General features: G+C 41.5%; 1 protein-coding gene and 2 long non-coding RNA genes across 3 annotated transcripts; all 3 read left to right on the forward strand.

Annotated features, from left to right (window-relative positions):
* Nucleotides 1-10,708: 10,708 nt before the first annotated feature.
* Nucleotides 10,709-37,280, forward strand: LOC111883641 (kiwellin-1). Its single transcript, XM_052770296.1, is given in 4 exon segments — nt 10,709-11,025; nt 11,027-11,060; nt 13,790-13,791; nt 37,064-37,280. Coding segments are annotated over 4 exon segments (552 nt in total). The 5' UTR covers nt 10,709-10,726.
* On the forward strand, nt 14,394-16,184 carry LOC128133198 (uncharacterized). Its single transcript, XR_008231528.1, has 3 exons — nt 14,394-14,793; nt 15,426-15,492; nt 15,864-16,184. It is a non-coding gene; the product is annotated as an uncharacterized LOC128133198 (long non-coding RNA).
* LOC128133199 (uncharacterized) lies at nt 33,925-35,285 on the forward strand. Its single transcript, XR_008231529.1, has 3 exons — nt 33,925-34,059; nt 34,692-34,758; nt 35,130-35,285. It is a non-coding gene; the product is annotated as an uncharacterized LOC128133199 (long non-coding RNA).
* Nucleotides 37,281-63,430: the final 26,150 nt, after the last annotated feature.

Consider the following 63,430-nt stretch of genomic DNA (forward strand, 5'->3'; position numbering starts at 1 on the left):
ACAACCCGCTCTTTCTTCTGCACCTCTGGTCGTACAGCCTCGGCCTGTGCCCCACGAATAGCATCCAATACTGGAGTCATCACAGTCAATCTCAAACATACTTCTCGCAATGGAGTGCTCTCCGCCCTGCGGCTCAATGCATCGGCTACCACATTAGCCTTGCCTGGGTGGTACAGGATCTCACAATCATAATCCTTGACCACATCCAACCACCTCCTCTGACGCATATTTAGGTTGGGCTGATCCATCAAATACTTCAAGCTCTTATGGTCCGTGTATATCGTACATCGAACCCCATACAGATAGTGACGCCAGATCTTGAGAGCGAACACTACTGCCCCCAACTCTAAATCATGCGTGGGATATCTCGCCTCATGAGGCTTCAACTGCCTCGACGCATACGCTATCACATGACCCCTCTGCATCAACACTGCACCCAGTCCCGAAATCGATGCGTCGCAATATACCACAAAATCTTCCATCCCTTCCGGGAGAGCTAATACCAGGGCTTCGCACAACCTCTGGCGAAGTGTCTCAAAGGAAGTCTGCTGCTCGGGTCCCCATGAGAATGCAACACCCTTGCGGGTCAATCTGGTGAGCGGCACTGCGATCTTGGAGAAATCCTTAATAAATCTCCGATAGTACCCTGCCAACCCAAGGAAACTCCTGATCTCAGAGGGTGACTTCGGCACCTCCCAACTCATCACCGCCTCAACCTTGGCCGGATCGACCAATATCCCTTCCTGATTAACAACATGTCCTAGAAATTGGACCTCCCGCAACCAGAAGTCACATTTGGAGAACTTTGCATAAAGCTTCTCCGACCTCAATACCTCAAGGACCTCCCTCAAATGCTCCTCATGCTGCTCTCTAGATCTCGAATACACTAGAATGTCGTCGATAAATACAATCACTGACCGATCCAACATCGGCCTGCATACCCTGTTCATGAGATCCATGAACACAGCCGGGGCATTGGTGAGTCCAAAAGGCATCACCACAAACTCATAATGCCCATATCGCGTCCTAAACGCTGTCTTCTGGACGTCCTCATCCCGCACTCTCACCTGATGGTACCCTGACCTCATATCGATTTTGGAAAACCAAGATGCTCCCTGCAACTGATAGAATAAGTCATCGATCCTCGGTAACGGGTAACGGTTCTTGACCGTCAACTTGTTCAACTCCCGGTAATCAATGCACATCCGGTGTGAACCATCCTTCTTCTTGACGAACAGAATAGGTGCTCCCCACGGCGAGCTGCTCGGCCGAATGAATCCCTTCCCCAGCAACTCCTGGAGCTGCGAGGACAACTCTTGCATCTCTGGAGGTGCAAGACGATAAGGCACCTTAGCAATAGGCGCGGCCCCCGGAACCAGATCGATACCAAACTCTACTTGCCTCACAGGAGGTACTCCCGGCAGCTCCTCGGGGAAAACATCTGGAAACTCACGCACCACAGGGACCTCCTCAACTGACTTTGGTCTCTCGGAAACCTCCCGCGCATCCATCACATACGCCACAAAACCCTTACAGCCCTGTTGTAGACACTGTCTCGCCCTAGCGGCCGAACAAAAAGCTGATCCCGAACGGGTACCCTCGCCGTACACTGAAAGAACTCCCCCACTATGGTCTCGTATAGTCACCAGCTGACGCTCACAGTCGATGACAGCGCCGAATCGGCTCAACCAGTCCATGCCCACGATGACACAGACATCACCCATCGCAATAGGAATCAGGTCAATCGGGAATTCGACCCCGAAAATCTCTAACACGCATCCCCGGAGAACCTCCGTAGCACAAATCACTCTCTCGTCAGCTATAGAAACTCTCAGAGGCCGACTCAACGACTCACGACTAACGCTGATATGCTGACTAAAGGCTAAAGATACAAAGGACCTACTCGCACCCGAGTCAAATAACACTAAGGCAGGCACAGAGTTCACAAGGAAAGTACCTACGCATATAATAACATAAGCATAACATCTCAATTTTAAAATAAATACATGAATTATAGCATACCTGCCACAACATCGGGCGCAGCGCGGACCTCCTCCGCAGTCAGCTGAAAGGCTCTCCCCCGAGCCCTCGGGGCCTCGGCCTTCACCGGCCGAGTCGCAGTAGCTCTCGCAGCAGGTGCAGATCCCTGAAGAAGCTGAGAGCACTCGGCCTTCCTATGGCCTTTCTGGTTGCAATGAAAGCAAACCGTAAACCCCTTGGGGCACTCCCTAGCAATGTGCCCCTCCTTGCCACACTTGTAGCAAGCACCAGATCGACATACCCCATCATGACTCTTGCCGCACTTCCCGCAAGTGCGGCCCTTCGAACCTCCTGTCCTCGAATCGGCGGACTTTATCCGCTTGGCTGCCGGCTGGGACTGAGCCGGTCGCCGGTCCACCCGCTGAGACTCGGCCTCCTCCCTGGCCTGGGTCTCCAACTCGATCTCGCGCTTCCTGGCATTCGCCTGGAGCTCAGCAAAAGTATGGTAGGTGTAGTTTGACACAAACTCCCGGATATCCCTCCTCAACACTCCCAAGTACCGGCTCATCCGAGCCTGATCAGTGGACACCAGCTCGGGGCAGAACATCGCCCTCTCATGAAACTTCCGCGTGATCACCGCAACAGAATCAGTACCCTGCTTGAGGGTTAAGAACTCCTGAACCAATCGTTCCCTCTCCACCGGGGGAACGTACTCATCCCTGAACATGGCAGTAAACCCCTCCCATGTCACTGCTGTAATCTCTGCCAAAGTGAAGTTCGCCGTCACGAACTTCCACCAGTCCTTCGCTCCCAGACGGAGCTGGTTCAAAGCGAACCGTACCCTCAGGTGCTCCGGGCATGAACAAGTGTAGAAGCACCCCTCTATATCCGCGATCCACCTCATCGCAGCAATCGGATCCTGCGTCCCATCGAACTCAGGTGGCTTCGTGTTGCTGAACTCCCGGAACAGCAACGAGTCACCCCCCTGTGGCCTGGCAGCGGCCACAGCTGCGGTAGCTGCAGCGGCTGCAGCTTCAGTCAATGCGGCATACCGCTCCTCAAACGTCTCCATCAGGGTGGTCTTAATAGACCCAAACATCTCCGGGATCTCAGCCCGGATCGCCGCAGCTACCTCCTCATGAATCATCTGACGAATCTCCTCGTCACTCACACCGCTCGAACTCGCTCCGTGGCGTGGTCTAACCATGGTGTCTCTGAAATACAACATAAAACTATCAGAGACTCCATCGAGTATAATCATACTCGATAACGCAACCCTACTCAGTCTCCGATATCCAGGGATTCTTACTTGGGTCTCCCACTGACCCGGTGTCTTCGGTAGTACGGGCCCAATACTATCAACCACACCGCATCAGCATTCATCCCAAATCTTCCTCCCCAAACCCCGGATAGTGAGTACTCTACTTCTGTTATGCACTATCTACTCGCACACTAGCAAAGCATCTTATATCGGCAAACTTTCCTAGACTAAGGCATCACAAATCAGGCCACTCTAGTCCTATCATGAATACCTAGTCTTCTAGCATGCATAACAATTCATATCATATAATATTGTAAGGTATTTTGGGGATCTTTACCGTTCGGGCGCTGACTGATCGTACACACTGCTTCTTTCTTGCTTACCACAAAACCATTTACAAAAGTTTATGCCTTTATTTAAAAAGTTTCCTCAAATCCTCGGTTTGAGTTCAGTTACCCCCGAAGGTGCACCCGAATCCCTCAAACCAAGGCTCTGATACCAATTGTAACAGCTCAAATTTTCAAATAAATTTTTCATTTTAAAAATAAAGTATTTCCATTCAAAACAAGGCATAAATAATTTAGGTGTCATGTCAAATACAAATTGTCTAAATCCCAAGATCATAAAAACATCCTTCAGTGTGTATCGATCACGCCGGCGCCTTCCCACGGTCCTTGCTAGTACCTGAAACACATACATAACAACTGTAAGCATAAATTCTTAGTGAGTTCCCCAATATACAACTTACGCACATACGCCTTTCCAGGCCCTGACCTTTCGGTCCATGTGTCTCAGGGGACTTCCGTCCCTGCTGGGTAAACCTTCTGGTCCTACCCACGCCGACCTTTCGGTCCATCACATAACATATTGCCTTCCGGCCCATAACATATCGCCTTCCGGCCCATAACATATTGCCTTCCGGCCCATGACATACATAGCACATATAACAAATAACTTACCACATATAGCATACATCTCACATATCATATCTGACCTTCCGGTCACACAGTCAAACCCTTCCGGGTACAGTATAGTGAGAAGACTCACCTCGTGAATGCTGAAAGCTAGCAACTCCTGAAATCACTAGTGCACAATCCGACAAGCTACAACCTCCCTATAACGTCACATATCTCTCATTAACACTTATATCTTCTAAGTGTGACTATCCTTAAGAAGTCAGACTTAGGTCAACTCTAGTCAACGGTCAACTCGACCGGACTCGGCGAGTGCCATGGCGACTCGGCGAGTCTAGACATCCTCCAACTCTCTGAGATTCCCTTTCTACTCGTCGAGTATCCTCCTTGACCCGACAAGTTACTCCTGGAAGAATCGCGGGGCCACCCCGACTCAACTCGCCAAGTCTGAAGAACAACTCGACGAGTCCCAGTTAATCTTCAAGCTACTCGCCGAGCCTGTTCATCGAACTCGGCAAGTCCATGCCATGCAACCGTTCAAACTGCATCCTAAGGTCAGAACTGCTTCGACCATTCCTAGGTCTGGCCTTCCTAGGCTGATCCATCACGTAAAGTCCTCATTTCAGCGCTCATGATACACCTCATGATTCATAATTTGCATTTTGGCCTAAGGCATAAGGATTCCAATCCAAAACCTTCATCAATTCCCGAAATGCACAGACATGGGACATTCTGGACCTCCATAGGTCCCAATACAGGGTTACAATCGTTTAGGGGACTAGGGTAACATTCAATCTATTCACAAAAGGGTTCCATAAACCCTAATTCCATAATCACATCAAAATAGCAGAGTATACTCGAATTCTTACCTGGATGATGTATTCTCTGTGTCCCCAATCCTCAGAATGTGACTCCCTTGCTGTTCCCTTAGCCAATCCCTTCTCTTCCTTGCACAACAGTTCTTCTATAATCAACAATGGCCTATAATCCTTGCTCCAGATGCACACAATCGATCTAGGGTTCTTCTCAGAAGGCTAAAATGAACAATGACGGCCAATGAGTCCTTTTTATACGTCCCAAAACTGAACGGTTAGGGTTTTCGCTAAACAGCATAGACTCGCCGAGTCCATATCTGGACTCGTCGAGTCTAGTCGCGAACCCGCGACCAAGTCTGCGATCCTACTCGGCGAGTCTAGACTCCAACTCGCCGAGTCCCCTCTTAAATCACCCCAAAAACATAATTTAATAATACCTGAGATTCCGGGTTGTTACAGTAATGGCCATCAAAAATGGCGTAGAAGAAAAATGGAACTTGGAGTGGTCATTTTGACAAACGATGCGTTCATCTTAGTTTGCTTTGCGTGAGAATTCCGATGTCTATGTGAAACTTCTCTGTCTCATGTTTGGGTTGAATTTTGTCGTGCGCGCGGGGTGGGGGTTGGGGGTGGTAAGGTTTTGAGACTATCTAGACAAATTACAATGTACTAAAAGCATTACTTTATATATCACGAGATAGATTCAAATTAAGCAAGATTTACTTTATATATCACGTCTAGTAAGATAAACAAGATGGTAGGTCTGCAACTGAAACAACCAAACTAGCATGAGAAAACTCATTTCAAAGATATTAATCTGTAAAGGTATTGATGTAACTATATATACTAATGACTAGAGGTTCACACCAAACTTATCAGCACCAATCCATTAAAACCCATATATACATATGCTATGTTATACAGATATTAACATACCAATAGATGTATATGTATTCAAACAACAACGGATATGACAAACAGAGAGACAAAAAAAACATTTCAGTGCTATAATCTTGCATGGTAGAATCAATTCCACTACAAAATTATACGCTACCTTTTCCAACTCAGATGAAGCAGCCTTACAAATAGACTTTACCACGAACACAATAATAATAAAAAATATATATGTAATTTCACATTCTAATTCCCTTTATGCAATCAGACAACACCCTTTATGCAATCAGACAGCTCCCCGCACCATAATCACGGGCGACACGAACCCGTAAAAGACTCGGCGTGATTATTATCAAAACAAAACCAGAATAGCAGTAAAATTATCACCCATAGGTATTCGCAACACCGACAACTTCTTGATTTGATGCCACATGCCAAATCCCAGCACATCCGATAATTATCATAAACTCATCCGATAATCATAAACTCATCATCTTCGCTGAACACCATCTGTCTCTCTTCTTTTTTTCTAAGAAGGGATGATTTTCTAACTGATTGGTAACTTCATATGCCAGCCTCCTACGGCCCGCATGACCGCTAGCTCATAGTTGAGATGCCCATCTTCAGTATACACACCTAATTCTTCCACTCTCTTCTTCTCATCTAAATAACATGGCATATCTTCTTCTGACAATGGAATTGCGATTCCATTCCGACACAACACAGCACTAGATTGATGGAGACAAAACGAAATCCAGCCGACCATGCTTAAGAAGACTCTCAGTCATGGTTTTCCGGTAAGCGTATGATTCTCCTCGTAGAATATCACGATTAATTCATGCTTGTTTTACAAAAACAGTATTTCATGTTTTCTTTATTGTTCTCACAAGAGATTCTCAAGAGAACATCACTAATGATCTATGCTTTTCTAATTAAAGGAATATGTGTTTCCACTTTCTTATTGAGCAAAGAGTGAATGTTACTCCTATCTCTTGGAAAGAGGTGCTAAAAGGCCCTTTCTATTTACTCTAAAGCTTTTGAAAGTTGTCTTCTAAGGGTTTAAAATCTTGAAATCCAGCATTAACGATTTACAATGGATGTACGAAAATTAAAACAATTAATGTGGTTGTCCCATAGTAATTGATGATGCTACTTTAGTTAGTGAGGGTTTGGTAAGCTAGCAGAAAGGCTTTGCAATGGGAAGGGTTTACATCCTTTAAAAATGATTAAATTATGTATAATGGTTGTGGGAGCTCAAAATATTGAAAGAATAATTTCAATGCGTGATTTTTTAAGTATGATCTTGTTACCGAGCCGCAATAACCGTCAAAAATGGCATAGAAGGAAAATGGAACTTACAGTGGTCATTTGAACATATGAAGGGATGATTTTCTAACCGATTGGTAACTCCATATGCCAGCCTCCTAGGGCCGGTATGACTGCATGCGCTCACAGTTGAGACAACAATCTTCAGTATACACACCTAATTGTTCCACTCTCTTCTTTTCATCTAAATAACATGGCATATCTTCGTGCGACAATGGAATTGCGATTCAATCCCGACACAAGACTGCACTAGATTTATGGAGACAAAAACGAAAGCTAGTCGACCATGCTTAAGAAGTCTCTCAGTCATGATTTTCCGGTAAGCGTGTGATTCACGTCGTGGAATATCACGATTGATTATTGCTTGTTTTACAAAAATAGTATTTCATGATTTCTTTGTTGTTCTCACATGAGATTCTCGGGAGAGCATCACTAATGATCGATGCTTTTTCTAGTTAACGCAATATGTGTTTAAACTTCCTTATTGACCAAAGAATGAGTGATACTCCTATCTCTTGGAAAGAGGTGCTAAAGGGGCCTTTCTCTTTACTCTAAAGCTTGAGAAAGTTATATTCAAAGGGTTTAAAATCTCAAAACTGACATTAACGATTTACAGTTGATGTACAAGGATGAAAACAGTTAATATGATTGTCCTATAGTAATTGATAATGTTGCTTTAGTTAGTGAGGGTTTGGTCGGCTAGTAGAAAGGCTTTGCAATGGGAAGGTTTTACATCCTTTAAAAATGGTTAAATTATGCATAATGATTATAATCTTGAAAGAATAATTTCATGGCATGATTTTTCAAGTATGATGTTGGAACGGAGCCGCAATGGCCGTCAAAAAGGACATAGAAGGAAAATGGAACTTTGAGTGGTCATTTTGACATATGATGCGTTCATCTTAGTTCGCTTTTCATGAGGGTTCCCATGTCTTTGTGAGACTTCTTGATCTCTTGTTTGGGTTGAATCATTCTCCGTGGGGGGAGTATGGTTTTGAAACGGTGTATACAGCCTACAATGTATAGAAGAGTGAATATGTATGCATTCGTCTACGAGATACATGCAAATCACGCAAGACTGACTCTATATATCATGTCTAGTAGGCTAAACAAGATAGTAGGTATGCAACTGAAACAACCAAACTAACATGTGTAAACTCATTTCAAAGATATCAATTGTGTTCGTAAAAATAACTAACCAAGGGAGATCCCATTATTTCTAATGGTTTCACAGTGTTGAGGCTCAATTAAACAAAATTATCTAACATTCAACTGGAATGTATCAAATGCTCTCCACAACAAGCCTTCCATCATGAAACCATAAAGATTAAAATACATCTTTTAACAATTATACATATGATCTCTATAACCTAACTTAATTGTTCTATCGTCTAATTATATAAACTTTCAATCCAATTTAAAATAGAAAACGTGTTTGCCTATTTTTAATGAATTACCCTTAACTTCATTTTTTTTTATAGAAAATAACACGAAAGTGTTCTTCACCCTCAAACAGCAGCCTACAACTTAAATCCAGTAAAAACTACTACTAAAATACTCATACAAAGAGAGAAGAGCCACGACCATATTCAGTCAAATATAGTTTATTCTTATGAATTAATCAAAAATAAAAACGGAACTTGACGTATTGTAGGGTATTAAAAAAATTCACACATGGATAGTTGGGAATTGATAATGAAATTTAAACATAATCAGTTTAACGAAATTTGAATAAATCGAGAATCACATCGGAACATAAACTCCTGAAATGTATTCCTAAATTTCAGACAAGATAGTTGGGATACTAATTTTGAAATTTGAAAAAAAAAAAACATGGCTTTCAAGTCAGAATTTTATGATTCAATTTAGGGGTCTGTATCATATTAAACAAAATTTAAATAAGTTAGAATTTATTGTAGGAGTGTAGATCAGCGAAAGTATGTATATATAAGTTAACGCTTTCGACTGTACCATGCGTATATAGTTAACGGTCTCATGTGTGTATTAAATAACCATGCCAAATAAACATGTATTCAAATTTTAGTAGATTACATTAATTGGTTTGGTCAAAATTTCTATTTTTGTAATCTGTTCATATCTATTATGTTTTTTATCCTTTGCACCTGGACTATCTTTTTGATATTCTATTATACCACTATACGTTCCTACCCGACATTAAAATAGTATATTGTCCTTAAGAGATTATTTTGTATTTTTCTAATTCTTATTATCTTTAATTTTATTATGAGATTCACTACCAACCCTACTCCCACTATGGCACCCACAACAATTCGTTGGTGACAATTTTGTTCTTCACCCCGACACAATTCTTCCATATATCCAATGTCGTTATAAAACAAATTAATATAATTTATTTGTGTCTCCCTCATCACCAGCTTATCTTTATGTTTCGAATATAATTATTTTATTTAGCAATTGTCATTTTAAAAGATTAACATAATTTGAATTAATATTGTGGTTGGTTATATTTTTGTTATAAAATATTTTATTAAGTTTATATAACCAAAAATTGTAAATAGATATATTGAAAGCTAATAACTCATAGGATATTTTTGACAATCCATATAAATCTAAAAAATGGAACTTACTATGGGATACATTTATAGTTCAAAAAATGGTGTACCGTAAGGTGAAATACTATTAGGATAATTATTTACACTATTTTTATGTAATAAATTAGTGTCGGCCCGTGATATTTAAAGACACTCAAATCTATAAATTTGCTAGAACAGACGTAGATAATAGAGATAGAAATATAATTACAAGATAACTAACAAGTTGGAATCAAATTTTCAAATATTGAAAACTGAATAGTAAACCGCACCATCTCAACGGCACGTGTCAACCCGCATCAAAGCCTACGTGCGTGGAACGTTAACTGCGGAATACTAGCCAAAGGACTCTTAATGTCAGTATTTCTATATTTGTACCAAATGTATATGTACAGCTTGATATATAGTACATTTACTTTGACGCAAGAACCAAAGGCCAGGTTAAAACGTAATATGATAAGGTCGTGGTTAATTATGTGGAATGATGAGTAATGTTACGTACTAATTAAGCAATATGGAGTATCATATATATTAACATGATTTTACCTGCATGTTTAATATAAAAGACAAATATGCGGCTAGATTGGTAAAATTTTGAAACTATTATTTTTACAGAATCAATGGAAAATATTTTCCCCAAATAAAATAATAGTCGCTGTAATTTTAGATATACTTTATAAATCAACAATGAGACAAAATTACACACAACATGCAGCTAGCATAATGGACAATATTGTAGTATGTCCGTGCACTAAAAATTACTTGGTTTTCTTAAATGGGAAAGTGAATATCCAAAGGATGTTTTATTGGCGTAGAACAACATTCAGTTGAAAAAAAAAAATACAACAGAGTTGACTATTATCTTGGCTCTTTGTTAAGCAAAAGGCTATATTAGCACAACCCATTTTCCTTGCTACTCATCCAACAGCATTGTAAACAGTAACTAGCAACATCTAAAAGGCAATGAAGAATTTGGGTTTTTTTCTGTTCTTGGTTCTCCTGGCAACAACTTCATTGGAGATCAATGCTCAGACATGCAAACCAAGTGGTGGTATCCGGGGAAGAAAACCGCCTCCAGGAGAATGCAACCGTGAGAACAACTCGGATTGTTGTGTCCAAGGTAAGTTTTACACCACGTATACATGCTCGCCTCCAGTGACAGGCGATACTAAAGCAACACTGACAATAAACAGTTTCCAAAAGGGAGGTGATGGTGGTGGTCCGTCGGAGTGTGACAACCAATACCACTCTGATGACACACCAGGCGCTGTCAACTGGATGGTACAAGGGAGGGGATGTTGGCCTTTTCACAGGGGTATTAGTGTCTTTACAGAAAAGGAAAGCAACAGGGGACAGAATTGGAGTATCCCAGTGGGTAAAGTTTAAAAGAAATGGGACAGAAAAACAATATACACAGGGGCGAAAAGCTGAATTCTTCTTATTCATCAACAGGGAAAGGAAAAGAGGGTACTAGACCTCGTACATTGCCAAGCTATTTAAAACAAAAATTAGCATAAAAATAGCAACTACTTCTACCACTAGCTAAAGACTAGGACTATCAAGCCCACGTGACTTTGATTTATTCAGAGACTCTAAACAACTAAACATTGCAGTAAATAAACGTGCATACACCAACAAATGTCTGAATTACTTTTTTTTATCAACACTTTCCCCCTTAATTCAGACCTTTTACTTGTTTCACTCCAAGCAAGTTTCGCATCTCCTCATGTTTTGCCTTTGCCATTGCTTTGGTGAGTATATCAGCCTTTTGGTTCTTGCTGCACACATGGCTTACAATTACTTCACCATTTTCTACACATTCTCTGATGAAGTGGAATCTTATGTCGATGTGCTTACTTCGACCATGAAATACCGGGTTCTTCATAAGGTCAAGGGCTGATTGGTTATCAACATACAGTACTGCAGGTGGTATGTCTTGACCTGTTAGGGTAGTGAGAAGGCGGCGCAGCCAAATACCTTGACAGACTGCCATAGTGGCTGCCATGAATTCTGCCTCACAAGAAGATAGGGCCACAACTCGTTGTTTCTGCGATGCCTAAGTGACCAGATTGCCATTCCAATAAAAAACCATCCCTCCAGTGCTTCTTCTGTCAATCTCATCATTTCCCATATCACTCTCAGAATATCCTGTGATAGTGATCTTACTTTCTCCTTTAGTGTAGACTATGCCATAATCTAAAGTGCCCTTCACATACCTTAGTATCCCCTTCACTGCTTGGAGGTGTTTCATGGTTGGTTTCTCCATGAATCGACTGACTACACCAACTGCAAAACTTATATATGGGCGAGTGTGTGTTCGGTACCTGAGGCCTCCCACTATGCTCCTATATTCAGTGGGGTTTATGAGTTCCCCATCTTCATTCTTCTTCAACTTCAACTTGTGTTCCATTGGACTTTTAGTGGGGTTGCATTCCAACATACGGGTCTTGGCTAGGATAGTCTTGGCATATCCTTCTTGTTTTAACGTGATACCAGCTTCAGTTTGACTTACTTCAATTCCCAGATAGTAAGTTAGTAACCCAAGGTCACTCATCTCAAACTTGGCATTCATCTCCAATTTGAAGTCTTTCACATTCTCTTGACAGCTTCCTGTAACCAATAGGTCATCAACATAGACCCCAACGATCAAAGTATTTCCTTCCTTCTTTCTAGTGTACACTGAGTACTCTTGAAGACATCTTGAGAATCCCAAACTTTTCAAGTACTTGTCCAAACATGCGTTCCACGCCCTAGGTGCTTGTTTCAGCCCGTAAAGGGCTTTTGACAACTTGTACACCTTGTTACTTTCCCCAGCTTTTTCAAAACCTTCAGGCTGTGTTACATACACTTCTTGCTCCAATTTTCCATTCAGAAAGGCTGATTTCACGTCAAGACGGTGTACACACCAGCCATTAGAGCCTGGAAGGGCTAGAATAACACGTATCGTTTCAATTCTTGCCACTGGTGCAAAGACTTCGTCATAGTCAATCCCTTGTTTCTGGACATACCCTTTTGCCACGATTCTAGCTTTATACTTCAGAATCTTCCCGCTTGCATCTCGTTTCACCTTGAATATCCACTTTAGACCAATTGGCTTTCGTCCCTTTGGAAGTTCAACCAGACTCCAAGTTTTGTTCCTTTCAATTGAGGTCACTTCTGCATTCATCGCTTCTACCCACTCTCTCCTTTTGCTCGCTTCATCGTATGAGACTGGCTCTTCATCATCGTGAATGAGCATCAACCGATCCGTGTTTTCGTACAAATCTGTGAGTAGTCGATATCTCTTTGGGGCTCCACTACCTGTGGAGCTTGAGGCGGTGCTTGGAGTGTCGACTTGCGAGGCTGATTGCGGGACTTGTTGAATCGGCGTATAAGGTGAGTTGTGTGTAGTCAAAGGACTTGACGGACTGGTTTGTGGGCTTATGTGCGAGTCCAATTGTGAGTTAGTGGGCTGAGACTCACTTTCAGTCCAGTCCACATCAACTTGGGGTACTCTTTGACCAACTGGAGTATGAGGGATAGGTCCGACCTCAACATCATCGGCTTTGCCAAAATCGAATCCCTCAATAGTGAAGCTGATCCCTGGAATCCGTTTGATTCTTATCGTCTCTTCCCACGCCCAAATCTTGTTTTCTTCGAAAACAACGTTTCTGCTCACATACATCGCACCTGTGTCGGGATCCAACAACCGATATGCCTTCGTCCCTTTCTCAACTCCAAGATGTACAACCTTTTTACTTCTATCATCTAATTTCTTCAAATGACTCTTTTCAATTAGCATATGTGCGACACACCTAAATACCCTGAGATGTTCTACATGTGGTTTCCTTCCAGTCCACATCTCATATGGTGTTGTATCTTTCAAGGCCTTGGTGTTGACCCTATTCAGCAAGTACACGTAATGATTCACAGCTTCACCCCATAAAACATCTGGGACATTCATCGACTTCAAACAACTCCTTACCATCTCCACAACCGTACGGTTCCGCCTCTCCACAACTCCATTCTGTTGTGGGGAGTATGGAGAGGTATAATGGCGTGTCAAACCTGTTTCACTGCAATATGAGGTGAACTATCTCGAAAGAAATTCACCTCCTCGATCCGTTCTCAGGACTTTCACCTTCTCACCTGTTTCTGTTTCTACTTTTGACCTAAAGTTCTTGAAGACTTGGAAAGCCTCTTCTTTCGTTTTCATGAGATACACCCACATTACTCTACTATAATCATCGACAAGCAGCATGAAGTACTTGTTTCCAGCGGGTGTAGGAGGTGAAACCGGTCCACACAAGTCACCATGTACAAGCTCCAATCTTTTCTTTGCTCTGTAGTTTGTGTGTGAAGGGTATGGGTTTCTTGATTGCTTACGACCAAACAACCTTCACATGGCTGTGTTGGGATGACTATCTTTGGCATTCCTTCAACCAAGTTCCTGTCTAACATGAGTTTTAGTGAAGAGAAATTGACATAGCCCATCCTTGCATGCCAAAGCCAAGTTGGTTCACCAGTTTCAGCAATCAAACACTTTGGCCTTACTTCTTCCAACTCAATCTTGTATAGACGATTTTGAGACCTCTGGACCTTCATCAACAGTCTTTGTAATAGCCGAAATTCAGGTACAACCGATTAGCCCTTCATCTTTATTTAGTTTTCATTTTGGGCCTTTGTGTTGGGCGAGTACGCTAGGCGTACAAGGAGTACGTTGCGCGTACTTGCGCGCCTCATTTAAACACGTCATCGTCGGGTACGCTGGGCGTACCCAAGGTTACGCCGGGCGTAATCGGTCCAGACCCAAAACCCTAATTTGAGTTGTTGGCTATAAAAGGAATGAGATGGCTTGGTTCCTCAGCCACCATCCTTCAAAAAGAAACCCTAAGAGAGTTGTTCCTTCGTTCATAGCTTGTTTGTGAGTGTTCTAAGCTTTGAGGTGTCATTTCAAGGTAGCAAAAGGAAAGAGGAGTCCATTGTGGAGGCTAGAAGTTGGTGTGCAAGTGTAGATCCGTGAAAAGCAAAGGTTGGAGCTTCTTCCTAAGGTAAAAAGTTCAGATCTTGCCTTGTAGTTCTTATGGTATGCTTCATGGACCAATTTCTAGGGTTTTGGTCCCAAAGATGGAGACTTTATGAGCAAGTAGTCTCCATTGGCTTAGATCTACCATATTCCAGGTCCATTTGAGTTATGTGTTCATAAAAATGTGATCTTGGACGTATATATTTAGCTATGCATGAGATCTAGATCTTTGGAGTTGAAAAGGAAGGTATTAGAGAGTGTAGGAGCCTTTACAGCCATGCCAAGGCTTAAAGGTTCAGACTTTATGGATTAGGAGGCTTAATGAGAACCAGATCTAGAAGTTGATGGAGTGTCTTAACCATTTAAGACAAGAAATATGGTATGGCTGAATCTGGGATTTACGCTGGGAGTAACTCCCAGTACGCGCAGCGTAAGGGGTTGCGACCCCCGATTGTGACTCATCGATGTACGCCCCGCGTACAGAAGCTGGTACGCCCCGCGTACTGTGGTCAGTTGACTTTCGTTGACTTTTAGGGTTTGGTCAACATGAGTCAAGGAAGGGTAAAATGGTCTTTTACCCCTCTGTGGGATAATGATAAGGGTGTAGCCTAGTCTTGAAAGTTTATATTAATTAGAATGATATTTCGTTATGATTAGGAGGGGTTGGGTCTTCGTTTCGAGATTCGGAGATAGCGAGCACGTGAGATTCTAGACTTCCTGCGAGGTGAGTCTTCTCACTATACTGTACCCGGAAGGGTATTTATGTGTGACCGAGAGGTCGGATATGTTATGAGTTGTATGCATCGAATATGATAAGTTAACCGTTTGTATGTGCTATGTATGCTATGCTTGATATGGGCCGGAAGGCATTATGTTATGGGCCGGAAAGCATTTTATGTTATGGGCCGGAAGGCATTGTGATGTGGACCGGAAGGTCGACGCGGGTAGGACCGGAAGGTTTACCGGGTCAAGACGAAAGTCCCCTGAGACACATGGACCGGAAGGTCATGGCCTGGAAAGGCGTATGTGCGTAAGTAGTATTTTGGGGAACTCACTAAGCATTTATGCTTACAGTTGTTGTGTTATGTGTTTCAGGTACTAACGAGGACCGTGGGAAGGCGCCGGCGTGATCTGTACACACTGATGGAGGATTTATGATCTTGGGATTTATATTATTTGTATTATGATATGATACATTGGATCTTTATGACTTGTTTTGGATGAAAACATGTTTTTAAGAAATGAAAATTTTGTTTTGAAAATTTACGTTGTTACAAGTTGTCAGAGCCTTGGTTTGAGGGATTCGGGTGCACCTTCGGGCGTAACTGAACTCAAACCGAGGATTTGAGAAAATTATTCAAAAATAAAAGCATAAAATTTTATAAGGGATTTTGTGATAACTAAGGATGAAGCAATGTGTACGGTCAGCCAACGCCCGAACGGTAAAATCCCCAAAATACCCTTATAATATGTGTTATGAGATACGTTGTGATATGTTATGCATGCTAGAGTAGACTAGGTATTCATATTAGGACAAGAGTGGCCTGATTTGTGATGCCTTAGTCTAGGGGAAATCTGCTGCTATGAGATGCTTTGAGAGCGAGTAGGTAACCAGTGCATAGCAAGAATAGAGTACTCGTGATCCGGGGTCTAAGGAGGAGGACTTGGGGTGAACGCTGATGCGGTGTAGTCAGTAGTATAGGGCCCGTACTACTGAAGACACCAGATCAGTGGGCAGTCTAAGTAAGAATCCTTTGGGTATCGGAGGTCGAGTAGGGTTGCGTTATCGAGTGCGAGTATGCTCGATTGGGTCTCTGATATTTTTATTTTGTATTTTAGAGGCATCATGGTTGGGACACGCCACAGACCTGAGACGAGCGGTGTGAGTGACGAGGAGCTTCGTCAGATGATCCACGATAAGGTGGCTGCGGCAATCCGGGCCGAGATTCCGGAGATGTTTGGGTCTATCAAGACCACGTTGTTGGAGACTTTTGATGAGTGGTATGCCGCGGTGACTGAGGTTGTGGCCGCTGCAGCTACAGCAGCTGTGGCTGCTGCCAGACCTCAGGGAGGTGACTCGTTGTTGTTCCGGGAGTTCAGCAACACGAAGCCACCCGAGTTTGATGGGACGCAGGACCCGATCGCTGCGATGCGATGGATTGCTGACATTGAGGGATGCTTCTACACGTGCTCATGTCCAAAGCATCTGAGGGTGCGGTTCGCTTTGAACCAGCTCCGCCTAGGAGCAAAGGATTGGTGGAAGTTCATGACGGCGAACTTCACTCTTGAGGAGATTTCAGCGGTGACTTGGGAGAAATTCACCACCATGTTCAGAGATGAGTATGTTCCCCCGGTGGAGAGGGAACGATTGGTTCAGGAGTTCTTGACCCTCAAGCAGGGTAATGATTCAGTTGTTGTGGTCACCCGGAAGTTTCATGAGAGGGCAATGTTCTGCCCTGAGCAGGTGTCTACTGAGCAGGCACGGATGAGCCGATATTTGGGTATATTGAGGAGGGACATTCGGGAGTTCGTATCGAACTCGACATACCGGACATTTGTTGAGCTCTAGGCAAATGCCCGGAAGAGGGAGATCGAGTTGGAGACCCAGGCCAGGGAGGAGGCCGAGTCTCAGCGGGTGGATCGGCGGCCGGCTCAGTCCCAGCCGGCAGCCAAGCGGACCAAGTCCACTGATTCGAGGACAGGAGGTCAGAAGGGCCGCACTTGCAGAAAGTGCGGCAAGGGTCATGAGGGGGCCTGTCGATCAGGTACTTGCTACAAATGTGGCAAGGAGGGGCACATCGCTAGGGATTGCCCCAAGGGATTTATGGTTTGCTTCCATTGCAACCAGACTGGCCATCGGAAGGCCGAATGTCCTCAGCTTCTCCAGGGATCTGCGCCTACTGCTAGGGCTACTGAGACTTGACCAGTGAAGGCCAAGGCCCCGAGGGCTCGTGGGAGAGCTTTTCAGTTGATTGCGGAGGAGGTCCGCGCGGCGCCCGATGTCGTGGCTAGTATGTATTCTTTCGTGTATTTATTTTTTATGTTGAGATGTTGTGCTTATTTTATGATATGCATAGGTACTTTTCTTGTGAATTATGTACCTGCCTTGGTATTATTTGACTCGGGTGCGAGTCAGTCTTTTGTATCTCTGGCTTTTAGTCAACACCTCGGTATTGATCGAGAGGTGATGAGTCGACCTCTGAGGGTTTCCATAGCTGATGAGAAAGCGGTATATGCCACCGACGTGATTCGAGGATGTGTGCTCGAGATTTTTGGTGTCAATTTCCCTAGAGACCTAGTTCCTATCGCTATGGGAGATGTTTGTGTCATCGTGGGCATGGACTGGTTGAGTAAGTTTGGAGCGGTCATTGACTGCGAGAGACAGCTGGTGACTATGCGAGACCCTAGTGAGGGAGTGCTTACTGTGTATGGCGAGGGGACCCGGTGTGGGTCACCGTTTTGTTCGGCTGCCAGGGCGAGGCAGAGTTTGCAGCAGGGCTGCATTGGATTCATAGCCTATGTGATGGACGCACGAGTGGCCACTGGGAGGCCAAGTTCGGTTGACGAGGTTCCAGTAGTTTGCGAGTTCCTGGATGTTTTTCCCGAGGAACTGTCGGGCGTGCCTCCGGAAAGACAAGTGGAGTTCCGTATTGATTTGATTCTGGGAGCAGCACCTATCGCCAAGGCGCCTTATCGCCTCGCGCCGCCGGAGATGCAGGAGTTATCCTCGCAGCTTTAGGAGCTGTTGGGGAAGGGGTTTATTCGACCGAGTAGCTCGCCTTGGGGAGCACCGATCCTTTTTGTCAAGAAGAAAGATGGTTCACACCGGATGTGTATCGATTACCGGGAGTTAAACAAGTTGACGGTCAAGAACCGGTATCCGTTACCTAGGATCGATGATTTGTTCGATCAGTTTCAGGGGGCATCTTGGTTCTCCAAGATAGACTTGAGGTCGGGTTATCATCAGATGAGGGTTCGGGATGAAGATATCCAGAAGACTGCATTCAGAACTTGTTATGGACATTACGAGTTTGTGGTGATGCCTTTTGGGCTCACCAATGCCCCAGCTGCGTTCATGGATCTCATGAACAAGGTGTGCAGGCCGATGCTGGATCGGTCGGTGATCGTATTCATTGATGATATTTTGGTATATTCGAGGTCTAGAGAGCAGCATGAGGAGCGTTTGAGGGAGATCCTTGGAGTTCTGAGATCGGAGAGGCTGTATGCCAAATTCTCCAAGTGTGAGTTCTGGTTACGAGAGGTCCAGTTCCTAGGACACCTTGTTAACCAGAAAGGGATATTGGTCGATCCGGCCAAGATTGAGGCAGTGATGAGATGGGAGGTGCCGAGATCACCCACTGAGATCGGGAGCTTTCTGGGATTGGCCAGCTATTATCGGAGGTTTATTAGGGATTTCTCCAAGATCGTCGTGCCACTTACCAAGATGACCCGGAAGGGTGTTGCATTTTCTTGGGGTCCGGAGCAGCAGTCCTCATTTGAGACCCTTCGTCAGAAGTTGTGCGAGGCCCCGGTGCTCGCACTCCCGGAAGAGATGGAGGATTTTGTGGTATATTCTGATGCATCCATATCTGGGTTCGGGGCAGTGCTTATGCAGAGGGGGCACGTTATAGCGTATGCATCGAGGCAGCTGAAGCCTCATGAGTCGAGATATCCCACCCACGATCTGGAGTTGGGGTTGTGGTGTTTGCCCTCAAAATCTGGCGGCACTATCTATATGGGGTTCGGTGTACCATATACACGGACCACAAGAGTCTGAAGTACTTGATGGATCAGCCAAACCTGAATATGCGCCAGAGGAGATGGTTGGATGTGGTGAAGGATTTTGATTGCGAGATCCTGTACCACTCGGGCAAGGCTAATGTCGTAGCCGATGCGTTGAGCCGTAGGTCGGAGAGCGCCCCGATCCGAGACATTTGTATGAGGTTGACGGTGATAACTCCGGTATTGGAAACCATCCGAGGGGCCCAGGCTGAGGCTACTAAGATGTATTTGGACCTAAAGAAGGAGTATTGGTGGCCCTGTATGAAGAGGGATGTTGCATGGTTCGTCGAGAGGTGCCTAACTTGTCGCCAAGTTAAGGCCGAGCACCAGCGTCCGCATGATAAGCTGCAACCACTGGAGATTCCCGAGTGGAAGTGGGAACAGATTACCATGGATTTTATCACCAAATTGCCAAGGACTGCGAGAGGAGTCGATGCAATTTGGGTGATTGTGGACAGGTTGTGGACAGGTTGACGAAGAGCACTCATTTTCTTGCTATCAGTGAGAGCTCTTCTGCTGAGAGGTTGGCAGAGTTGTATGTGAAGGAGGTGGTATCGCGGCATGGGGTTCCGATGTCGATTGTTTCAGATCGAGACGTGCGATTTACTTCCAGATTTTGGAAGAAGTTTCACGAGGAGTTGGGTACAAGGCTGCATTTCAGTACTGCATATGTCACACCCCAACACCGATAACGGCGGAATACGTTTCGGGGTGGAGGACGTCATGTACAGTATCATCACAATTGCATAATAGTAAAAACAAGAAACATACAACCATTGCATTTACATAGTGAATTTAATTACAAGAGTGTTTTATATTGTTCAACAAACACCAAAAGTAATTCAAAAATAAGAGATGGGTCTTGTATGCTCCACCTTCTCAAAAAATGCTGCGTCTGTACCTGTCTATCTTTGACCTGAAGATACAAGTTATTTTGAAAACAAATATCAGCAATAAGCTGGTGAGTTCATAAGAGTTTAGTGTGAGTTTTTGTATAAAAAGCAATAGTGCGAAAACTGTGCCATTTATATTCATAGGCAGTAGAAAACCTAGAAAATCCCATATTTTCCAGAAAATACATTATGAGTGAAATCTGTGAAAAGTATGCATTCTTCATTTTTGAAAACAGTTTAATGTAAAAGAATATTAGTAATCCCCAAATAGTAATGTGATAGAATAGGTTAAGCCTGTAATTAGTGATAGAGGTGCAAGCTTCCTTTAGTGCTAGATACTTACTTTCTTCGGGATGTAGTTTGGCGTTTAGTGTAGTATTTTAGAGTAATTATAGTGTATTCCTTGTATATTACTAATAGTGAGGATGATAGAGGATCCTATGACCTTCCCAGTCATGCACAGTATAGTGAAGTAGTGGCATCCCTGGGCCTGCACGGCGCGGACTGAAATTAACAGTCGGGATATAATAGCGTCTGCCCCATATAGATCTATACATGTAGTGTCGTCTTCCAGTCGGAAAACTCCAGGCGTAGTGGGTAATGAATAGAGTAACCCGTAGTGAGTTAGTGTATTATTGTTTGTCTAGTGTTTTCTCTTTTGTTATAGTGTAGTAATCTTTTAGTATTGAGCATAGTGTATTCTCTTACTAGTGTATTGTCTAGTAATAGTGAGTATTATAGCGTAAGGAGTAGTGACTTTAGCGAGTAATAGCAGTAGCAACATTAACTATACCTATTATAGTTAACTTAGTGTGGATGGTTCTTGACATGTTAGTGACTTTAGTATTTAGTGAAAAGAGAAATATTCGTGTCCCATTCTAATATACAAGTTATATAACTAAGAAATCAACGACAGTCGGACGGATAACTACTACCCTAAGCCCACAATCAAATAAGAACAGGAAATAAGGCGAGATATCGGTCCTAAGTCCTCCAAGTCTAACTTATATAAATATATTAGAATGGTTACATTTTATAAGTAAATTGATTTAATAAAAGTATTTTCCAAGTAACATTTAAAACCTAGCTTGCTTGTCCAAAAATAGTTTTGAAAGTGTATAAATCTGTTTGTAAGGCATAGTGATGAATCACATGTGATTTGAACTAAGGATAGTGAATCACATGTGATTAATCCGCATAACATGGAAAATCGTTCTGTAAAACTTTCCATAAACATATATAAGCAACTTGTATCTCCCCCCTAAAACATTTAAAACATTTGAAAGGTTCATTAAAGGGGTATGAACTCACCTGAAATCGTGTAAATCGGGTAAAAGTGTCGGTTGAGCGTTTGGTACCAAATAACGACTTGAGCACCTTTTAGGACCCTAATGTCATATGAAATATGTATTTTACAAGAAGTTAATCATCTTATTCTTTTCATTATAGTATTTGGACATTCTAGCATCGTTTTGGGGTTTTAGGGCCTAGAAGGGGGTTCCCGGGAGTGGTACAAGGCCAAGAATGATTTACGGGAGGGTCCATGAGCTCACTCCCTTGGAGTTTATGGCCCAAAGGCCACTCCTTGGGAGTTTACGGCCGTAAGCCCCCTAGGCTTGGCCGTAAACTCATGTGGTCCTCCAAATTGCAAGTTTAATGCCTTATTACACTTCCCTGATTTACTAGCAAGTGTCTTGAACTAATATGGAGGGTTTAAACTCTCATTTGGTGACATTTTGGGGAGTTTACGGCCAAGGCTTGTTCTTAGGCCGTAAACTCCATTTAATCCATCAAAATGGTTGTTTAAATGGTACAACACCCCTTCCTTCATCTTAGATAAATGCTAGAAGGCCTTATAAGGAGTTTTGGGACATTTTGGCATAAATATTGGGGAGTTTACGGCCCAAGCATAGCCTTGGCCGTAAACTCTTCATTTGGCATCAAAATGAGATGTTTAATGGTACAACACACTTCCTAGGGCCTTAGCTAATTTCCTTACATGCCCTAGATAAGTTTTGGGACTTGTTTGACACAAATTTTTGGGTGTTTACGGCCCAAGCTTAGGCTAGGCCGTAAACTCCTCATTTTGTCCTCAAATGGTGTTGTTTGATGTACTTAAACATTTCCTAGTGTCAAGGCTAAATTACTAAACACCCTAGATGAGTTTTTGGGACTTAAATCCAAGATTTTTGGGTGTTTACGGCCTAAGCATAAGCTTGGGCCGTAAACTCCTTTTTAGGCCACAATTCTTTATGTTTTAATGTCCAAACTCTCCTAGGTAAATCCCTTAATTAGTATACTAGCTTAAAGGAAGGAAAAACGGGGCTTTTGGCAAGTTTTTAGGTGTTTACGGCCTAAGGGGCTTCTTAGGCCGTAAACTCCCTTTTGATCCTTGTTTTCTATGATTTTTGGTCTCTAATTACAATGAAGTATGGTTAGAATAAGATAGGGAATAAATCCTTACGTTTGGAAGTCGGAAATCGCGGTTTTGGATTCGGGTTCGGGTCTAGAGAGAGAAAGTAGTGAGAGAGAGTGAATATGTGGTAAAAGAGTGTTCAAATGTTGTTTACACTCATTTCATATGCCTCGGGTATCGTACCCGATACACGGCTACCCGATGCTTAAAGTTTAACGGGGTTAAAACTTTTTACCCGGGTGAAGTGGTTGAAAAGTAGTATAACTCTATTAGGTTAAACGGGGTTAACACATACAAGTTATATTTTCTTATGATAATATCAAGACGTGCAAATAACTAGGTATTCGGTTATTGACGATTCCAAATATTACAGAAAATAACGTATAGTGACGCATTCCGTTAGTGAAGATGAGATTTGTAACGGGAATAGATTTGGGGTTGTCACATCATCCCCCCGTTAGGGGAATTTCGTCCCGAAATTTAGAATTCAAACAGATAGGTTATTACAATACTACTAAGCAAAGAGATGAGGATATTTGAGTTTCATTTGATCCTCGCGCTCCCAAGTGAATTCCGGTCCTCGCTTGGCGTTCCACCGAACCTTCACAATTGGGATGCGGTTTTGTTTCGTCCGTTTTACTTCACGATCCATAATCTCCGCAAGCTCTTCCACGAAGTTGAGGCTCTCATTGACCTCGATCTCGTCGAGGGGAATCACGAGAGTCTCGTCAGACAGACATTTCTTCAAGTTTGAGACGTGGAAGGTAGAATGTATGTTACTTAGCTCGCGGGGTAAGTTTAGTTTGTAAGCTACAGGGCCGATTCTGGCGAGGATCTCAAAAGGCCCTATGTACCTTGGGTTTAACTTTCCACGCTTTCTGAAGCGTATCGTGCCTTTCCAGGGCAAGACCTTCAAAAGGACTCGGTCTCCCACCTGGAATTCCAAGGGTTTTCTTCGTTTGTCGGCGTAACTTTTCTGTCGATCCCTAGCGGCTTTTAGTCGTTCACGTATCTGCACAATCTTCTCGGTCGTCTCTCGAATGATCTCCAGACCGGTGAGGGCGCTGTCAGGAACTCGTCCTTTAGCTAACTGAGTGTCACCCACCTCAACCCAGCACAAAGGGGATCTTCACTTCCGGCCGTAGAGAGCTTCGAATGGAGCTGCCTTGATGCTCGTATGATAACTATTGTTGTAGGAAAACTCCACAAGAGGCAAGTGTGTATCCCATGATTTCCCGAAGTCGATCACACAAGCTTGCAGCATATCTTCTAAGGTTTGTATCGTCCTCTCACTTTGTCCGTCAGTCTGCGGATGGTAGGCTGTACTCATGTCCAGCCTCGTCCCTAGTGCCTTTTGCAATGATTGCCAAAATCTAGAGGTGAATCTACTATCTCTGTCTGATATAATAGATATAGGGACGCCATGCAGTCGCACTATTTCTTTTATATATGTTCTAGTGAGCTTCTCCATCTTGTCCGTCTCCTTGATGGGTAGAAAGTGTGCAGACTTGGTCAACCTGTCAACGATGACCCAAATGGTATCGAATCCACCTGCTGTCTTGGGCAGCTTGGTGATAAAGTCCATTGTGATTCGCTTCCACTTCCATTCCGGTACCTTAGGTTGTTGGAGGAGTCCTGATGGCTTTTGATATTCGACTTTGACCTTCCCGCAAGTAAGGCACTTACTTACAAAGGTAGCGATCTCCGCTTTCATGTTCGGCCACCAGTATAGCTTTTTGAGATCCAGATACATCTTATCTGAACCTGGGTGGACGGAGTAACGAGTGTTGTGTGCTTCCCTCATTACCAAGTCTCTAAAACCTCCATGGCGTGGAGTCCAGACTTGGTCCATGAAGTAGTAGGCTCCGTCACCCTTAACCTCCAGATTTTTATCCATTCCGCGCAGGGATTCTCCTGTCACGTTCTCGGGCTTTAAGGCTTCCAGCTGAGCCTCTTTGATCTATGCGGATAGATGCGAATGGATAGTCATTGTCAACGACTTGGTCCTTCGACCGAAATATTCCTTTCTACTCAGGGCGTCAGCTACTACGTTGGCTTTCCCCGGATGATATCTAATTTCACAGTCGTAATCGTTAAGTAGCTCGACCCATCGACGCTGTCTCATGTTGAGTTCTTTTTGGTTCAGTATATGTTGGAGGCTTTTATGATCAGTGTACACCACGCTCTTCGTCCCATACAAGTAGTGTCTCTAGATTTTTAGTGCGAAGACGACCGCTCCTAACTCGAGGTCGTGAGTAGTGTAGTTCACTTCATGGTTCTTTAGCTGTCTCGATGCATAGGCGATAACCTTGCCTCGTTGCATCAAGACACAACCGAGCCCCTGATTGGATGCATCACAGTATACGACGAAATCTTCTGTCCCTTCGGGAAGGGATAATACTGGTGCGGTGCATAGGGCTCGCTTCAGGGTCTGAAATGCCTTCTCCTGTTTCTCTTCCCAGTCGAACGATACATCCTTCTGAGTTAACATAGTGAGAGGCTTCGCAATTCGAGAGAAATTTTGGATGAATCTGCGGTAGTAGCCAGCGAGGCCTAGAAATTGACGAATTTCTATAGGCGTCTTCGGTGTTGACCAGTTCTCAATAGCTTTAATTTTGGAGGGGTCCACGTGAATTCCATCTTCACTGACCACGTGCCCTAAGAATTCAACTCTTCGGATCCAAAACTCACACTTAGAGAACTTCGCATACAACTTCTCGGATCGCAGCGTTTCTAGGACTAATCGTAAATGATTTTCGTGCTCTTCCTCGCTCTGAGAGTAAACGAGTATGTCATCAATAAAGACGATGACGAACTAATCTAGATATGGACGACATACCCTATTCATCAAGTCCATGATTACTGCAGGGGCGTTAGTCAGCCCAAAGGGCATCACTACGAACTCAAAATGCCCGTATCGGGTTCGGAAGGCTGTCTTCGGAACATCTTCCTCAAGCACCCGTAACTGATGATATCCGGATCTAAGATCAATCTTGGAGAAGTAACTTGCTCCTTGGAGTTGGTCGAATAGATCGTCGATACGAGGGAGAGGATAGCGATTTTTGACCGTGAGTTTATTGAGTTCCCTATAATCGATGCACATCCAAAACGACCCATCCTTTTTCTTCACGAACAAGACCGGAGCTCCCCAAGGTGAGAAGATCGGTCTTATAAAGCCTTTGTTGAGCAGTTCGTTGAGTTGATCGGATAGTTCTTGCATTTCGGCGGGCGCTAGACGGTAGGGCGACTTAGCTACGGGGGTAGCTCCTGGGATTAGGTCGATTCTGAATTCAACCTGTCGTTTGGGAGGTAGGCCTGGAAGATCCTCCGGGAAGACATCAGGGAAATCGCATACTACAGGAATGTCTTTTGGATCTTTCGATTTCTGGTTAGTGTCGACAACGTGAGCAAGAAAGGCGCGATACTCCTTGCGCAAGTATTTCTGAGCCTGGATACTAGAGATGATACGAAGGCTCGTACTTGGCTTATCTCCGTATATCAATAGGGTTTCGCGATTCGGAAGATTCAGGCGAATGGCTTTGTCGGAGCATAGGATATCGGCGTAGTGAAGACTTAACCAATCCATACCAATAATGACATCAAAATTTTTGATTGAGACTGGTATAAGATCGATTAAAAAGGGGTGATCATCTAACGTGAGAGTACAACCTATATAGATTTCATTAGAGCTTTCTGTCTTCCCATTAGCCATTTCTACGACGAATGTTTCTTTTAGTGGTTGAGGGGTTTGTTTGAGTAAGTGTTTAAAGTTTTGATTTATGAAGCTCCTTTCTGCACCACTATCGAATAAGACACAGGCATAAGAGTTGTTGAGAAGAAACGTACCCGTGACCACCGTGGGATCAGCTACCGCTTCATTGTGACCGATAGCGAGTAACCTTCCAGTTCCCCCAGCATTTGCAGTCTTCGGACAGTTCTTCTTAAAATGGTCCGCTTCACCACAGCCATAACAAGTTGGGGTCACTCCCGTTCCAGGAACCTGTGTGATAGGTTTGGGAGGGGCCTTGCAAAATCGGACAGTATGGCCCTTTCGGCCGCAGTTGGAACACTGCAATTCACGGCAAGGGCCGTTGTGGTGGAAAGGACACTTGGGACACTTAGGCAAGTTTCCACTGTAAGCTTTTGGCGGGGCTGGAGCAGCTGGTGTGGCTGGGGTGGTGGCAGCATGGACCGCCACAATTTGTTGGTCCTTGGAGGCGGTTTGAGTTTTCTTGCCTTTCTTCTTATCCCATCGTTTCCTTTTTCTGTCAGATGATCCGGATGGTGCAGTGGTTGTTGTGGTTGTCGTTGCTGGAGTGGAGGAGATTTCGTGGTTGATCAGACTCTGGGTCAATTCCTTGGCGCTGTCAAAAGTGGTAGGGCGTGAGGCCAGAACATTTCCTCGATACGGGGGCACTAAACCCCAGATGTATCGCTCAATCTTCTTGCTTTCAGAGGGGATCATGTTGGGACACATAGCCGCCAAGTCGCAAAACCTGGCCGTATAAGCCGTTATGTCGGTCCCCTTCATCTTGAGGTTCCAAAGTTCTTCCTCAAGCTTCTGAACTTCGCCCCTAGTGCAGTACTCTCCTCTCATAAGATCTTTTAGAGTGTCCCAGCCCATGTCATTGGTTGTGACCAAGGAGAGTGCACTGACATGGCCGTTCCACCATGACAAGGCCCTGTTAGTGAGGGTGGTAGTAACGAACTTGATTTTGCTCTCTTCGGGACAAGAGCACATCTCGAATACAGCTTCGGTTCTTTCAAACCATTGGGACAATGCCAGAATCCCTCCGGTACCATCAAAGAAAGCAGGTTTACAATTCATGAAGTCCTTATAAGTGCATCCCTGCACTCGCTGGTGGATTTCACCAAATCTAGAATTCCCTCCACTCGCATCACCCGAGTTCATTTGGGCCATGGCTGCTGTTACAGCCGCAGTCACAGCCGTTTGGAACAACACCGGATCGAACTAAGGAGGAGGAGGTGGTGGAGGAGGGGTTTGAGTAGCTGGTCTTCCTCGGTTTGGACGCTTTCGAGGAGGCATCCTTCACTGGAAAACCATAGAAATGATAGCAATAGTAAGAGCCTATTGCGGATATGAATAGAGTGTTTCATGGATTAAATCAACATAATCCAAGATCAGTATGAGTGTCATAGCAAGAGAGAAATCAACTGCCAATATACTGGTATTAATGATGCAACACAAGTTCATGAAAATTGACCTAGCAGTAGGTCTTACATCATACTATGGAGAAATTTGTTGGCAGTTTAGAGGTTCAACTAGAGTACTTTTAAACTAGGAATGTTTACAGACAAGAGACCTACGGAACATAGAGATAAAAAGGCTAGTCCTTTAAACAAAAGAGTGAGGTAACTAGACGTCTTCTACAGGCGACGGTTGCTTGTTGGGCGAATCCTCAGATCCGCTAGTTGACGCATAACTTCTTGAAGGTGTCGATCATGAGTCCTTTGGCGTGCTCGAAGTTCCCTAACTTCAGTTCGGGATGCAGCCAGCTGATGCTGTAGAGCCTCGTTGGTCCTCCTTGTCCTGTCCACGGCTTCTTCGAGCTGACGGATGCGAACAGTGTTGAGATTTGAGTTGGCATCCACTTCTACAACTCGACCAATAGCAGCTTGACTTTGCTCAACATTCCTGGCAATCCTTTGGATCATGATGGGCAGAACCCGATCCGCTGATCCTCCTTCGCTTATATTGTAGAAGTTTCGGTCTCCATTGTAAGGCAAGGGCTGGCCCTGCTCCTCGCTCCATCGATGCAAGGATATTGCCCACATAGGAGTGGGGCCCTGAAATGTCGGACGGGGGTTAGGGTTCGGGGCTTCAGGAGGTTGGTTGTTGACTTCTGGCTCGGAGCTCGAGCTATCCGAGAAGCCTTCAGCATGATGATCATCCAAAGGAATCGGGTGATCGTCGTCCGACTCCTCTTCGAGCCATCCTCCATTGCCCTGGTTCGGAAAGTACGGATCGCCGAGTAGGTGGAAGCCAGCCATGCTATCTATGCGAGAAAGGGGGAAAAGAGGATTAATAGACGTACTATTCTAAGATACTTATAGGATGAATCATTATTAGTCGACCCAATACTTGCATAGTGCATACCGATTACGTGTAACCGGAGTAAGATAGTCCTTCGAATAAACCACCCTAACTTCAGACCCCCAATCAAACAAGAACAGGGAATGAAGAAAAGGCTGCAGATTCTGAGTCTATAACGCCCTAATCACATGTAATCGTGGTGTATCCACTTGCAACTATTGTCCTACTAGTAACGACCCCTTTTTGTTATCACATACGTATAATCTAGAGATACAAAATACTCCTATAGTATTCCTATGGCAGCGTTATTATGATATTGTTGGTAAGTTTTAGACTTGTTGCAACATCACAACCAAACTTAGGCACATGCTAGTCACTCTCAGGAAAAACGTAGTTGATCAGGCTACATCACCCTGAATGTGACTATATGTCTCTAAACCCAATTGTGCTATCCAACAATCTTAATACTTTCGTTTTATTCTAGGATGATACTGACTTCGGTGTTTTATAGTGATGTGTGTATATATATATATATACTTAGTTAGATCTTTTAGATACTTAACAGGTTGACGAAGATTGGGTGATTGTGTACAGGTTGTGGACAGGTTGACGAAGAGCGCTCATTTTCTTGCTATCAGTGAGAGCTCTTCTGCTGAGAGGTTGGCAGAGTTGTATGTGAAGGAGGTGGTATCGCGGCATGGGGTTCCGATGTCGATTGTTTCAGATCGAGACGTGCGATTTACTTCCAGATTTTGGAAGAAGTTTCACGAGGAGTTGGGTACAAGGCTGCATTTCAGTACTGCATATGTCACACCCCAACACCGATAACGGCGGAATACGTTTCGGGGTGGAGGACGTCATGTACAGTATCATCACAATTGCATAATAGTAAAAACAAGAAACATACAACCATTGCATTTACATAGTGAATTTAATTACAAGAGTGTTTTATATTGTTCAACAAACACCAAAAGTAATTCAAAAATAAGAGATGGGTCTTGTATGCTCCACCTTCTCAAAAAATGCTGCGTCTGTACCTGTCTATCTTTGACCTGAAGATACAAGTTATTTTGAAAACAAATATCAGCAATAAGCTGGTGAGTTCATAAGAGTTTAGTGTGAGTTTTTGTATAAAAAGCAATAGTGCGAAAACTGTGCCATTTATATTCATAGGCAGTAGAAAACCTAGAAAATCCCATATTTTCCAGAAAATACATTGTGAGTGAAATCTGTGAAAAGTATGCATTCTTCATTTTTGAAAACAGTTTAATGTAAAAGAATATTAGTAATCCCCAAATAGTAATGTGATAGAATAGGTTAAGCCTGTAATTAGTGATAGAGGTGCAAGCTTCCTTTAGTGCTAGATACTTACTTTCTTCGGGATGTAGTTTGGCGTTTAGTGTAGTATTTTAGAGTAATTATAGTGTATTCCTTGTATATTACTAATAGTGAGGATGATAGAGGATCCTATGACCTTCCCAGTCATGCACAGTATAGTGAAGTAGTGGCATCCCTGGGCCTGCACGGCGCGGACTGAAATTAACAGTCGGGATATAATAGCGTCTGCCCCATATAGATCTATACATGTAGTGTCGTCTTCCAGTCGGAAAACTCCAGGCGTAGTGGGTAATGAATAGAGTAACCCGTAGTGAGTTAGTGTATTATTGTTTGTCTAGTGTTTTCTCTTTTGTTATAGTGTAGTAATCTTTTAGTATTGAGCATAGTGTATTCTCTTACTAGTGTATTGTCTAGTAATAGTGAGTATTATAGCGTAAGGAGTAGTGACTTTAGCGAGTAATAGCAGTAGCAACATTAACTATACCTATTATAGTTAACTTAGTGTGGATGGTTCTTGACATGTTAGTGACTTTAGTATTTAGTGAAAAGAGAAATATTCGTGTCCCATTCTAATATACAAGTTATATAACTAAGAAATCAACGACAGTCGGACGGATAACTACTACCCTAAGCCCACAATCAAATAAGAACAGGAAATAAGGCGAGATATCGGTCCTAAGTCCTCCAAGTCTAACTTATATAAATATATTAGAATGGTTACATTTTATAAGTAAATTGATTTAATAAAAGTATTTTCCAAGTAACATTTAAAACCTAGCTTGCTTGTCCAAAAATAGTTTTGAAAGTGTATAAATCTGTTTGTAAGGCATAGTGATGAATCACATGTGATTTGAACTAAGGATAGTGAATCACATGTGATTAATCCGCATAACATGGAAAATCGTTCTGTAAAACTTTCCATAAACATATATAAGCAACTTGTATCTCCCCCCTAAAACATTTAAAACATTTGAAAGGTTCATTAAAGGGGTATGAACTCACCTGAAATCGTGTAAATCGGGTAAAAGTGTCGGTTGAGCGTTTGGTACCAAATAACGACTTGAGCACCTTTTAGGACCCTAATGTCATATGAAATATGTATTTTACAAGAAGTTAATCATCTTATTCTTTTCATTATAGTATTTGGACATTCTAGCATCGTTTTGGGGTTTTAGGGCCTAGAAGGGGGTTCCCGGGAGTGGTACAAGGCCAAGAATGATTTACGGGAGGGTCCATGAGCTCACTCCCTTGGAGTTTATGGCCCAAAGGCCACTCCTTGGGAGTTTACGGCCGTAAGCCCCCTAGGCTTGGCCGTAAACTCATGTGGTCCTCCAAATTGCAAGTTTAATGCCTTATTACACTTCCCTGATTTACTAGCAAGTGTCTTGAACTAATATGGAGGGTTTAAACTCTCATTTGGTGACATTTTGGGGAGTTTACGGCCAAGGCTTGTTCTTAGGCCGTAAACTCCATTTAATCCATCAAAATGGTTGTTTAAATGGTACAACACCCCTTCCTTCATCTTAGATAAATGCTAGAAGGCCTTATAAGGAGTTTTGGGACATTTTGGCATAAATATTGGGGAGTTTACGGCCCAAGCATAGCCTTGGCCGTAAACTCTTCATTTGGCATCAAAATGAGATGTTTAATGGTACAACACACTTCCTAGGGCCTTAGCTAATTTCCTTACATGCCCTAGATAAGTTTTGGGACTTGTTTGACACAAATTTTTGGGTGTTTACGGCCCAAGCTTAGGCTAGGCCGTAAACTCCTCATTTTGTCCTCAAATGGTGTTGTTTGATGTACTTAAACATTTCCTAGTGTCAAGGCTAAATTACTAAACACCCTAGATGAGTTTTTGGGACTTAAATCCAAGATTTTTGGGTGTTTACGGCCTAAGCATAAGCTTGGGCCGTAAACTCCTTTTTAGGCCACAATTCTTTATGTTTTAATGTCCAAACTCTCCTAGGTAAATCCCTTAATTAGTATACTAGCTTAAAGGAAGGAAAAACGGGGCTTTTGGCATGTTTTTAGGTGTTTACAGCCTAAGGGGCTTCTTAGGCCGTAAACTCCCTTTTGATCCTTGTTTTCTATGATTTTTGGCCTCTAATTACAATGAAGTATGGTTAGAATAAGATAGGGAATAAATCCTTACGTTTGGAAGTCGGAAATCGCGGTTTTGGATTCGGGTTCGGGTCTAGAGAGAGAAAGTAGTGAGAGAGAGTGAATATGTGGTAAAAGAGTGTTCAAATGTTGTTTACACTCATTTCATATGCCTCGGGTATCGTACCCGATACACGGCTACCCGATGCTTAAAGTTTAACGGGGTTAAAACTTTTTACCCGGGTGAAGTGGTTGAAAAGTAGTATAACTCTATTAGGTTAAACGGGGTTAACACATACAAGTTATATTTTCTTATGATAATATCAAGACGTGCAAATAACTAGGTATTCGGTTATTGACGATTCCAAATATTACAGAAAATAACGTATAGTGACGCATTCCGTTAGTGAAGATGAGATTTGTAACGGGAATAGATTTGGGGTAGTCACAGCATACCACCCACAAACGGACGAGTAGAGTGAGCGGACGATTCAGACGCTCGAGGATATGCTCCAAGCGTGTGTTTTGGATTTTGGAGGGAGTTGGGACACCTATTTACCCTTGGCAGAGTTTTCGTACAACAACAGCCATCATTCGAGCATTGGTATGCCACCCTTTGAGCTGTTGTATGGGAGGAGGTGTCGGACCCCCAAATGCTGGGGAGAGGTGGGGCATCGGGTAATGGGTAGTACGGAGATTGTGCTTCAGAAGACAGAGCAGATACAGCAGGTCAGGCAGAGATTGTTGACCGCTCAGAGTCGCCAGAAGAGTTATGCGGACAGGTGTCGGTCCGAGCTCGAGTTTCAGGTTGGTGACCTGGTACTCTTAAAAGTCTTTCCTTGGAAAGGAGTGATTCAATTCAGGAAGAGGGGAAAGTTGGGACCTCGATACATTGGACCTTTCAGGGTAATTGCGAGAGTAGGCAGGGTAGCCTACCATTTGGATCTACCTGCAGAGCTGGGTCAGATTCACGACACCTTTCATGTGTCGCAGTTGAGGAAGTGTATTGTCGACGAGTCGGCTGTGGTTCCATTAGAGGATATTCAGGTGGATGCGGGTCTGAACTATGTTGAGAGACTAGTGGCAATTAGGGATCGAAAGGCTAAGGTTCTGAGGAACAAGGAAGTTCCCTTGGTGCAAGTGCAGTGGCAGCATCGGAAGGGGTCCGAGCTGACGTGGGAGTCCGAGTCGGAGATGCGGGAGCAGCATCCAGAATTGTTTTCGGTATAAGACTTCGGGGACGAAGTCTGGTTCTAGTGGGGGAGAATTGTAACAGCCAAAATTCAGGTACAACCGATTAGCCCTTCATCTTTATTTAGTTGTCATTTTGGGCCTTTGTGTTGGGCGAGTACGATGGGCGTACAAGGAGTACGCTGCACGTACTCGCGCGCCTCATTTAAACACGTAATCGCCGAGTACGCTGGGCGTACCCAAGGTTACGCCAGGCGTAATCGGTCTAGACCCAAAACCCTAATTTGAGTTGTTGGCTATAAAAGGAATGAGATAGCTTGGTTCCTCAGCCACCATCCTTCAGAAAGAAACCCTAAGAGAGTTGTTCCTTCGTTCATAGCTTGTTTGTGAGTGTTCTAAGCTTTGAGGTGTCATTTCAAGGTAGCAAAAGGAAAGAGGAGTCCATTGTGGAGGCTAGAAGTTGGTGTGCAAGTGTAGATCCGTGAAAAGCAAAGGTTGGAGCTTCTTCCTAAGGTAAAAAGTTCAGATCTTGCCTTGTAGTTCTTATGGTATGCTTCATGGACCAATTTCTAGGGTTTTGGTCCCAAAGATGGAGACTTTATGAGCAAGTAGTCTCCATTGGCTTAGATCTACCATATTCCAGGTCCATTTGAGTTGTATGTTCCTACAAATGTGATCTTGGACGTATATATTTAGCCATGCATGAGATCTAGATCTTTGGAGTTGAAAAGGAAGGTATTAGAGAGTGTAGGAGCTTTTATAGCCATGCCAAGGCTTAAAGGTTCCGACTTTATGGATTAGGAGGCTTAATCAGAACCAGATCTAGAAGTTGAAGGAGTGTCTTAACCATTTAAGACAAGAAATATGGTATGGCTGAATCTGGGATTTACGTTGGGCATAACTCCCAGTACGCGCAGCATAAGGGGTTGCGACCCCCGATTGTGACTCATCGATGTACGCCCCGCGTACAAAAGCTGGTACGCCCCGCGTACTGTGGTCAGTTGACTTTCGTTGACTTTTAGGGTTTGGTCAACATGAGTCAAGGAAGGGTAAAATGGTCTTTTACCCCTCTGTGGGATAATGATAAGGGTGTAGCCTAGTCTTGAAAGTTTATATTAATTAGAATGATATTTCGTTATGATTAGGAGGGGTTGGGTCTTCGTTTCGAGATTCGGAGATAGCGAGCACGTGAGATTCTAGACTTCCTGCGAGGTGAGTCTTCTCACTATACTGTACCCGGAAGGGTATTTATGTGTGACCGAGAGGTCGGATATGTTATGAGTTGTATGCATCGAATATGATAAGTTAACCGTTTGTATGTGCTATGTATGCTATGCTTGATATGGGCCGGAAGGCATTATGTTATGGGTCGGAAGGCATTTTATGTTATGGGCCGGAAGGCATTGTGATGTGGACCGGAAGGTCGACGCGGGTAGGACCGGAAGGTTTACCGGGTCGGGACGAAAGTCCCCTGAGACACATGGACCGGAAGGTCATGGCCTGGAAAGGCGTATGTGCGTAAGTAGTATTTTGGGGAACTTACTAAGCATTTATGCTTACAGTTGTTGTGTTATGTGTTTCAGGTACTAGCGAGGACCGTGGGAAGGCGCCGGCGTGATCTGTACACACTGATGGAGGATTTATGATCTTGGGATTTATATGATTTGTATTATGATATGATACATTGGATCTTTATGACTTGTTTTGGATGAAAACATGTTTTTAAGAAATGAAAATTTTGTTTTGAAAATTTACGTTGTTACAGCCTTCCTGTAGCATCATGTACCCATAAAAATGGGTCTTTTATTCTGATCTCGTCTCCACCTTCTGCTAGTTGTCCTAGACTTATTATGTTGCTGCATAAGTCTGGGATATAATAAACCTCTTCAAGTTTGCGGTATTATCCATTTTTACGTTGAAAGACAATCTTTCCCTTGCCTTCAATCCTTACTCTAGACTCATTCCCAAACTTCACATAGCCTTGAATATTTTTATCCAGCTCTCTAAACTAGCACTTGTCCCCAGTCATGTGGTTGCTGGCCCCTGTATCCAGATACCACATCCTTGATTGTTTCATTGTATCACCTTTTGTCTTCACCAGTTGCTACAGCTTCATCAAAAGATGCCAATAATAGTGCTGGTTCGTTGTCGAACTGTTCTTGAATCAAGTTATTCACTTGATTTCTTTCACGCCTTGGATTCTTGCATTCAGCAGCATAGTGACCAAACTCCTGGCAATTGTAGAACTGGACTCCACTTTTGTCTTGGCTGCTGGATTGACCCCGTTTTTCTTCTTTCTGGTGGTGTGATCCGTTTCTGCCTCGACCACCATAATTTCCGCCCTTGCTACGACCTCTACCCTGTCCTCGTGAGCCTCCAAAACCACCACGGTTTCCTTTGTGAGTGTGCTTAGAGTCATCTTCAGCCTTCTTCTTATTTCTTTCAGACCATTCCTAGTGGGTCAATAGAAGTTTCTTCTCATCAATTTCACCATGCCCTTTCATGCGTTCTTCATGGGCCTTTAATCTTCCCACTACTTCTTCAACTGTCATCACAGTCAAATCTCCAAATTGTTCCAATGTAGAAGCAATCTGGAGGAACTTAGATGGAACCGCTCTTAGTAGCTTCTTCACTACATTTTCTTCTTCCATGGTGTCACCCAAAGCACGCATGGTGCTTACTATATTGTTCACCTTCACAGTGAAATCATCTACACTTTCTGACTCCTTCATATTCAAGGCTTCAAATTCTGCTTTTAAAGTCTGAATTCTTGCTGTCTTCACTCTATCTGCTCCTAAGAACATGGTCTTCAAAGCTTCCCATGCTTCTTTGGTTGTTTTCTTCTCAGCCAATGAAAGCAATAGGTCTTCAGGTATGCCTTGATATATTGCTACTAGGGCATCTTATCCTTCTTGACTTCTACAATGGTGTTGGATGTTCTAGGTTCCATTGCATCCCACACTCCCTGTGCTTGCATGAAGACCCTCATTTTTATGGCCCATGCAGAGTAATTACTTCTTGACAGCATCGGGTAATGAAGAGTGACCATACCATCTTTCTCACCATTTCCATTGTTCCCTGTCATCTCTTTACGTGGTTGGTACTTTGGCATACACCAGGTTTATGCTCCGATACCAAATGTTGGCCTTTTCACAGGGGTATTAGTGTCTTTACAGAAAAGGAAAGCAACAGGGGACAGAATTGGAGTATCCCAATGGGTAAAGTTTAAAAGAAATGGGACAGAAAAACAATATACACAAGGGCAAAAAGCTGAATTCTTCTTATTCATCAACAGGGAAAGGAAAAGAGGGTACTAGACCTCGTACATTGCCAAGCTATTTAAAACAAAAATTAGCATAAAAATAGCAACTACTTCTACCACTAGCTAAAGACTAGGACTATCAAGCCCACGTGACTTTGATTTATTCAGAGACTCTAAACAACTAAACATTGCAGTAAATAAACGTGCATACACCAACAAATGTCTGAATTACTTTTTTTTATTAACACTGGATAGGTGCCACAAGTATATTACCATCAATGGAAATGGGAGGAGTGTAAAGGCAATGGTTGTGGATGAGTGTGACTCTATTATGGGGTGCGATGGTGATCACGACTATCAACCACCTTGCCCTAATAATATTGTTGATGTTTCCAAAGCAGTGTGGAAAGCCTTAGGGGTATCCGAATCCGAAGATAACTGGGGAGAAATGGATATTACTTGGAGAAAGTAATGTATTAATCTCTCCTTTTAAAACATGAAATACTATTTATGTTTCTTTCTTGAGGATATTGTAACATGTAAAGGTATTTATGTAACTATATTGGTGTAAACTAATAATCAGAGACAAAGAAATGGCTATGGTTTATTATTGAAAGGAAAAGTTAATTACAAAGAAAGGGAAAGGCAATGTAAATACGAAGACTATATATGGTTAACAAAGCTAAAAAGCTAAATGCAACTCAAATACAAAATAATTGTACAAAATATTCTCAAAATACTTAATATTTTATTACACTAACTTACTCGTTCAAAAAGTTCATTCAATCAAAAAATATTATTATGACATGCATCCCATAGAGAAAATTCACATGTGCTCACCTTAATTAAGAAGCTAGCTTGACTAATTTCTATCTGTGCCTTTGATCTTGACCATTTTCGATCCTAATGAATTATTCCGTTAAAATAATTCAGAAAGTAATACCTCTATATAAACGGTTAAATTTCTAACTAGCACCTTGGAGTTCTTTCTTAAAGTTCGATTATTTTCATAAATGTGAACATAATATTGAATTTTCTTACTCAATAATCCAACTTCCATACGATTAACGATCAATCTTTAAGAGCATCTCTGATGGGAGTTTATTTTATACGTTACTAATATTTGATTTTTTTTATTGACCATTTTTTACCATCGGACAAGATAGGCTTTTTGTTTTTTTTATTGATCTCTCCATATATTTTGAATAGTTAATATAGTTTGATGCTTACTACATTTAACCCCTTATTGTTTAACCAAATTTTATTTTACCTCCTTAATTATATTTTAGTACTAAATATTTTTTATATATTTATTAACTAATTATTTCTATTAAAATACTTAATGACAATTCATTTATTAAATATAAATCTTACATCAGTTATATAACATTTTCAATCCATTTTTATTTTTATAACTATGAGGTATTAATTTTTTCGTATTTTATGTATAGAAGATAAAGATTATACATAGTTGTATTTATACTGTTGTTTATTTATGATATTTTAGATATAATACATGTTTGAAAAAACAACTAATTAGATGAGGAAGTTTTATAGAGCATTTTAGATGCATCCTGATACATTAATTAAAATTTAATATATATATATATATATATATATATATATATATATATATATATATATTAAATTTTAATTAATGTATCAGGATGCATCTAAAATGCTCTATAAAACTTCCTCATCTAATTAGTTGTTTTTTCAAACATGTATTATATATATATATATATATATATATATATATATATATATATATATATATATATATATATATATATATATTGGAAGATATTAACCATGAGAAATATCATTTATTTAAAGGTTAAAGTTAGTGGAATGATGAGCTGACAATTTTTTTAAGTCATAGAGAGATGTCATTTATTTAAATGTTAAAGTTAATGGAATGATGAGTTGAAAAATTTTTAAGTCTTAGGATAGATTAGCCACCGAAAATCCTCTAAAAATGGTATAACCTTCACTTGAATAATTCCATAAAACTAATTATTTGTTAATGCTTGTGAAAAATATTGGCATTTTTGCATCTTGATATTTGGCTTCCAAAAATAACATTTCATATCCCACTGCCTAAATTACAATATTGAAATTTAATCAAAACTAAATCTTTGAAATTGTATTAAACGTGTTTATTTAGACATGGAACATGTTTAATAAGCCCAGCTCATGAATTTCAAAACGTATTTTTTACCGGCAATTAATTATAGAAATTCTATTGTTTTTTTAAAGACTCTTAAACTCACTGAATATTATCAAATATATGAAAGATAAAATAGATATACCTTCTATTCCATTAAAAGCATTTTTTTTCAAAGACAAGCTTGTCTCATGGTCGTCAAAAAGCTGATAGTTTTATAGGTTATAATTCAAATGATGAGGCGAAATAACTTAACCTTTAAGTTCACATGCAACTTATTTGGATCTAAGTTTTCTCTATTGATAGCAATAAATTATGAATATCAAGAACCCTAGTTCTTGACTTAAGGCAAAAATGGCTTCTTTACCTTTGACTCATTGGGCCTCCCTCCCTTCAAGGCCCAAATCCATACAAAGTCCAAAAAGGCATCTAAGCCCAACTATAAGGCTCAATATGGCCAAAGAACACCTAACATGGCCTTAGGCCCAAAAATGCCCTCTTAGAACAAGTAAGCCTAAGGCCCAACCTAAACAACTCCAAAAGCCCAACACTAATCGAGCCCAAAAATCATCTAGGCCCACATAATGCATACGCGTCGCGTACACGGCTCGTACGCCCCATGTACGCTGATGCCCATCCGGAGTCGAGACATTGACCTAGTATGTGTAACATACTCTAAAGTACGCCCAGCGTACTGGCCAGTCAGCCCATTCTCATTTCATGTCTTAATCCATTCATTATGTACGTCCAAAACTTAGATCCAAGCTCAAAATAACGTCTTAAGCCATAAAGTTGTAAACTTTATGCTTTTGCATGCATGGATGGGGCTCAAACCATGAATTAAGTCCATTAACTCACTTGGATGGTTACTAACACTTGCATGGTTCACTCTTAACCACCAAGATTTGATTTTTATGACTCAAAACACTTCCAAGAGTCCAAAATGACAACTCAAATGGCTTGGAGTTGCGCATACTCCAAGAAACCAAGCTATGGGACCAAAAGATGACATATTCTACCCTAAACCTAGATCTAAGCTTGTAATAATCGAGGTTCAAAGTTTATACCTTCAATAATCTAGAAATGATGCACAAATTGTGGATCTACAAGCTTCTTCTTCTCATTTGCTTCTTCCTAAACCTCCTTCTTCTTCAAAACCACCAAAGAACACCAAAACACTCAAGGTAAGCTCAAAGATGCACTCAAGAAGGCTAGGGTTCAAGATTGACACTAAAAGGGAAGTGGAGGATGAGAGGGTAAACGACTTGAGGGACTTAAGATCTTTAAATAGGTTGCAAACCCTAAAAATTAGGGTTTTCCCTGGCTTGATTAAGCCTAGCGTACGCATGGGTATGCCCAGCGTACGTCGGGGATCACCTGATGAAGCGAATGCAAGGAGTACGCCGTGTGTGCCAAATTTATGCCAAGTGTACTCACGAGTCCTTCATCACATGTTTGCTTGAATTTAAATAAAATGAATCATTAACTCATACCTAGCGACTCGGGTGCTATAGTTATCCCGTACTTCAATTAGACTTCGTCCTCGAATTATGCTGCCAGAAATAAATCTGGGTAATTCTCCCTCATCTCATCCTCTGACTCCCATGTCCATTTTAAACCCTTTTGGTGCTGCCATTGCACCTTAACCAACTCAAACACCTTGTTCCTCAAGGTCTTTATCTTCCTGTCGAGGATCGCTATTGGTCTCTCAATGTATTTCATGATGGGTTTTCAGCATAAGAAACATTCCTATGTGCTCATGCAAACCCTAATGCTTGGATCTAGGTTTCACTATTGAACATGCTTTGATTCCGAGACTTACAAACCCTAATCTAGCATATAAACAATAGAATTAACATATAGAATCAGATCTAGATGTTTACCTCTTCAATAGTTGGCTTAGATCTTGTATATCTTCTTCTTTTGAGCCTAGAGTCACAAATGCAACTCCTCTAATGGTTCACAAACCCCACAAGCAAGAAGGAAATATGAGAGAAGGAGAGAGAGGCAAGAAGTCGGCCTAGGGTACTCTTAGAATCAAGTGCTAGCCGAATTCATGCCCTAGGGGTCATATTTATACTTACAGGTTACTAGGGTTTCACTCTAAACCCTAATGGACAGCTTAGCCACCAAGCAGCCCATGGAACCTTCTGGAATAAGGCCCTTGGACGAAAATATGATGGTTACCCATCATAATTTCGTTCCCCCTTAAGCCCATTAGGTTTCCTTAACCCAAAACTCAACTATCATACATTTGACAGTTTATACCCCTTCATTTAATTAATCTCTTTTGACCACCAAATTAATTCCTAATTAATTTATGACCAATACTAATTAAATAAATATGATTTCTCCTTTAATATATTATTCTTATAATATATTAATAAATCATAATACTCTCTCTTTCTCCTTAAATTACCTTGTCAAGTTGCTTTGGAGAAGGCAACCCAAAAGGACCATGCATAACCGGGTCAAGTACATACCAAATATAGTTACGGGCTTAGACACTATTCCAACAGTCTCCCACTTGGATAAGTCTAGTAACTATATCTCACATATGACTTCAGAATCCGATTAGCAATCGTAGCTCTTATACTTCGCTGTCAACTCTGATCAACTTGTCCTTTAGATAAGGGATCGTATAATCCTCTGTTCTGGATATCATGCTGACAATACTTATTGTCCAGCAAAAATTCCTTGATTTCCGATTTGTTTGACATAGAATTTAGTTGAACACATCAACTTCATTCTGACCGGGCCCGGCACATAATTCAAACCAAATCATCAAGTGGCCAATATATCACTTTTATTCTCATAGAATAAAAGGAACAGATCAACTTCGACTCATATGCATCTATTATTTACTAATGGATCATACACAACAATGTGTTTTATAACATCAAGTTACTGATGCGTTTACACATTATCAATGTACAACCAACCAGCAAACAACAGCCATATCTCTAAGTTTTAAGACTATATGATGTTATCGTTTTGCGATCACTTAAGATAAAACACCACTAAGTGATACAGCAACCTCGAGTTTAATTCAATGCCCAATTCATATTCATAAGCACTCATGAACTTTGTAGCAAACCTTTGCTATGTCTAAAACCTTTCAGACAGTCTACAAACAATTCATGACAGTCTTCATTCATATCTACTTCCAAAATATGACCGACTGTGGACCTTTTGAATAATCATATCATTCAGGAAGTCAAAACATGCAAAATGCAAACAATAGATAAATAACCAACACAAGATAGTAGCTTTACTCATAAATAATACATTTTATTTATTCATCGAATGTCAAGTACAAGCTATCTATTACACGTTTCCTATCTAATCCAAACTTATATCATCCTTCAGCCCAATGCTCCTAGCGTGCTGCAAGTGTTTAACCCTACTCAGTCCCTTCGTAAGGGGATCTGCTGGGTTCTCTTCTAATGATACCCTCTTCACAACGAGGAGTCCCTCTTCTACCCGATGTCTGATGAAATGGTATTTTCTGTCAATATGTCGAGATCTGCCATGATCTCTCGGTTCCTTGGTCAAGGCAACCGCTCCTTCATTATCACAGAAAATTTCCATCGGCTCTTTTATGGATGGCACAACTCCAAGGTCTCCAATGAAGTTCTTCAACCATATAGCCTCCTTTGACGCTTCGCTCGCCGCAATATACTTTGATTCGCACGTTGAATCAGCTACGGTCTCTTGCTTGGAAATTTTCCAAGTCACTGCTCCTCCATTTAGGGTAAAGACCCAGCCCGACTGCGATCGGAAGTTATCCCGATCTGTCTGAAAACTAGCATCACTGTATCCTCGTACCCTTAAGTCATCACTCCCACCGAGGACTAGAAACCATTCCTTGGTCCTCCGAAGGTACTTAAGAATATTCTTAACTGCAATCCAATGATCTCTACCAGGATTCCCTTGATATCTGCTGACCATGCTCAAAGCGAAGGCCACATCAGGGCGAGTACAAGTCATAGCGTACATGATAGAGCCTACTGCGGAAGCGTAAGGTACTCGACTCATATCAGCTATCTCTATCTCTGTACTCGGGCTTTGAGTCTTACTCAGCTTGGTATTGCTTTGGATCGGCAACTCCCCTTTCTTGGAATTTTCCATACTAAAACGCTTTAGTACCTTTTCCAAGTATGTATCCTGACTGAGTCCTATCAGTCTCTTTTCCCTATTCCTTACTATTCTTATTCCCAGAATATAAGCAGCCTCTCCGAGGTCCTTCATAGCGAAACATTTCCCAAGCCAGGACTTGACCTCCTGCAAGGTTGGGACATCGTTTCCTATGAGTAGTATGTCGTCGACATACAATACGAGGAAACTTACTATACTCCCACTGGCTTTGACATACACACAAGATTCATCTTCGCTTCGTAGAAAGCCAAACTCTTTAACCTTCTCGTCAAAACAAAGATTCCATCTGCGAGATGCTTGTTTCAATCCATAAATGGATTTCTCAAGCTTGCATACTCTATTTGGATACTTCGCATTGACAAAACCTTCTGGTTGATTCATGTAGACATCCTCTGCCAACTTTCCATTAAGGAAAGCGGTTTTCACGTCCGTCTGCCATATTTCATAATCATGAAACGCAGCTATGGCAAGCATCACCCTAATAGACTTTATCTTCGCAACTGGTGAGAAGGTCTCATCATAGTCAACTCCGGGAGTTTGAATAAAGCCCTTCGCAACCAATCGCGCTTTATAAGTATGCACTTTCCCATCCATGTCTGTCTTCTTCTTGAAGATCCACTTGCACCCGACTGTCTTACGACCCGGTACATTATCAACCAAATTCCAAACTTGGTTGTCGTACATGGACTGAATCTCGCTGTCCATAGCCTCTTTCCATTTTGCAGACTCCGGGCCTGCCATGGCTTCCTTATAGTTGCTAGGTTCATCCAAATTTACTAGTGTACTATCACTAATAAATGTATCCCCTTCAGTAATAATATGAAAACCATAAAACTGGGGTGGAACACTAGCCCTAGTGGAATGTCGAAAAGGTAGGGACTCGTCAATGGGTTCAACAGGACTTTCCTCCTCAAGTTGAGTGCCAGTGTCAGAGGTTCCTTCATCGCTTTGATCTTGAATTTCTTCAAGTTCAATTTGCCTCCCACTGTCTTCTTAGCCTATCAATTCCCTTTCTCGGAAAACTCTTCTTCTAGCAACGAAGACAACATTGTCACTCAGTCTATAGAAAAGGTAGCCAAAAGACTTTTGCGGATAGCCGATGAAATAACACTTCTCACTACGAGGTTCTAGTTTGTCGTGAGTCTCTCGTCTTACGAAAGCCTCGCAACCCCAGACCTTGATATGTGCCAACGAGGGAGCCTTCCCTGTCCACATCTCGTGAGGAGTCTTGGAAACCTTCTTGGTGGGAACTAAGTTAAGTATGTGGGCGGCAGTCTCTAAGGCATACCCCCAGAAAGCTATTGGTAACGAAGTCCGACTCATCATAGAACGAACCATGTCCAACAAGGTCCGATTACGTCTCTCAGCCACACCATTCAATTGTGGCGTCCTCGGAGGCGTCAATTGCGAAACAATTCCGCATTCCTTTAGATAGTCGTGAAACTCAAGACTTAGGTACTCTCCTCCTCGGTCTGACCGAAGCATCTTGATTTTCCTGTCCAGCTGATTCTCCACTTCATTCTTAAACTCTTTGAACTTTTCAAATGTTTCCGACTTTTGTTTGATCAAGTAGATATATCCATATCTGCTATAATCATCTGTAAAAGTCACGTAGAAGCGGCAAGCATCCCTTGTGGTGGATCTAAAGGGCCCGCATACATTGGTGTGTATGAGATCCAATAAACCCTCACCCCTTTCACAAGTGTCAGTAAAGGGTGACTTGGTCATCTTCCCAAGTAAACAAGATTCAAACGTGTCATCGTCCCTAAGGTCGAATGACTCCAACACTCCATCCTTTTGGAGTTGGGCTATGCGTTTCTTGTTGACATGGCCAAGCCGACAATGCCACAAGCATGCTTTGTCTAGACTAGTAGACGAATCAATATTCAAAACATTACTTCCAAAATTATCAACAATCATCACAGATTCATAAATCCCATTACAAGGTAATGCATTGAAATAAAAGACACCATTCAAATAAACATTAATAGAACCATCATTATTATCAAAAGAATATCTGAAACCTTGTCCAAACAACCCGTGAAAAGAAATAATGTTTCTCGCCATATCTGGCGCATAACAACAATTCTCTAAATCTATCCCTAACCCATTATTTAACACTAAAGAATAAACACCGACTCTGGCCACAGGCGACGATCTTCTGTTTCCCATAATCAGGTTCATCTTCCCATGTTCCATCTCCCTACTTCTTTTTAGGCCCTGCATATCAGAACAAATGTGGTAACCACACCCTGTATCAAGAACCCATGAAGTAGCAAATGATGAGTTATTAGATTTAATAGAATACATACCTGCAAAAGTGGGCTTGATCTTCCCATCTCTTATGTCCTGCAGATATTGTGGGCAGCTTCACTTCTAGTGGCCCTTTTGGTGGCAATAGAAGCACTTTGCTTCTTTAGGATCGGAAGAGGGTTTAACGGAGCCAGCTTTGGTCCCACTTGAGGACGAACCATCACGGGGTTTCCCCTTATGGTGGCTCTTACATGGAGCCTTCCTCTTTTTGCCCTTTCCTTGACCTATTGCCATCACAGGAGCGGCCACAGCAGGGGACAGTGCAACGGATTTGTCTTTGAGGTTGCTCTCAGCAGTCCTCAAGAGCCCTTGGAGCTTGCTCAAGGAGACCTCCTCTTTGTTCATATGGTAGGTCATCCTGAACTGATTGTAGCAGGAGGGCAAGGAGTGGAGGATTATGTCGATGGCCAAATCCTCATCAAACTTAACATTAAGTTTGAGAAGACGATCAACATACCTCTGCATTTTCTGCAAATGAGAGGTTAGGGATTCTCCACTCCCCATCTTAGCGGTGATCATGTTAGTAATGATCTCATAGCGCTCTTGCCTCGCGCTCTGGTGATACCTGTCCAGCAAATCCTGATGCATTTCATATGGATACATGTCCTCATAGGACTTTTGGAGTTCGAGGTTCATGGTGGCCAGCATGATGCAGTGAACTTTCGTGGTATCACGCTCATGGGCCTCAAAGGCGGCCAATTCCTCAGGAGTAGCAACATCTGGGATGATCTTCTCAAGTTTTTCATCGAGGACATATTCTTTGTCCTCGTAGCGTGTGATCATGCGGATATACCTCATCCACTCGTTGAAGTTTGAACCATCAAATGTCACTTTCTGACACAAGTTCATCAACGAGAATGACCCAGAAGCGTTGTTGTTGTTGTTGTTTGCAGACATCTGAAAAAGAAGGGAACAAAGTTTGATTAGAAATGAATCCCTAATTAAACACCTAAATGAGAAATTAGGGCTAGGATCCAACAACATTATTTACAAATTAGAAAGGGATGCCGTACTCTAAAAGTAAATAATTTGAAGGTAAGTGAATGACGATTCACTAATTTCACCATGAAAAACGAAAAAGCAATTTAGGTTTTAAATGTATTGAAAACTCCTAGATCTTTGAGATTCATTGAACTTTTCAATGGCATATTTAAATCTCGATATGCATTTCAAATTTGCGACTAGGATGCCGAGGATCGCAAACAAATTTGTGAATAACCATGCGAATCAACGTGGTGCACTCAATGTCTCTATCACCTAATCAATGTGCCGGTAAGCCACACACGCTCCATTGATCTATGACAAACATCGAGTCACCCTTCGCTACCAATGTCATCCCCAAATTGATGTGCCGGTTAACCACACACGCTCCATCAACGTTTGACAAGGGTACGAAGTGCAATTCCATGGATTAGCATCATTTTCACATTTTACCCTAAAGTAACTAGGAATGGGAATTTGTAAAACATGTAGTTACTTTATGTTCAACATTATACTTTTAATGATGAGAGGGTTGCCCTATCCTACCCGTTCGGCTAACGACCCTCCACCAGTCAAGCAAGCGGTAGGTGTGAGTGTACACCCATTAAGCGCCATTTTATAGGCAGCAACCTTACACCCACCTTATAGACCGGCTTCGTGAATGAGGTCTACTAACGATAATACTAGCATTCAAAGTTATACATATATATATATATATATATATATATATATATATATATATATATATATATATATATATATATTAATTAAGCTTGTAATAATATATAATAGTATAGGGTTGAATTTTAAACTTGTAAAATCCTAAGGGTTTGAAATTTAAATTATTCAAAATTAAACTTTTAATTACAAAATTCAAATTTCAAAACTTGAGGGCAAGTTTTGAACTTTTCAAAACATAAGTGATCAAATAAAAAATAATTCAAATAAGCCAATTAAGTTCATAATTATCTATATTTGACCTAATCTTAATTTTAGTCATTAGATAATTACCAAATAATTTTTAAATAATCCATATTTATCACATAAATAACTGATATTTAAAAAGATTTGAAATTATCTATTCTTTTGGCAAGGATAAACACTTAATATAGATAAAATTCGGATTTTAACTTCATAAAACAAATTAAGCATCAAGTCCAAGTCAAAACAGCAGCCAAAACCCGAAAACCCTAATTCTGACGAACTGACTCGCCGAGTCAGGCCTGGACTCGCCGAGTAGGGGCCAACTCGCCGAGTCCAGGTACTGATTCTCCGAGTTGAATCGGGCAGGGACCAAAAATCGTTTTTTCAGTAATTAAAGCAGTTAAGCATCATATACAACTGAAACCAATCAAAGCTCTGATACCACTGATGGGTTTTCAGCATAAGAAACATTCCTATGTGCTCATGCAAACCCTAATGCTTGGATCTAGGTTTCACTATTGAACATGCTTTGATTCCAAGACTTACAAACCCTAATCTAGCATATAAACAACATAATTAACATATAGAATCAGATCTAGATGTTTACCTCTTCAATAGTTGGCTTAGATCTTGTATATCTTCTTCTTTTGAGCCTAGAGTCACAAATGCAACTCCTCTAATGGTTCACAAACCCCACAAGCAAGAAGGCAATATGAGAGAGGGAGAGAGAGGCTAGAAGTCGGCCTAGGGTACTCTTAGAATCAAGTGCTAGCCGAATTCATGCCCTAGGGGTCATATTTATACTTACAGGTTACTAGGGTTTCACTCTAAACCCTAATGGACAGCTTAGCCACCAAGCAGCCCATGGAACCTTCTGGAATAAGGCCCTTGGACGAAAATATGATGGTTACCCATCATAATTTCGTTCCCCCTTAAGCCCATTAGGTTTCCTTAACTCAAAACTCAACTATCATACATTTGACAGTTTATACCCCTTCATTTAATTAAACTCTTTTGACCACCAAATTAATTCCTAATTAATTTATGACCAATACTAATTAAATAAATATGATTTCTCCTTTAATATATTATTCTTATAATATATTAATAAATCATAATACTCTCTCTTTCTCCTTAAATTACCTTGTCAAGTTGCTTTGGAGAAGGCAACCCAAAAGGACCATGCACAACCGGGTCAAGTACATACCAAATATGGTTACGGGCTTAGACACTATTCCAACAGTTCAGGCGGTCGTCCACCTGAATGTCCTCCAATGGAACCACTGTGGAATCATTAGTCAAACATATCCGTAGCTGCGATACATGAAAAGTATTGTGAAGCTGACTAAGTTCCTCCGGAAGATGCAACTGATACGCTACCCTACCCACCAGCGCTATAACCCTGAAAGGAATGATATACATGGGGCCCAGCTTGCCCCGCTTCCTGAATTGAATGAAACCTTTCCAAGGTGACACCTTCAGAAGTACCATATCCCCAACCTGAAACTCTAGGTCCGATTGGCGCTTGTCGACATAGCTTTTATGACGACTCTGAGCTATCTGAAGTCTACTATGAACCTGCTTAATCAATTCGGTAGTCTTAAGTACCACCTCGATACTCCCTGTGACTCGCTGACTAACCTCACCCCATCATATCGGGGTCCTGCATTTCCTCCTATAGAGCATCTCAAAAGGAGGTCGATCAATGCTAGCGTGATAATAGTTGTTATATATGAAAACTTCACCAAAGGGAGATACATATGCTAACTCCTATCGAAATCCAAAACATATGCCCGAAGTATATCCTCCAAGGTCTCAATAGTCTGCTCGCTTTGACCGTCAGTCTGTGGGTGGAAAGTCATACTGAAATGAAGACGAGTACCTAACTCGTTGTGGAACCTCTTCCAAAATGTGGAAGTAAACCGGATGTCCCTATCATAAACCACAGAAACGGGCACCCCATGTCGTGCTACGATCACCCTGATGTATACATCAGCCAACTTCTCCATAAAGATACTCTCCTGAATCGGGTTAAAATGCACGCTCTTAGTTAATCGATCCACGATGACCAAAATCGATTCCACTCTCCGCGTAGTTCGAGGAAACTTCGTAATAAAGTCCATGGTAATCTCCTCTCATTCCCAAACAGGAATATCTAATGGATGCATCTTTCTGTGAGGTTGTTTATGCTCAACCTTGACTTTCCTTCAAGTCAAGCACCTCTCCACGTACCAAGCTACATCCCGCTTCATGCAGGGCCACCAATAATCAGGACGAAGATCTTTATATGTCTTCTTCTCCCCGGGATGAATGAGAATCTCGATTTGTACGCCTCCTTCATCATAATCTGATGCACACCACCCCAATATGGAACCCATACTCTTCGATGAAGAGTTAATAACCCTCAGCTATCATAATCAAAGGAATCTACCTAACCTACCATGCGCTCACTTTTCTCGTGCTCTCCTTCATAGCCTCAACCTGTTCCTCTCGAATCTACTCCAAAAGCGGAGTAATCACTATCATCCTTAAATAAATATCCATGATTGGAGCCGCGACCACCTTGTGGCTAAGAGGATGGTAAAGGATCTCACAATCATAATCTTTCACCACATCCAACCACCGATGCTGCCTCATATACTGATTCGGCTAATCCATCAAGTACCTCAGGCTCTTGTGATCTATGTAAATAGTACAAATGACCCCATAGAGGTAATATTTCCAAATATTGAGGTCGAAAACCACAACCCCCAACTCCAAATCATGAGTCGGATAGTTCACCTCATGAGCCTTCAGCTGCCTCGAAGCGTAAGCAATACTATGACCCCTCTACATCAATACTGTGCCCAATCCCGTTATAGGCGTGTCACAGAAAACCACGAAATCCACAATACCCTCTGACAGGGTCAGAATTGGTGTGTCGCACAATCTCCATCTCATGGTCTCAAACGTTTCCTGCTGCTCAGGCCCCAGCGAAAAGTGGCAATCTTCTTCGTCAATCGGGTCAGGGGAACTGCCATCTTGGAGAAATCCTGAATGAAACTCTGATAATATCCCGCCAACCCGAGGAAACTCTGAATCTTAGATGGAGACCTCGGAACCTCCCACCTCATTACGGCCTCCACCTTGGCCGGATCAACCAGAATACCATTCGGGTTGACACGGTGCCCCAGAAATTATACCTCGTGCAAAAAGAACTCGCAATTGGAGAACTTCACATACAGTCTCTCCCTCCTCATGGTCTCAAACACCTCTCACAATTGCTCCTCATGCAGCACCTGGGTCTTGGAATAGACCAGGGTGTCATCGATGAATACAATCACATACCGATCCAACATCAGTTGGCACACACGGTTCATGAGGTCCATGAACATGGATGGAGCATTGGTAAGCACGAAGGGCATCACCTTGAACTCGTAATGACCATAACGAGTCAGGAATGTCTTCTTCTGCACATCATCCTCTCTGACCCTCATTTGATGGTAACCCAAACGAAGATCAATCTTGGAAAACCAAGATGCACCCTGAGGTTGGTCAAAAAAATCATCAATCCTCGGGAGTGGATGACTGTTCTTCACCGTTAGCTTATTCAGCTACCGGTAGTCAATACACATCCGACGTGACCTATCTTTCTTCTTCACAAATAGGATCGGGGCACCCCAAGGCGAACTACTCAGTTAGATGAATCCTTTGTCTAAAAGCTCATACAGGTGTGTAGACAACTCCTGCATCTCTAGTGGAGCTAACCGACATGTGCTTTGGCTATCGGAGCCGCATTAGGATCCAAGTCAATCCGGAACTCCACTTGGCTCTCCGGAGGCACTCCTGTCAAATCCTTCATAAACACATTCGGGTACTCCCACATAATTGGCACATCATTAATCGACGCCTTACTCTTCTCCCGGGTATCCATAACATAGGAGACAAAACTAAAACAATCTGGATGAAGATAGTGTTTGGCCCTAGCGGCTAAGCATAGGACTGGCCTGCGATGAGTGCCCTCTCCATGAACCACCAATTCTCACCCACTTAGGGTCCTAACACGCACTATCTAATGCTCATAATCAATCACCACTGCATTGGGGCTCATCTAATACATCTCTACTATGACCTTGTTCCCACCCAAAGGAATAAGAACCAAGTCAATTGGATACTGCTCACTAAACATCTCTATAACACAATCCCGATGAACCCTCGATGCCTGGAAAGATCGATCATCTGCAATATCAACCTCTAACGGATGATCTAGCTCACTCAGAGCTCCAACAAACCTCTTGTTGAGCGCAAGAGACACGAAAGATCGGGTAGCCCCCAAATCAAATAATATCAAAGCAGAGATGTCATTCATAAGGAACGATCCTAAAACAAAACACATAAATATAAGCAGAGAAATTAGCATAAATAAAGAGTTAAGAAGAAAAGACATATCCGTCACCACATTTGGTGCAACACGTGCCTCCTCGGCAGTCAGCTGAAAGGCCCTGCTCCTCACAAAAGGCACATCCGCCTTGCCGTGGCGGCCATTTGTAATCCATAGGATCGTTAGAGCAGGTGCTACTACTAGTCCTCCTGATGCTAGACTCTGGCAGTTGGCCTTCTTGTGGCCCCTCTAATTGCAATGAAAGTAAATCATATCTGGTGTTTATGTGGTGGTGATAGAAGTGGTACAATACTTGCTAAAATGCCTTGTCTTGTCGCACTTGTAGCAGCCACCCACTCTACAACCCCATCATGTGACCTACCGCATTTTCCACAGCGGCTCTGGCCCTACTGGCCATTCAACCTAGATCCGAAACCCTTAGGTTTCTTCGCTGAAACCCCAACTGTCTGCCCAGGCTCTGTCTTTCTCTTGTATGTATGCTCTAGATCAATTTCTAGCTCCCGCGCCTTGGATATCATATCATCCAGAGTCGAGCAGGTAGAAAAACTAACAAACTCCATGATGTCAGATCTCATCAGCATATCATGGTATCGGGTCTTCCTCATCTCCTCATCAGTTGCATATTGGGGGTACCAACAATGCCCTCTCTCTGAACTTGGTGGTGATCTCCACCACAGTCTCAGTCGTCTACCTCATGTCAAGAAACTATGTGGCTAACTGTTGCACCTCAACAGCCGATGCAAACATTACTTGAAATCGGGTCACGAAATCTGTTTAGGTCATGGCCTCTATGGTCGGGGCTCCCAAAGCATAGCCGAACTCCTCCTACCAATCTTGGGCTCGCTCCTTCAAACATCCTGCGGTGAACCTGACCTTCGACCCCGTGGAGCAGAAGCTCTTCATCTGAGAACACTTAATGTCGACTATCCAACGCCTGGCTACGACGGGGTCCTTCACCCCAAAGAAATATGGTGCCCAACAGCCCCTGAAATCCTTGAATGAGAGTTTATGGGCCCTCAACTGGCTAGCGGCCAAATCGGTCTTGAAGATCCGAAGGCGATCCTCCATCAGCTCCATGATACCCTCCTTGATTAACCCGAGCATCATTGGGGTCGCATCAAGGATGCCTCTAGTAATCTCTGATGCAACAAACTCGCGTAATCCCTCATCAATCGGTTTGGAGCCCATGCCCGAACCAGATCCAAATCCTAAACCCCCTGTTCCATGATGTGTCACCACCATACTAAAACATAACCATATAAACGATTATCAAAAACACGAGAAGGTTCACACTCTCGAGTTCCCTAGATTCATCGTGGTCTTCCTGGTCTTGGGTATAAATCATGTGCTTTCAGTGTGATATTATCTATCAGTGTGATTTAGTATAACAACTAGGCATAATATTACCTAAAAAGTTTGGATAGATTGTATTTTAACATGTATCCCCCCCCCTTAAAATATTTAGAAAATGGGCCCGTAAACTCACTTGTAAATGTGAAACCATTGATGTAGGGTAGAGTTCAGTAATCCAGAACTCGAGGGGCGCTCGGGAGTCAGTTGGTACAAATATCGAGAGAGAGAGAGAGATAGAGAAAGAGAGAGAGAGAGAGAGAGAGTTTGTATGTGTGCGTGTGTGTGTGAGTTTTGTTTGAGGTGTGAGTAAGAATCATCCTGAACTTGTTATTTATAAGGGATTTCCGGATACACACCGTGAATGATACGTACATATTTAGTCATATAATTCATACATTATCTTAATACTTTTTGATTTTTTGTCTTAATTTATGAACAAAAGGTGTTTAATTGTGTTTAAATTTCATTTTTCAGCCATAAATACATGTTGTGACAACCCGATATTTTTCAAACCAATGTAACATTCAAAAAGTCAAATGTAATGAACTATTTGGAATCAAAGAAATTAGCGTAAAAAATGAAGTGTTTTAAAATCTAAATTAGGATGCATAAAGTGTTAGATATCGTGCCAAGGTTTCCAAAAATATAAAGAACACTCAAATCCGAGTTATAACGAAGAAGTTATGACCAATCGAAAATCCACGACACACCCGGTAAAACATTGCTAAATGTAAAAAGTGAAGTTTCAATAAAATGCCTTTTAGCCTTAGGTATCTAAACGAAAGTCATAGATTATGTTAAGCCATGAACGTGCATAAAAAGAACGCCTAAATCTGACTTCGTATGAAGAAGTTACGAATTTTCTAAGTTTCGTAACAGCGGTAGACAGCTAAAAACTCGAAATAAAGATCGAGCGATTTTCAGCCAACGCAACCTAAACGAGATTTGAAGGTCTCTACAATAGTAGTACAATGGTAAAAAGACAGACGAAAACGGACATCGGATATAGAAGTTATGGATTTTTAACGGAATTATCGTGTCCCGGCCTATTAAATAAAATATAATTAAAAATAAAGCCAAAATTAACCGACAAAGTCTAAATGAAAGTTGTATAGTATATTCTCACCTTCGCGTGGATATAAAGAACGTCAAAAACGGAGCTCGTATGCGAAAGTTACGCATTTTTGAAGTTTTTGGCACACACTTCGAGGCTTATCCGAAAGAGTACGCCCAGCGTACTTCGGAGTATGCCCAGCGTACACGATGCACGAACTCGGATCAACTACGTTGCCCCTACCAATCTACGGCAATCCCATCCGAAGACCGGGGACTTTGACGTCATCGTTAACGTACGCCCCGCGTACGAGGGTACGCCCAGCGTACGAGGTACACCCCGCGTACTTCGGTGTACACCCAGCGTACGAGGGCAGTGTTTCCTCACCTATAAATACCATGCGAGACCTCCAACTTTCCTTGCCCATTTCTCTCTTCTCTCTCACTTTTACTCCCCGTTTAGCATCCCGAGACGACCCCGACACCCCGGTTTCATACCCCAGCCCCGACGAAGGTCCGAAGCCCCGAAATTCCCGAGAATCTCGCCACTTTCCAATCGAAGTGCCGCCCGAGAAAAAGCTCGTTTTCTCCGAACCGTCACACTTTCTAGGTGAGTTCATACCCCTACCTTCTTTTCACGTCTTTTCATATTTTAGGGGGAGAAATACAAGTGTAATACAAGAAAAACTCATCGTTTTATACAGATTTAAATACACCACCTACATTTTTATAAATGTTAAACAAACATCGCTATCAATGTATAAACTATATACAAAGTTAGTATTACATCGAGTTTTTATCACCAAATGGTACACACTTTCGGAAAAACTATAATGGGTATAGTTTACAAGTTATTCATTACATCTTTACATAAACATTGTGAGAATGAAATACTCTTATCTACATGAAATATAGACTTTTCTTTCATATATCTATTAATACTAAGTGTTGTGAGACATTCAACTTCAACGTACTCTCAAGTACGCATTTCAAGCCCTGTATTATAAACCATAATCTCTTGGAGGGAGAGCATGATACTTGTGTATAGATCTATACGGGACTGACAATCCCGCACCTAAACTATTAGCTACAGTTAGACCGGCAGGTCTGGGGTGACAAACGTCATAACACTACAACGCCTGAAGAACGTTGTTACATGCAGCATGGGTCAATAGCATGGTTATAAAACTCACACGGAAGTATTAAATAAGTTTGATTTATAAGACTCTTGAATGCATTCAGTAAATACATTATTTTGAGTATAAATTCACTTTCATCATTTGAGCACAAAAGTTACTATTGCACTCCAGCCTTTGGAACTTTTTCAAACTATGGGAAGAAAATATTGGATTTTCTGGAAAACACGTTCAGTTATTTTTACTAAAAGACATACAAATTTCATCACAAAAACGCTTATGAACTCACCAACTTAATTGTTGACACTTTTTCAAAATTACTTGTATGTCTCAGGGAATCAGTAATACAGGTAAGCATCAGCTTTTGGAGAAGGAACGCTAAGGCGTCTATTATCAAAACATTTTAAATCATCATATTTGTAATATTCTTTTGAAACATGTATTACGCAACAATGTATGTTTTTGCTATATATATGATGGTTGTGTTTACTTTCTTTACAATATTCAACTATTATGATACTATGTGAACTCACCCACCCCCGAATGTTTCCGTCATTCTGGTTTGGGGGTGTGACACATGCTTGGATGAAAAAGGAAGCAGATCTAGCAGTTGGAAGCTTGGAAATTGAATTTTGAAGAAAGAAACCAAATTTGAAGAAGAACTCGTCGAGTTTATTCAACTAACTCGACGAGTTGCCTAGAAGATTCCCGATACAAGAATGCCTTGTCGTACACGCAATTTAAGAGAAAAACTCGACGAGTTGGAGTTGATTTTTGGAATATATATATATATATATATATATATATATATATATAGGGCTAGGTTATAATATGGATGGACAACTATTGTGCGAACGTGTAGACAATGCTATTTTATGATAATTCCTAAGAGAATAGGTTGTTTAGTAATGTGAATACGTTCAACGTCACATAATTATTGTCATTTTCATGCATTCTCACTAATTTTTTATTCATTTTTATTCTCATGCATCATTTTTCACTTATTTTCATTCTTACATAATACGACTCAATAAACATTCTAACAACATTCTATCAGAATGAGAATAATTAAAAAAAGTCCATAATAACCTTACAGACAATTTAATTAATGAGAATGTGTGATAATGATAATTATTATGTAAGGTTCAACGTATTCATATTATCAAACATATTTTCTTTGTCATTCTCACAGAATAGCATTGTCCACATGTCCGCACAATAGATGTCAATCCACATTTGAATCTAGCTATATATATATATATATATATATATCGTTTCTCATTCAAACCCTAACTTTTGCTGGAGGAGTTGGACGAATTTTGGAGGCCAGAGAGGTTCTTAGAAGCTGTGGTTTTCAAAATTCAACTAGAAGCTTGGAATTGAAGAGATCAAAGGCATTAAACTATTACTTTTCTCTTAATTTTTGTTTTGAATCATGTTTATTACATTAGATTTCGAGTTTATGATGTTATTTGTTGAAGTTATGGGCTAAACTCCATACTTCTGTTTAGATGTAGAGGATCTTATGAATATGGTTTGATTAGGTGGCTTGGATTATATTGATTTTGTTATTTATCTTGTTAAGCTTGTTAAAAGACCCTTATGTGTTAATGATAATTATTTTTTGTTAATAAACAAGTATATTGAGTTGTATGAACATCTTCTTGATTGCTTGAATCTTATGGTTTTGTGAAAACAAGATTGTATGCCTAAGATTGGTGAACATGAACCTAGGGTTAGAAAATAAATAAGTTAATGTGTGAGCATGTGTGATGACCAACCACATATGAGTTAATTGAATGACCAATTTATTTAACTAATATTACAAGTCTTACTTGATTCGAACTGAACGCTAAGAAACCTGTTAGTTTAATCAACTGGCCATTATTTGAATTAAGTTGTTTGCTAAAGGATTAGTAATACTGAACATGAACCTAATCACATTAGAAATCGGTAACCATTGACATATTAATCCATTGAACTTGCCACGAAATCAACCATAAGAATAATTGAATCGAATCTAAACAGAAGTCTCTTTAATTTGATTGAATCTAATTGTCTTCCATTCCTCTTTTAGTTGTTAATTGTCTTTTTGCTAAAGTATTTATGAAGTTACTTAAGTTTCTAGTCTTGCAAAACTAGAGAAAACCCCCATTCTAATTAATTGTTTTATTTAGATAATGTTAGTATTAATCTTAATTGTTTACCATTCCCTATGTTCGATACCCTATTTACTTAAACTAAACTGCTATCGATAGGTACACTGCCTATGTGTGTTTGTTTTTATTTAAGTTTGTTAGGATTAAAACTAGTATACTTTACACACATCAGCAAAGTGTGTGTCGCACCTTATGTGTGAGCCACCCAGTTGTTAACACATGTCCTCTTCTCATGGTACCATGTCATCCATATCCTGTCGAATCGGTGTAACGCCCGTGGATCCAGGCTAGTCAATTTAGAGATAATAGGGGTCGAAAATGACTTTTCAACTAAAGATTCTTTAGAATAAGTAATCTTAACCAAGTTTTAGAATATGTCTCAAGGTTTCTGTACATATAAAGAACGCCGAAATCCGAGTTATAACGAAGAAGTTATGGCTCGTCGAAGTTTTTCGGCAAAACCGATACGGCACTGGGAGACGTAAATAGTGAATTTACGATAGATGACTTTATAGCCTTAGTGATCTAAACCAATGTTGTAGTATACGTTAAACCGAGAACATCCCTAAAAAGAACGCCCAAATCTGACTTCGTATGAGGAAGTTATGATTTTTCTAAGATTCGGCTTAGCAGTGCACGACCCGAAACTCGAATTTTAGTTCGAGCGGTTTTTGGCATACACGACCTAAATGAGAGTTGAAGATCTCATTAATAGGAACTCAACAGTAAAAATATAGACAAAAACGGAGTTCGTATGAAGGAGTTACAAATTCTCCGTGGTCATTTAACAGTCTAAACGCCTCCTACTGTTAAATTTGAGATCGGTCGAGAATTAGCCGACGGAGTCTAAATGAAAGTTGTAGATCTTGATTTTACCTAAGCGTTGAAAAAAACATCGTCGAAAACGGAGCTTGTATGCGAGAGTTATGATTTTTTCTAAGTTTGAAGGCTGATACGCGATAGGGGTGACGTGGCACCACCAGAATTGGACACATGGCACCACCAGAAGGCTGCCATATGTTCCAACTCAGCAAGTAGGTCCTCCTACTCGGTGAGTCCATTAGTCAGCACCCCTATAAATAGAGGTGTCGGGTTCCCTCACTTCCTCACACCTTCAAACCCTTCTTTCTCTCTCTAGTTTCTCTCTAACCTCCCTTAAGCCTCCTAAAGTCTAGGTAAACCCCCTAGCACCTGAAGGAAGCCCCGAGGCTCCCGGAGTCCTGAGAAAAGAGCCTTTTGGCTCGGGAACGCTGCTCCAGTGAAGCCCGGTTTTCGAGAAAACCCGCTGTAAGTGAGCTGTACCTATCCTATCTTTAGTATAGCTTATGTTTCAATATAGTAATGTTATTAGGACCTTATAAGGAGTATTTAGGCTATTATTATGGGTTATATAAGTATTTTTTAACGCTTATATAATAGTAATAATAGCTAGACTATTAAATTAGTCTCGTCAAGCGTTAGACTAAACTCTAGTGGTAATGATACTAGGTTTCGTCAAGGGATAATTGTTTTAAGAGTAACGAAGTGTTGTCCGAGTGTAGACTCACCACCTTATCAAGTGAGTGCATAGTTACTTTCATATTACACATAGATATGAAGTATTTTATATAAACTACGTGCTATGTGTGAATATTATCTGTATAATTGTTATCTATGCTAAATGAACGATTTTATACATGTTTTAAATGATTTAAACTATATATGTATTTTATATCTACGATAATGTTTGGGTAAAACATGGGTAGATGGAGTATGAGTTGGATGATGAGTTGAGAGGTGAAATAGACCATGAGGTGAGGGTGAGAGGTGGACGATGTGAGAAGCCTTTTTCCCAAATGATGGCCCCGTCATTCAGCAGAGTATGGATGACAACCACAGACTATTCTAGACAGTCCAGTGGAACACTAGCAGGATCGCAACCTGTAGATGTTGTGAACGATGTGTTCACCGGTGTACTCTAAAAACCCATTGACACGTATTGCGAGTGGATACTGTCGACAAACGAAATAGCCCTGGCAGCTATGGATTTAGTGCCTGTTGAGCAGACCCTGGCAGCTATAGATTTAGTGTCCGTTGAGTAAACCCTGGCAACGATGGATTTCGTGTCGATTCCTTAGGATGATCCTTAGGAATGAATTAACGAGGAGTAGCTGATTCTTAGGGAAAACCCTTAAGAGTAAAGAAGATAATGGGGATGGGTAATTGGTTTAACTGTTTGACGATTAAACATAATAATTATATTATTGTGGGTTGAAAACCCTATGTACTCACCAGGTTTCGCAACCTGGCCCACTCAGTTTTATTTATATCACAGGTATTGTTATGAAGTCATATTACACTGAGAGATTAAAGAGATGTAGATCACTAGTGGAAATAAATGTATGTTCTGTTTATGCTTATGTTTTTGTATTGAAGATGACAACCCTAACGTTTTAAAATGAATAAAATACGTTTCTTCGAAAATGTTTTGATAACGTATTTAACATGTTTTTCTGGGAACAAATTCCGCAACATTTTTATGAAAAAAATACTCTGATTTTTACAAAGCATAAACAAAATCGGTCTTTTCTGGCCGTGAAAAATGGGGATGTCACAGTTGGTATCAGAGCATTAGTTTAAGCGAACTAGGAATATGGATTTATTTCTAGACATAAACTTAGAATGCTAAGCGATGATCGTGAGGAGTGTGTCTAATATATTTTAGGTAGTAAACCTAAATAGACACAAATACTAGCTTATTTAGGGAAAATGCCTAACATGCTTTTATGTGTTAAATGTTTTATGATATGCATTATATGAATGGATCTATGGTCTGTTGCCGACCGGATCTGGAAACTTTATGTGTTCAGGTTTCTAAACGTTTAATTACGGTATTAAAACTTGCATGTAATTTTTCGGAGAGATAAGGAGAATTACATGTCAATCGTAAATAAAATCTTCTCTATCTAAATTCTCATCGCTCTACACCGGACATCTAAATTCGATGTATAGATCGACATGATGAACACTCAAAGCGGATTCGGAGATAGTAACCCGCAGCCTAAGCCACAAGTGATTGAGCGTACATCAGAAGTAGCAATTGCACCCGAGCCAATCACGATGGAAGGAGTACAGGCAATGGTGCGGCTGATGTTGGATCAACAGATGAGAGAAAGAAGGTGCTTAATTCAACAAAGTAAGGACGAACTTACTGTGCCAGTACGCCAGGCACCCACTCTTGAGGCAACCATCTGGGTTGCTAAGTCTGTCGAAGAAAAGATCAAAGATAGGATCGCCAACAAGGTTGAAGTTGGCAAGAAGAGGAAATTTGAAGGATCTTCAAGGTCCAACAGGAAAAACTTATTTTCACAGTCTAGAGGAGGAAGAGGTGAAGCAAAATGGTGTAATAGGAGATGCCGTAAGGAAGTGACCTGCTTCAAATGCGGGAAGATTGGTCATAATGCCCATAAATGCTCAACCAAGGAGGAAGTTTTCCTTAAGTTTAGTGCAGAGGGGCACTTCAAGCAAGATTGTCCGATGAGAGCAACAACGCCAAATGTACTGCTAAAGCACCATGAGGGATACGATAAGAAGGTAACTTGCTACAAATGTGGAAGGATAGGACATTACGCCAGCAAGTGCACGTCTAAGAGTAAGGTGTGCTATGGATGTAACAAAGAAGGACATTTATCCAGAGACTGCCCGAGTTGTTTTAACTATTATGGGTTATATAAGTATTGTTTAAATCTTATATAATAGTAATAATAGCAAGACTATTAAATTAGTCTCGTCAAGCGTTAGACTAAACTCTAGTGGTAATGATACTAGGTTTTGTCAAGGGATAATTGTTTTAAGAGTAACAAAGTGTTGTCCGAGTGCCGACTCACCACCTTATCAAGTGAGTGCATAGTTACTTTCATATTACACATAGATATGAAGTATTTTATATAAACTACATGCTATGTATGAATATTATCTGTATAATTGCTATCTATGCTGAATGAACCATTTTAAACATGTTTTAAATGATTTAAACTATATATGTATTTTATATCTACGATAATGTTTGGGTAAAACATGGGTAGATGGAGTATGAGTTGGATGATGAGTTGAGAGGTGAAATAGACCATGAGGTGAGGGTGAGAGGTGGACGATGTGAGAAGCCTTTTTCCCAAATGATGGCCCCATCATTCAGCAGAGTATGGATGACAACCACGGACTATTCTAGACAGTCCAGTGGAACACTAGCAGGCTCACAACCTGTAGGTGTTGTGAACGATGTGTTCACCGGTGTACTCTAAAAACCCATTGACACGTATTGCGAGTGGATACTGTCGACAAACAAAATAGCCCTGGCAGCTATGGATTTAGTGCCTGTTGAGCAGACCCTGGCAGCTATAGATTTAGTGCCCATTGAGTAAACCCTGGCAACGATGGATTTCGTGTCGATTCCTTAGGATGATCCTTAGGAATGAATTAACGAGGAGTAGCTGATTCTTAGGGAAAACCCTTAAGAGTAAAGAAGATAATGGGGATGGGTAATTGGGTTAACTGTTTGACGATTAAACATAATAATTATGTTATTGTGGGTTGAAAACCCTATGTACTCACCAGGTTTCCCAACCTAACCCACTCAGTTTTATTTATATCATAGGTGTTGTTATGAAGTCACATTACACTGAGAGATTAAAGAGATGTAGATCACTAGTCTAAATAAATGTAAGTTCTGTTTATGCTTATGTTTTTGTATTGACGATGACATCCCAAACGTTTTAAAATGAATAAAATATGTTTCTTCGAAAATGCTTTGATAACGTATTTAACATGTTTTTCTGGGAACAAATTCCGCAACATTTTTATGAAAAGAAGTACTCTGATTTTTAGAAAGCATAAACAAAATCGGTCTTTTCTGGCCGTGAAAAATGGGGATGTCACAATCGGGGTGTCAGAGCGAATGTCGCGCACTGCTCGCGGGTGCACGCAAGGATGTTTTATAATCTTTGAAAATTCGTAACCCTCGTATACGAACTCCGTTTTCAACAACTCTTATATATTTTTGTAGATCTTGATGTATACTACAACTTTCCTTTTGGTCATTTTGGATAATTCTGAATTCGTTTTAGCCTGTATTTTATAACTTTTACGATTTTATAAAAATCATAACTCTTTCACACAGGCTCCTTGATCTGCACGCGAGGGACAAATATTTCTGATTTTTCGTTTTTAATTTTTATTTCAACTTTTCCTAACTTTTTTTTTGTCGTTTCTTCAAGTTCTATGATGAGCAGAAGACAATGTGTCGATCTGTTTCCCCATAAGTGGCTGACACATCTGTTCTTGTCATTTCCGGATACCCTTTCTGACCAGGCATCCTATATTAGGAGGGGTTCAGATTTTCTGACCAGGCAGATTAGTATCCCGTAGTCCTTAGATTAGCATGTTGCTAGTAGCGTAGGCTTGACTACATTATTGGAGCCATTCCTCCCACGGTCTTTCCATGATGAGATGGGCCTCGTGACTTTTGTCAGTCATGCATGGTGCCATGCTTTGGGGATTCGAGAGGTTATTTTCAGAGAACTCTGTGTAGAGTTTCTTTTTACTTCCCAATTCAATTGGGAGTGTAGGATTTGGATAGATGGTTCAATATTTTCCTTCCGTCTAGGTGGGGTTGCTCATTCCTGTAGTTTGGTAGAGTTGGGGAAGCGATTGGGGATATATTTTGTTGAGGATGTTGATCATCCTCTTCCAGAGTCCTATTTGGACAGTTGTATTCTATCAAAGCCGAGGGAGTATAACCAGTTGGATGTCTGGGCGTTTCAATATAAAGTGTTTCGGCTATTGGATCGTCGTACGGTTAAAGTGGGTACATACTTGGATAAAATATTAAAGCATTTCAGTATGGGGTATTTTCCCATATGTCATATTGTTAAAGTGAGTAAGACTCAATGTCCTAGTAGTGATAAGGAAACATATACTATAATTTGAGTCCAATATGTTTTGGCTATTGGATCGATCATG

This window comes from Lactuca sativa, chromosome 4, assembly GCF_002870075.4.
Source record: "Lactuca sativa cultivar Salinas chromosome 4, Lsat_Salinas_v11, whole genome shotgun sequence".
Lineage (NCBI taxonomy): Eukaryota > Viridiplantae > Streptophyta > Magnoliopsida > Asterales > Asteraceae > Lactuca > Lactuca sativa.